Source organism: Dendrobates tinctorius, unplaced genomic scaffold (genome assembly GCF_039654945.1).
Source record: "Dendrobates tinctorius isolate UK_male_01 unplaced genomic scaffold, ASM3965494v1 ptg000044l, whole genome shotgun sequence".
Taxonomy (NCBI): Eukaryota; Metazoa; Chordata; class Amphibia; order Anura; family Dendrobatidae; genus Dendrobates; species Dendrobates tinctorius.
Window position 1 is genome coordinate 5,975,610 of NW_027361712.1, and position 72,089 is coordinate 6,047,698.

Sequence of the window (72,089 nt, forward strand, 5' to 3'; positions counted from 1 at the left end):
CACCAAGTAGGCCTCGGCCTACTACCTGATTTTCCCTGGCCTCCGACACCGCCAGTTGGTGCTCAGAAGTGCTGTCCGCACAGACAAAACACTCGCTCATGTGTAAGTGGGGTTCGGTAACGTCAGCTGATCCCCTGCTGTGTGTATGGCAAAGTGTCCTGCTCCCTCCACAGTCAAACAACTTCAGATTTACACCTGGCTCAAAGTAGGCCTCGGCCTACTACCTGATTTTCCCTGGGCTCCGACACTGCCAGTTGGTGCTCAGAAGTGCTGTCCACACAGAAAAAAACACTCGTTCATGTGAAAGTGGGGTTCGGTAACGTCAGCTGATCCCCTGCTGTGTGGAGGGCAAAGTGCTGCTGCCTCCAAATTGTAACTACTTCAGATTTAAACATTCTCTGATTTGGCCTCTGTCTCTAGTATTTCCCCTGACCTCCAACACCGCCAGTTCCTGCTCACAGTTGCCGTCCACACATTCCACACGTGTTCCTGTGTTACTGGGGTTCTGTAACGTCAGCAGATCCCCCAATATGTGTCCACCACTGTCTCCTGCGCTGTCCACCTTCCCACTGCAAGCGGTGGGAATGTGGACAGAGCAGGAGACAGTGGCAGACACACATCAGGGGATCTGCTGACATTACAGAATCCCAGTAACACAGGAACACGTGTGGATTGGGCAGACGGCTGCTGTACGCATAAACTGGCGGTGTTGGTGGTCACGTGAAATCCTGGAAACAGAGTGGAGACAGATGCCTAATTGGAGCACGTTGACAGTCTGTTGTAGCCTACAAACAATCTAAACTACCACCAAGTAGGCCTCGGCCTACACCATGATTGTCCCTGGGCTCCAACAACGCCAGTTGGTGCTCGGCAGTGTCTTTGGCATGGGGACTCTCTGTTGCCCAGCCTGGTTCCAGCACGCCTGCTGTTTCCGGGTAGTGTCAAGTTCACTATGCCACCAATCCGTTGTCCTGTCGTCTTGCGGCCGGGTTAGCCGACTCTACGGTGCCTGCAGTTTAGGTGACTCCTATGTGGGCTGCGGGAACTGGCACTGAAGGCTGGATCCGTAGTGCCAATGGGACATGGACCCCCTGTAGGACTGTGGGTTTCGGTAACTGCGGCCGGCTTGCGGCCTGGCTACTTTGCTTTGAATGGGTACCTTCTGCTACCCACCCGGGTTCCAGCACTGTCTGCTGGTTCTCGCCAGAGCCTTTGGCATAGGTGCCTCCATCTCGGTATCCGAGGTCCAGCACCGTCAGCTGGTCCTTGGTAGTGCTTTCTAGCACAGGTACCTCCTGCCTAGTAACCGTGGTCCAGCACCGTCAGCTGTTCCTCGGTAGTGCCATTGGCTCTTGTAGCTTTTGCTACTCATCTGGGTTCCAGCACCGTCAGCTGGTTTTCGGCAGTGTCTTTGGCATGGGGACTCCCTGTTGCCCAGCCTGGTTCCAGCACGCCTGCTGTTTCCGGGTAGTGTCAAGGTCACTATGCCACCAATCCGTTGTCCTGTCGTCTTGCGGCCGGGTTAGCCGACTCTACGGTGCCTGCAGTTTAGGTGACTCCTATGTGGGCTGCGGGAACTGGCACTGAAGGCTGTATCCGTAGTGCCAATGGGACATGGACCCCCTGTAGGACTGTGGGTTTCGGTAACTGTGGCCGGCTTGCGGCCTGGCTACTTTGCTTTGAATGGGTACCTTCTGCTACCCACCCGGGTTCCAGCACTGTCTGCTGGTTCTCGCCAGAGCCTTTGGCCTAGGTGCCTCCATCTCGGTATCCGAGGTCCAGCACCGTCAGCTGGTCCTTGGTAGTGCTTTCTTGCACAGGTACCTCCTGCCTAGTAACCGTGGTCCAGCACCGTCAGCTGTTCCTTGTTAGTGCCTTTGGCTCTTGTAGCTTTTGCTACCCATCTGGGTTCCAGCACTGTCAGCTGGTTCTCGGCAGTGTCTTTGGCACGGGTACTCCCTGTTGCCCAGCCTGGTTCCAGCACGCCTGCTGTTTCCGGGTAGTGTCAAGGTCACTATGCCACCAATCCGTTGTCCTGTCGTCTTGCGGCCGGGTTAGCCGACTCTACGGTGCCTGCAGTTTAGGTGACTCCTATGTGGACTGCGGGAACTGGCACTGAAGGCTGGATCCGTAGTGCCAATGGGACATGGACCCCCTGTAGGACTGTGGGTTTCGGTAACTGCGGCCGGCTTGCGGCCTGGCTACTTTGCTTTGAATGGGTACCTTCTGCTACCCACCCGGGTTCCAGCACTGTCTGCTGGTTCTCGCCAGAGCCTTTGGCATAGGTGCCTCCATCTCGGTATCCGAGGTCCAGCACCGTCAGCTGGTCCTTGGTAGTGCTTTCTAGCACAGGTACCTCCTGCCTAGTAACCGTGGTCCAGCACCGTCAGCTGTTCCTCGGTAGTGCCATTGGCTCTTGTAGCTTTTGCTACTCATCTGGGTTCCAGCACCGTCAGCTGGTTTTCGGCAGTGTCTTTGGCATGGGGACTCCCTGTTGCCCAGCCTGGTTCCAGCACGCCTGCTGTTTCCGGGTAGTGTCAAGGTCACTATGCCACCAATCCGTTGTCCTGTCGTCTTGCGGCCGGGTTAGCCGACTCTACGGTGCCTGCAGTTTAGGTGACTCCTATGTGGGCTGCGGGAACTGGCACTGAAGGCTGTATCTGTAGTGCCAATGGGACATGGACCCCCTGTAGGACTGTGGGTTTCGGTAACTGTGGCCGGCTTGCGGCCTGGCTACTTTGCTTTGAATGGGTACCTTCTGCTACCCACCCGGGTTCCAGCACTGTCTGCTGGTTCTCGCCAGAGCCTTTGGCCTAGGTGCCTCCATCTCGGTATCCGAGGTCCAGCACCGTCAGCTGGTCCTTGGTAGTGCTTTCTTGCACAGGTACCTCCTGCCTAGTAACCGTGGTCCAGCACCGTCAGCTGTTCCTTGTTAGTGCCTTTGGCTCTTGTAGCTTTTGCTACCCATCTGGGTTCCAGCACTGTCAGCTGGTTCTCGGCAGTGTCTTTGGCACGGGTACTCCCTGTTGCCCAGCCTGGTTCCAGCACGCCTGCTGTTTCCGGGTAGTGTCAAGGTCACTATGCCACCAATCCGTTGTCCTGTCGTCTTGCGGCCGGGTTAGCCGACTCTACGGTGCCTGCAGTTTAGGTGACTCCTATGTGGACTGCGGGAACTGGCACTGAAGGCTGGATCCGTAGTGCCAATGGGACATGGACCCCCTGTAGGACTGTGGGTTTCGGTAACTGCGGCCGGCTTGCGGCCTGGCTACTTTGCTTTGAATGGGTACCTTCTGCTACCCAACCAGGTTCCAGCACTGTCTGCTGGTTCTCGCCAGAGCCTTTGGCCTAGGTGCCTCCATCTCGGAATCCGAAGTCCAGCACCGTCAGCTGGTCCTTGGTAGTGCTTTTTAGCACAGGTACCTTCTGCTTAGTAACCGTGGTCCAGCACCGTCAGTTGGTCCTCGGTAGTGCCATTGGCTCTTGTTCCTTCTGCTACCCATCCGGGTGCCAGCACTGTCTGCTGGTTCTCGCCACAGCCTTTGGCCTAGGTGCCTCCACCTCGGTATCCGAGGTCCAGCACCGTCAGCTGGTCCTTGGTAGTGCTTTTTAGCACAGGTACCTTCTGCTTAGTAACCGTGGTCCAGCACCGTCAGTTGGTCCTCGGTAGTGCCATTGGCTCTTGTTCCTTCTGCTACCCATCCGGGTGCCAGCTCTGTCTGCTGGTTCTCGCCACAGCCTTTGGCCTAGGTGCCTCCATCTCAGTATCCGAGGTCCAGCACCGTCAGCTGGTCCTTGGTAGTGCTTTTTAGCACAGGTACCTTCTGCTTAGTAACCGTGGTCCAGCACCGTCAATTGGTCCTTGGTAGTGCCATTGGCTCTTGTTCCTTCTGCTACCCATCCGGGTGCCAGCACTGTCTGCTGGTTCTCGCCACAGCCTTTGGCCTAGGTGCCTCCATCTCGGTATCCGAGGTCCAGCACCGTCAGCTGGTCCTTGGTAGTGCTTTTTAGCACAGGTACCTTCTGCTTAGTAACCGTGGTCAAGCACCGTCAGTTGGTCCTCAGAAGTGCCATTGGCTCTTGTTCCTTCTGCTACCCATCCGGGTGCCAGCACTGTCTGCTGGTTCTCGCCAGTTTCTCAGCCTTCTTGTACCTTCTGCTACATTTCCAAGATCAAGCTTTTTGAAACTGTCTTTGGTAATCCTTATTGATCTCCATGACGACGACCCTGAGGACGACGACCCTGAAGACCACACCAAAGAAGACCAGAAATATGACCCTAAATAATAAGACCAAGAGGACAAAGAACATGAAGACAACCACCAAGATACAGAACAAAAGACAGAAGAACAAGAAGCAGAAGAAGCAAAAGCAGAAGAACAGAAAGCAGAAGAACATTAAGCAGAAGACTAAAAATCAGCATAGAAGAAATCAAAATTATAAGCAGAAGAAGACTAAGCAGTAAATGGGGGTGAGCCCGTTCCTCCTCGTGGTGCCCCTGGAAAATGCCTGCTGCTGCAGGCCAAACTGAACGCGGACAAATCCTGTTGTAAATCTTTAGTGACAGGCAGAACGTAAGGTGTAATCTTATAACTTTTATAGATAAGTACTACAGGAATGCCTGTCACCATAAGAAAATGAAGACAAAGAAGAATAGGAAGAAGATGAAGAAATAGCATATTAAAATTGATAATAGCTGAATAAGAAGAATATGAAGAATGGAAAAAAAAAATAATGGGAAGAAGATGAAGAAGAAGATGAATAAGGTGAAGAAAAAGTTGATGAAAAAAATGCTACTGCTGCGGATCATGAAGGAGAAAGTGTGGGAGAAGTACAAAAGAAGGTGAAGAGCATGGAAGTTGTGAAACATACATATCTGACAAAATATAAAAAAGGTTAACATAGTCAATATCTTTTTAACTCCGAACGTACTGAAAAAAAAAATTGGAATCAATGCTATGCCATGTGATTTGAATAAACCACTATGCTTTTAATGTCTCCTCCACCTCCCACAATACATTCTACATGATTCTTATTTGTTTTCAATTATGTAGAATTAGCCAACAAGGAAATAAAGGGCTTTTTTTAATTCCGATACCGGAAGTCCCATTGACTTGAATGGGACTTCCGGTATCGGAATCGGCGATACCCGATATTTTTTTCGTATCGGGCGATACCATCCGATACGATATTTTTGGGTATCGAACGGTATCGCTTAACACTACTTTTGATTCTTTTACTATTGATATAGTTGAAGAACAGTTTGGGATTAGTTTTACTCTCCTTAGGCCGGGTTCTCACTGCGCTATGGCATTCCGTTTAACGGACTGCGTTACACCGTTGTATAACATGGTGTAACGCCGTCCGATAACGCTGCCATACACCACCATTATGTGGCGCATCGCGACGTATGCCGTAAAGCCATATCAAGAGAAAACTTGGCACTCAACTTTTGATGATTATGAAAATTTTAATGCAGTCCAAAATCAACAATGTTTAGGTCCCAGAGTGAACCTTCATCAAGTACTGCAACAAATGTGTATCATATACAATAAGTAAACGACATATATCAATTACATGATACTTTGAACATAAACATGAGACAAAAAATATAAATGTCAAAACTGAAAATTAATCAACAGCCAATCAGGCATCATATACGTGCTTAAAGTGCAAAAGAGAAGTTGGGAAGGAAAAGAGGTGTATGGGGATATCTACCCGACTGCTCAGTGTGAACACACTCCAATATATTGGGATAGAAACCAGCCTGAAAATATTAAATAATCAACCTGGGTGGTCATGAATACTAGACTGAGGTAAGTATCTGAGGTAAGTGAACATACCGTGTAGACTGGGGTGAACCTTCAAGAGGTATAGTTAAATGATCAGTGGGTAAATTGACCCTATGGAGATAAATAAATCGATTGACATATCATATTGAGTGTGAGGGATATATGTCAGTAATCATTTCAAAGCAATGGTACCAACCAAATTGCTCATTTGTATAAATTGCATCTAATGAGCATCCACTACCATGGGTATCAAACAATCTGTAAAAGGAAGAGATATGTGTAAGCATGTAAATAATAAGTAAAGAGCGCTCAAAATTAGCAAAAATCAGTGGTGCTTACTTTCATGGATGGCATAAGGCACTTAAATATGGCCAGATGTATTCAGGAGAAAACATCCTCTAATAGGATAATGGAAAAGTGTTTAAATTTCTCATATAAGGAAAAGCCTTTACCTATAATGATAATATGTCCAATAAATATAAGGAAAAATATGTCCAGTTAGTGTAAGAGAAAACAACAACATATGGGGGAACTGGAACCAGAGATATGCTTACTTATGTATGATCTCACTGTATCCCCAGGCAGTATTAGCGTCAGCCCTAAGAAAATAATATGGCCCATTACTGCTACTAGTGGAAAGCATTATAGGGTTAAATGTATTTAGAAGCACAGTGTATCTTACCAGTGGTGGACCAGTGGGCGGTGTGTCAGGCTCATCAGCACGGTGTCCACCGCTTGCTGTGGTGAGCTGAAGTGTCTCTGAGATGCTGTATAAATGGGAAAGGGGTGGGACATGCCTGTGAGATCATGCAGGAAGTGTGCCACAAGAAGTGATGTCATTTACCAGGTTTGTGTTCCAGCAGCCATATTTGAATAGGTGTAAGCTAAATCAGTATGTGAAAACAAGAATTAAGCGCTATGTAACTAGAAACGAGTAATCTATATAGCAGTCGAGCAGGGGGTAGGAATCCAGAGATTCAGAGGGATGAATCAGGTTAGAGAGTTTTGAAGGTGTGTCCAGTAAAGACGGCTCTGTATGGAAAAAGATATAGGTATTAATACAATGTCCATAAATACAGTTGATGAAAGAACATGTCATATAAAGATATACTATATATATATATATATATACACTAGATGGTATATACTAGATGTATTTGGACCGGTACTTTGGATTCTCTGAATCTATTTTTTTCTAAACTCAATTCATCCTGGGCAGGCCTATCTTTCACAATGACCCATAACAGTGAACAAGTGAGCTTTCTGGATACCCTTGTACTCAAGGATGAACATGGCAGAATTAGCACTGATTTATATACCAAACCTACCGATCGGAATAGCCTTCTGCACTATAACAGTCTCCACCCTCCATCCATAAAAAAATCCATTCCTAGGTCACAGTTCAGATGAGTACAGAGAATTGTCACTGACCCCACTAAGAGCGCACAGAGGATTAATGAGATGCAGATCAAATTTGTAGAATGTGGCTATCTTCCAACACTGCTAGCAGAGGCCAAGAAACCAACTGAACCACCACTGGTAAGATACACTGTGCTTCTGAATACATTTAACCCTATAATGCTTTCCACTAGTAGCAGTAATGGGCCATATTATTTTCTTAGGGCTGACGCTAGTACTGCCTGGGGATACAGTGAGACCATACATAAGTAAGCATATCTCTGGTTCCAGTTCCCCCATATGTTGTTGTTTCCTCTTACACTAACTGGACATATTTTTTCTTATATTTATTGGACATATTATCATTATAGGTAAAGGCTTTTCCCTATATGAGAGATTTAAACACTTTTCCATTATCCTATTAGAGGACGTTTTCTCCTGAATACATCTGGCCATATTTAAGTGCCTTATGCCATCCATGAAAGTAAGCACCACTGATTTTTGCTAATTTTGAGTGCTCTTTACTTATTATTTACATGCTTATACATATCTCTTCCTTTTACAGATTGTTTGATACCCATGGTAGTGGATGCTCATTAGATGCAATTTATACAAATGAGCAATTTGGTTGGTACCATTGCTATGAAATGATTACTGACACATATCCCTCACACTCAATATGATATGTCAATCGATTTATCTCCATAGGGTCAATTTACCCACCTATTCATTTAACTATACCTCTTGAAGGTTCACCCCAGTCTACACGGTACGTTCACTTAACTGAGATACTTACCTCAATCTAGTATTTATGACCACTCAGGCTGATTATTTAATATTTTCAGGCTGGTTTCTATCCCAATATTTTGGAGTGTGTTCACACTGAGCAGTCGGGTAGGTATCCCCATACCCCTCTTTTCCTTCCCAACTTCTCTTTTGCACTTTAAGCACGTATATGATGCCTGATTGGCTGTTGATTAATTTTCAGTTTTGACATTTATATTTTTTTGTCTTATGTTTATGTTCAAAGTATCATGTATTTGAAATATGTTGTTTACTTATTGTATATGATACACATTTGTTGCAGTACTTGATGAAGGTTCACTTTGGGACCGAAACGTTGTTGATTTTGGACTGCATTAAAATTTTCATAATAATCAAAAGTTGAGTGCCAAGTTTGCTCTTGATATTACTCACGGGTTGGGATATTACTTAGGCACCAATCACAGCAGTGCCACGTTATATTTTCTGTATGCCGCAAAGCGGCATGTGTTCGCAATGTGCAGTTATGCACTGATGGAGCCTCGGACGCGGCCTGCAGCGTCTGAGGCTCTTTCACAGCTAGCGCTGATGATTCATCAGTGCCAGTGGTATAGCATAACACATATGGCGTAATGCTATAGCGTTAATGCAGCCCGTCAACGCTATGCGTTGATAGGGCTGGTTAACGCTATGTGAACCTGGCCTTAGCAATGCACTTCTCTGTTTCCTTTTTGGCAGCTTTAATTAGTTTTTTAGATAAAGCATTTTTCTCCCTATAGTTTTTTAGAGCTTCAATGGTGCCATCCTGCTTTAGTAGTTTAAATGCTTTCTTTTTACTGTTAATTGCCACTCTTACTTTTTTGTTTAGCCACATTGGGTTTTTCCTATTTCTTGTCCTTTTATTCCCACAAGGTATAAACCGCTTACAGTGCCTATTTAGGATGTTCTTAAAGATTTCCCATTTATTATCTGTATTCTTATTTCTGAGGACATTGTCCCAGTCAACCAGATTAAGGGCATCTCTAAGCTGGTCAAGCTTTGCCTTCCAAAAGTTCAGTGTTTTTGTGACTCCCTGACAAGTCCCCCTAACGAAATACAAGTGAAACTGTACAATATTGTGGTCGCTATTTCCTAGATGCCCAACGACCTTTCTCAAAGTAGCCTCAGGCTTCTTTCACCGCTTAGTATGCAGTCATCAGCTGCTGCACCCCGGCACTGACTGAAAGCCAGCTTGGCAGTGCATCAGTACACAGGTGGCTGTCAGTGAGTGCAGGGCATGATTACAGTCCTCCCTCAAAGTGCTGAGAGCGCTGTCTGAGGCCACACGAACCTCTCCTCTATTACTGGAAGCCAAAGGAGTAAAGTTCATTTTTTCTTTGTAGATGAGTTTTCAGTGTGGTGGCTTCATTGCTTTAGAATGTGATAAACCTGCAGATTGACCCAATATCAAAAGGCTAATAGTGTTCTTGTACTTGACAACTTTCCTTTAACTTTCAAAAACATCTGTCGAGAAATTCATGGTCATATGCATCAACCACTCTATTTGATCTCTAACTCGAAGCGGCCACTGCTAGCGACTTTGGTTTGGAAAATGTTGTCAGAGATCATAGAGATGTCACAATTTAGGACTATTTATACAATGACGATAGTAAGAATAATCATTTCCATAAACAATTGATAATTATATCTTTCACTTTTACTACTTTCCAAGTTTCAATAATGTTAGTTTCTTAGCTGGTTTATACTGCACATAGACAAAACATTTCATGATTATTTATTATAAATAAATAAAACTGGATGTTAGTCTGTCAATTTTGTTGATTGTCAGAATGCCGAATTGTTAACTTCTAATCAGCATCTGAAGCTGGAAGAAGTCAGAATATATCAGAGCAGGATAATACTTCACTTAAAACATGAATTTTTATTCTGATTGTTAAGTGGTTGTCAACTACTGGTTGACTGAAAGATGCTGGCAGCCTAATCACAATATATGATTGGTTTGATATTTAATGATAAAACTGATGATTCTAAAGTGATTTCAATAGTCAGTAATTTGAGTGTTGGGCTTAAAGTGGAGAAATCAGAAATACATTATCATTGTTTCTATTTGCAATTGCTCTTTAACAGGAGTGCATCTTTAATTATCTCTGCTATGGTTCTCAGTGGCTACATTTGAAAGATTCGGGCCATTTACCACTCATGTTGGAATTAATTTGCAACTAATTGTGAATGGATTAAATGAAACTGAGAACTTTTAGGTCAAGTCAGGATTTTACTTTGCAATCAGAAATGACTAAAAAAGTGCACCCTGGGCTACAGAGAGGGAGAAATTCTCCAACAATTACAAGTGATTCTCAGTAATTCAGAGCAACTGATGTGACACTGCTCTCTGGTGGCTTTGACTGAGGAATTTGGTTGAAATATACTGTATGTCACATAGAGCAAAGTTGACATTTTAACTGCAGTTATTATTCAGCGTAATTTAACACATCTTTTATTCTGTCACAAATCAAGAATGCCTATGCAGCTGTAACTTACTAAAATCCCTTTTTGGTATAGTTACTGTTCCTAAACAGATTTTTTTTAATAGGGTAGTAACCCTAAATTTAACACAAGGAGATGCAGATTCTTTAAGAATGAGAGATACTCTTTATGTTATTCACTGTAGTTAATAGAAGAGAACAATGAAAGGGGAATCATCCAGATTTCATTCAGATTTCCATTAAAAGAAATATTAATGACTTGTAACGACATCACAAAATCTGCCGTTCATGTTATACAGCTGTCATCTGCCTGTGACAGGAGCAATCTGAGGTAGCTTTGATTGCTGCTGTTTAACCATTTAGATGCTCGCAATATGATTACAAGGTGACAATGGTTTGCCATGGCAAGCTACGGGCCTAATGCTCTCTTGGTCCTTCTATGAAGCGAGAAGCTGGACTTCATAGGAGACTACCATTTTCAATATATACTGCAATACTGTGCTACTACAGCATGTACACTACCGTTCAAAAGTTTGGGGTTACCCAGACAATTTTGTGTTTTCCATGAAAATGCATACTTTTATTAATCAAATGAGTTGCCAAATGAATTCAAAATCTAGTCCAGACATTGACAAGGTTCGAAAAAAAAGTTTTTTATTTGAAATAACAATTTTCTCCTTCAAACTTTGCTTTCATTAAAGAATGCAGCAATTACAGCATTGCAGACCTTTGGTATTCTAGCAGTTAATTTGCAGAGGTAATCTGGAGAAATTTCACCCCATGCTTCCAGAAGCCCCTCCCACAAGTTGGTTGGGCTTGATGGGCACTTTTTGCGTACCATGCGGTCAAGCTGCTCCCACAACAGCTCAATGGGGTTGTGATCTGGTGGCCACTCCATTACAGATAGAATACCAGCTGCCTGCTTCTTCCCTAAATAGTTCATGCATAATTTGGAGGTGTGCTTTGGGTTATTGTCCTGTTGTAGAATGAAATTGGCTCCAATCAAGCACTGTCCACAGGGTATGGCATGGCGTTGCAAAATGGAGTGATAGCCTTCCTTATTCAAAATCCCTTTTACCTTGTACAAATCTCCCACTTTACCAGCACCAAAGCAACCCCAGACCATCACATTACCTCCATCATGCTTGACAGATGGCATCAGGCACTCTTCCAGCATATTTTCAGTTGTTCTGCATCTTACAAATGTTCTTCTGTGTGATCTAAACACCTCAAACATGGATTTGTCTGGCCATAACACTTTTTACCAATCTTCCTCTGTCCAATTTCTGTGTTCTTTTGCCCATATTAATCTTTTCCTTTTATTAGCCAGTCTCAGATATGACTTTTTCTTTGCCACTATGCCCTGAAGGCCAGCATCTCGGAGTCACCTCTTCACTGTAGATGTTGACATTGACATTTTGACACTGGCGTTTTGCGTGCACTACTTAATGAAGCTGCCAGTTGATGACCTGTGAGGTGTCGATTTCTCAAACTACAGACTCTAATATACTTGTTTTGTTGCTCAGTTGTGCAGCAGTGCCTCCCACTTCTCTTTCTACTCTGGTTAGAGCCTGTTTGTGCTCTCCTCTGAAGGGAGTAGCACACACCATTGTAGGAAATCTTCAGTTTCTTGGCAATCTCTCGCATGGAATAGCCTTCATTTCTAAGAACAATAATAGACTGTTGAGTTTCACAAGGAAGTTCTTTTTTCTGGCCATTTTGAGAGTTTAATGGAACCAGCAAATGTAATGCTCCAGATTCTCAACTAGCTCAAAGGAAGGTCAGGTTTATAGCTTCTCTAATCAGCCAAAGTGTTTTCTACTGTGCTAACATACTTGCACAAGGGTTTTCAAGGGTATTCTAACCATCCATTAGCCTTCTTACACAGTTAGCAAACACAAAATACCATAAGAACACTGGAGTGATGGTTGTTGGAAATGGGCCTCTATACACCTATGAACATATTGCATTACAAGCCAGATATTTGCAGCTAGAATAGTCATTTATCACATTAACAATGTAAAGAGTGTATTTCTGAACCATTTAATGTTAGCTTCATTGGAAAAAACTGTGCTTCTCTTTAAAAAATAAGGAAACTTCAAAGTGACCCTAAACTTTTGAATGGTAGTGTATAATAAGCGATCAAATGGTCGGAGGTTCAAGTCCCCTATGTTGACTAAAAATAAAGCATAACAAAAATATATATAAATATAGCATATAGAAACATTTTAATTCAATCTCTCCTTTTCTCCAGTTACAAATTAAAAGTATTACAAAATAAAGAAAACTAACTTTTTTTCATACAAATTGCCTCTTCAGAGAAGAAGGGGACTTGAATCCTAAAAGTCACTATCGACTCTTTAACGAACCTTGCAATATGAATTAGGATAAAAGATTTTGGTTTGGCTTTTTTCCAAAGTCATATGGCAAGGCTCGTTAATGAGTTGATATTTATTTATAGGATTGCTACTTCCAATAGAGGTAGCACTAGAGTTCAAGTCCTCTTCCTCTGTGAAGAATCAGTTTGCATGTTTAATTTCCCAGAGGAGCATTGCATTGCTTTTAAACCTCCTTACACTGACATGCTAGACACTTTAAATAACATTTGCTAGAAAATGGTAGAAAATAAATAAATTCAGGAGGTAAAAAAATCAAACCACAGAATCGATGCTTATTAATAACCAAATGGTCCCAAAAAATGCAAATAATAGTGTTTAGAAAATATTTTTACCCCACAAAGAGTACAATTAGTACAAAGAAAATCACAGCTTGCCCTCAGACTGGTCTCGTGATGGAAAATTAACTCCTTTCCAACATCGGGCATAATAATACCCTGATGTCGGACACCCTCCCTTTGATGTAGGCTCTGGCGGTGAGCCCACATCTTTCCCGGCACATGTCAGCTGTTTTGAACAGCTGACATGTGCCTGGAACAGCTGTTAGTGGAGTCGTGATCCACGCATGGCTTTTAACCCATTAAATGTCACTGTCAAACTTTGACATCGGCATTTAACATGCTCTTCCGGCAAGCGTGCCGGAAATCAGCCCATCTATGACCCCCGTCACGTGATCGCGGGTCACTGATGGGTGTCTCCTGCAGACCTCTATGGTTGTCACTGCCGGATTGCTATTCCAGTTATTGGCGCTCATAGCATGTCAGCAATGCTGCTACATACATGAGATCTGATCATCGCCTGTATGTAGCAGAGCTGATCAAGTTTTGCCAGCTTCAAGTCTCCCATGGAGACTACTGAAGTGTTAGGGTTGGTGGAGCGCACCAAATAATAAGAAGGTAGTAATAAGGTGCATTCGCAGCCCGGGGTCCACCGTGCAGAGATGTTACCTGCTGCCCCGTAATGGCGGATGCTATATGGCGGTATAATAGAAGAACACATGCGGGTTAACGTCACCTGGTGTGTACAGAGGTGGACTCTGTTGCTTCAGAAACCCCCTACCGCAGAATATACCGTATTTTTCGGATTATAAGACGCACCGGACCATAAGACACACCCCAATTTTCAGAAGGAAAATAGGGAAAAAAATAATAATGTGTCAAATGGGGGTCTGTCTTACAGTCCGAATTCAGCTTACCTGGGAAGGGATCTGGCACAGGTGGAGGAGTAGTCACAGGGGTCATTCAGTGGTCCAGGCTTGTGTGGTGGCGGCTCTGTGCTGGGGCAGGTTGGTGGTGCTGGGGCAGCTGCGCTGGGGCAGGTGGGCTGTGCTGGGGCGGCTGTGCTGGGGCAGCTGTGCTGGGGCAGGGGCAGCTGTGCTGGGGCAGGGGCAGCTGTGCTGGGGCAGGTTTGCTGGGGCAGGTGGCCTGTGCTGAGCTGGAGCAGGTGGGCTCTGCGGTGCGGGGGTGGCAGCGGGCTGTGCTCCGGTGCAGGGGCGGCGGCTCCGCCGGTATTTCCTCGCAGCCCGGAGGCCCCCGCACATCCCTTGCTCGCCACCGCCATGTTGCGGTGGCCTCCGGGAACATGGACACCGGAAAGATGGCCCCCCGAGATCTCGGGATGAGATCTGAACCCGCGCATGCACCGTCCCCGGACCGGCGGCCATCTTTCCGGCGTCCATGTTCCCGGAGGCCACCGCAACATGGCGGCGGCGAGCAAGGGATGTGCGGGGGCCTCCGGGCTGCGAGGAAATACCGGCGGAGCCGCCGCCCCTGCACCGGAGCACAGCTCGCCCACTGCCATCCCCGCACCACAGAGCCCCGCCCACTGCCACCACCACACCGCAGAGCCCCGCTGCTGCCACCACCGCACCACAGGTTAGTATATTGCGACCATAAGACGCACCCCCCACTTTCCCCAAAAATTTTGGGGAAAAAAGTGTGTCTTATGGTCAGAAATATACGGTAAATGCTGTAGCCTGTTAAAGCTCACAGAGCTCGGCAAAGTGAACACTATTGTACAGTCACAGGACTCAGGGATAGAGTCCTTCTAGACCCACTAAGCGAGCGGCATCGCACCAGAGAACACCACTAATAGACGCTGGCTACCATGGAGTGCAGACCAAGTGCACAGTGGCGTACGGGCAAAGCAACTACCTGACACTGATGCTAGTCCCTGAATCAGCCTAGGCACTAACTGGCAAGGCTGAACAACACATGTGTACCAAGGGTAGGGGTTTTATAATGAGTCATTCACCAGGGACATTCATACATGCATACAACACTCATTCCACATGGTCTATACTATAATAATAATAATAATATTAAACTTTATTTCTATAGCGCCGGCATATTCCGCAGCACTTTACATTTCAGAGGGGACTTGTACAAATGATAGTCATTACAGCATAACAATAATCAGATAGATCATAACAGGTACCAAGAGGAATGAGGGCCCTGCTCACAAGCTTACATGCCGCCATGCGATCCATTTATAACTGCAGCCTTCCAGGATACCCCAATCTGTGCTGCTTGAGGACCTGAGCATGTGACCTCCGGCCACCAATGAGCGGTCGTCTCATGAGCATGCTCAGAAGAAGAAAAGCAGGTCTTAGTCCCAGGGGCGTCTGCTCGCCGCTGACTAATGCTGAATGCTATAGCTGAACCTGGGACGGCAGCAGCAACCAAATGCATAGCGTTACCCTGAGCAAGACACTGGGACCAATGTCTCTGCTGAGCAGGAACCTCTGCGGCTGTAGAAGAATGAGAGACCACTGAGGACATGGCTCGAGATTCCCCCTGTGCAGTGGTGGGAACTCAACGCCTAACATGAAGTGTGACAAAAGTAAAAAAAAGTTGTTAAACATTCAAATCACTGCCCCATTCAGAATAAAGCAATAAAAAAATCAAACATACGCATATTTGGAATTGCAGCATACAGGATTGCCTGATCTAACAAACAGCGATGAGAACAAAGGTCAAAACACCAGAATTACATTTTTTTTTGGTCGCCGCTAAAATGAAATAACGGGCAATCAAAAGATCGTATCTGCACCAAAATTGTATCATTAAAAAAATCAGCTAGGCACGCAAAAAAATTAGCCCTCACCCAACCAGAGATCACAAAAAAAGGAGACGCTACGGGCATCAGAATATGAAGCAATTTTTTTTTTTACAAACTTTGAATTTTTTTTCACCACTTAGACACCAAAAATGTCTAGGTTCTTTTTATCTATGAACTCGTAAGGACCTGCAGAATCGTAGTGGCAGGTCAGTTTTAGCATTTTGTGAACATAGTGAAAAATTTTTTTAAAAAAACAAGTGTGGAATTGCACTTTTTTCGCTCTTGGAATTTTCTTTCCTGTTTTCCAGTACATATGTTAAAACCAATGATTTTTTTTCAAAAGTACATCTCGGCCTGCAAAAAACAAGCCCTCATATGGCCATATTGACCTAAAAATAAAAAAGTTATGGTGCTGGGAAGAATGGAAGCAAAAAACGAAAGCGCAGAAGCAAAAATACCTCTTGTCATGAATGGGTTAAAAAAAATGGGTCTCATAAAATGGTAACACAAGTCAAATTTTTTAATTTCAGATTTTCTACTCAAAATGTAAATATACATAAAAACTGTAGAAGTTTTGTATTGCAATGGTAGATAAAGGCAGAAAGCCATGAACTTACTTTTTGGATTGCTTTAACGCTTACTCAGAGCTACGTGAATGATGAGCAATAGTGTTCTATTCCTTATTATAAATCGGAACAGAAAGTTGGATATATTTATAATGCATCATAATTAAGCACTAGGTACATATTAAATGTGTGAATATGAATGTTCTTATCTTAAGAACTTTGAAATGGAATTATATCCAGCATGCACAATTGTTACATAAACTGTTGTTTTTTTACAACTCTTTCAAGCTCCAAACGTTCATGGGATTAGCAAACCTTAAACATCAATAACAACAGATTTTTAATTGTAAAAAACTGCTTATTATTCATGAAAATTTATGAGGTGCTGTCAATATCTTTGCTACTAGCTTGACTGAACAGTAATGTAACCTTGTCTCAAATATGCTAACGTTATACTATGTTCTAAATTAAAAGATAATTTTCTTCAAAACATGCCTAAAGATTGATCAGACAGTAAAAAGTACTAATTAGAGATGAGCAGATCGATCCATGGAGCATCTATTTGGAGACAAATTTCCTGAAATTTATGGCTTCTCCCACAGTAAAAGCTTGAGAGAGATAACACCTAATGAAACTGCAGAGGCGGTGAAACGCGCATCGGGGTGCGATATAGAACCCTCTATCTGAGTGGCAGCATGACTACAGGTAATTGATGTGGCTTTTGTAGCAGCCATTTTTTGGTATAAGGATAGGTATTACCATCCAGCATGTACTCGTATTGCATTTGTTTATAATGTTGTATTTGTATGGTGTCTTATATTCTCTATATATAAATAAATTTATATTTTTTTATCAATTTGTACCTTCATTTTCTCTAATGACTTGGTTAAACACAATATCATAGATGTGATAACTGTGTAATTGCTGTATTTGTTTTGGGCATAGTCTGTTTGTGGGATCTTGTAATTTAAGTGTTTGTTAGTAGCTACACCAGTTCTTCACCATAAGTTCCAGAGACCCCAAGCAAGAGCTGCTGAGCAGAATGGGAGTGGCATTAAAATGTAGGGCCTGCACATAAGTGTATAGTTAAATGCAACCTAGTAAAGATGCCTGTTCGGCTAATATTAGGAATGCATGTCTAGGACTAGGATCAATAGAGCAGGATGTTGCTCCTAGTAACCAGGAAAATTACTGCTGTAAGAAGGAAGGAAATGTGAGTGCAGCAAAGGCCAGACAGATGTTAGTGGTAGTGGACGCTATAATTAGGCAGACAGACAGAGTCATCTGCCTCCGAGACTATGAATGCCAGTGTGTTGTCTACTGAGTGCTCCAGTTTGGCACATATCAGATCAGATAGACAGGTTGCTGGGTGGGGCTTTCGAAAACCCAGTGGTTATGGTACGCATTGGTACCAATGATAAAGTTAGAGGAAGATGGAAGTCATTTAAAAATGATTACAGTGAACTAGGAGAGAAGCTGTAATCCAGGACATTCAAGGTGGTGTTTTCAGAAATACTGCCATTGCCACAAGCGTCAGTATAAAGACAGCAGGAGGGTATGGAGATAAATAAGTGGCTCAGACATTTGTGCAGGAAGGAAGGGTTTGGGTTCATAGAGTACTGGGCCAGCTTCTCTGTCAGATATAGGCTCTACGTAAGGGACAGGCTGAGCCTCAATGGGGAAGGTGCAGCTGTGCTAGGGGAAAAATGGTCAGACAGATGGAGGCACTTTTGAACCAGGATCTGGAGGAGGAGGAAGGGTAGTTGTGCAAATAAAGGGATAGATAGAGTAGACTGAGAGATTGAGGAGCCAATGAGGATTCAGAAGGGACGGCTGAAATGCAAGCAAAGAAGGGAGATGAGTACGAGTAACAAATGTACTAATAATATTAAATGTCTACTGGCAAATGCAAGAAGTTTTGCAAACAAAATAGATCAATTTGAGATTGTTATGTCGGCCACAGTTTACAATGTGGTTTGCGTTATGGCGACCTGGCTGGATGAAAATCATGACTGAACATCAAATGTGGAGAGTTGCACTACATTTAGAAAAGACAGGAAAGACCAAAATGGTGGAGGGCTGAGTATTTTTGTTAAATCCAACTTAGGACCTGTGCTCAATGACGACTTTGGGGGAAGCTTAGACAAATGCACATGGGGATGGCAATATTGGAAAGATGATAATTGTATTTTGTTTTAAGTCTCCTAATATAGCTAAACAGGTAGAGGATGAAATGCTCCAACCAATTTAAAAGGCAGCAAATTATAAAAGGGTCCTTATTTTGCAGGATTTTAGCTATCCAGACATTCGACGGGACATAGAATCTTTTGGTCTTGCTAAAAGTTGCAAATTATTATCCACAGTTTAAGTCAGCTACAGTGGGGGAAAAAAAATTTAGTCAGCCACCAATTGTGCAAGTTCTCCCACTTAAAAAGATGAGAGAGGCCTGTAACTGACATCATAGGTCGACCACAACTATGAGAGTCAAAATAAGCAAACAGATCTAGAAAATCACCTTGTCTGATTTGGCAAGATTTTATAAATTATGGTGGAAATAATGTATCCACAATGTACTATTCTTCACCATGGATTTTTCTTCTGGTAGAGAAGATGGCTGAGTTCTTACTGGAAATGGGTTCTCACTTATTGTACTAAGCAAGGATATATGGAACACAAGGTGTATTTTCAGACTGTTAGGAAGTTTTAAACGGTAAGCAACTGAGTTAATTTGTGCAGAAATTTGAAAAGGTCCTATAAATTTTTGACCCAATTTAGAAGACTGTATTTTCGTTTTCAGATTTTTTGTAGATTGACAAACCTTATTAGTAACCTGACGGGTAGGAGGGGCTTTGCAATATTTATCTGCTGTTTCTTTGTAATCTTCTTGTGCCTTTTTTTTCATCTCAATTATTTCTTCCTGAGTTTTCTGCAAGTTTTTCAGTAACAGCAGGAACCAATTTATTCAATTGAAGATTCGGAATAAATACCGGATGCAATCTATAGTTAGCAAAAAATGGGCTTTGGGATGTAGAACTGTGTTTTTAGTTATTATAGGCAAATTCTGCTGTTGGTAAATAGACCACCCAGTCCTCCTGCAGGTAAGAAATAAAACAATATAGGCATTGTTTGAGAATTTGGTTAGTTCTTTCAGTCTGGCCATTCGATTGTGGGTGGAAGGCAGTAGACATATTGACAATAACTCATCAAGCTGTACAGAAGCTTTTCTAAAATCTTGATGTAAACTGAACCTCTCTATCAGAAATCGCATTGTCAGGAATTCCATGCAGCCTAAATATCTCTTTGACCATTAATTCCGCGATTTGTTCAGTGTTAGGAATCCTTTTCATTTGGTTAAAATGGGCCATCTTTGTGAGCCGATCCATCATAACAAGGATAAAAGTAATTTCTTTAGAGGGAGGTAGGTTCATGATAAAATCCACTGAGACTGATACCCAATTTATGTTTGTACATGAATATATGTGTATATGTATAAACTGTACACTACCAATTTTGCAAGTTTCGCACCTACAAGGAATAAAGAGGTCTGTTATTTTTATCATAGGTATACTTCAACTGTGAGAGGCAGTATGTAAAACTTAAAATACAGAAAATCACATTGTACGTTTTTTAACACTAGAACTACCACATGTTTTATAATACCTATAACTACCATTAGGGGTCATTTTGAGCTCCATTCAAAAGTACTGACTCTGGGGTAAAAATAACTTTTTTGTTGCCAACAAATTAAAGAACATTTATTTTAACTTAGTAGGAACAGTGTTAAGATCAAGTACAGCACGCATTTTCCTTTTACATGGTCATAGCATGCGGTGTCCAACAGTCAACACAAACAGTACTTTCTTCCACTTTCCCAGTGCATTTTCCACAAACTGGTTTGTTACAGCTTGCGCAAGTCTTAGTTGTTTTGTTTTCGTTGAATCTTCCAACTCCACATTTTTGACGCTTGCGGATTTCTTGTCCTTTTGTTTGTGGTTGAGACATTGCGGATGATGGGCCACTTCTTCTGACTCATTTTCAGATAAATTCTGAAGATATTTCAAAATTTCATCACTTGTCAGACCCCTCTGCTTACTCATGCTTCAAATATACGTCGCAAAAAGGGACTTGTAAGATCGCAGAAGTAATAAAACGACACTGTACAAACATGCAGAGTTGTAGCTTCAACTGTAATGTTTGCTACTGAAGTGCAGGCAGAAATCGCTACAAGAGACATGGATCAAACATGTTCAGACAAGTTTAGACAAAACAAAATGCTGAATCATCCCTGATATGCAAAGATACAATTACACTCTACAACTAGGGAGAAGCACTGTGATTTTCTGTACTCTGTAATATTAGGTAACTTGCCTACTACTACTTTTATGTATGGGGTCAAATTGACCCCTTCAGTACTTATAGGTATGAATTGTAAAATCCAGGCCCCTGAAAAAGCTACAATTCATTTTTGTGTCCTAAAATATACACTACCATGAATAAATAAAAGTCACAAAAAGTCAGAACTCATTTGTTAAAATTTTAGAAATTAAAGGAAAAAGAAATAGCAAAAGGGTCAAAATGACCCCTCCGGTAGTTCTAGTGTTAAATAATTAAATTGCATTTTATTGCATGAAATAAGTAATAGATCATCTACCAACCAGCAAGAAATCTGAATCTTTTAGATGTTAGTTTTTCTTTAACTAGCCTTCCTACTCTGTGCATTTTACCTGTATTAATTGCACCTGTTTGAACTCATTACTTGAATAAAAGACATGCTTCAACCTCTCTACAATGGCCAGCCCAAGACCAAAGAGCTGTCTAAGTACACCAGGGACAGAATTGTAGACCTGCACAAGGCTGTGATAGCCTATAGAACAATAGGCAGCTTGGAGAGAAGGATACTACTATTTGCATAACTATTAGAAAATGGAAGAAACACAAGATGACTGTCAATTTTCCTCGGTCTAGGACTCCATGCAAGATCTCTTCTCATTGGGTAAGGATGATTCTGAGAACGGTCAGGAATCAGCCCAAAACTACATGGGAGGACTTGGTCAATGACCTGAAGAGAGCTGGGACCACAGTCTCAAACATTTTCGTTAGTAGCACACAACGCCATCATGAATTAAAATCCGGCAGGAGTCTTAAGGTCCCCATACTCACACCAACACATGTCCAGGCCTGTTTGAAGTTTGCCAATGATCATCTGGATGATCCAGTGGAGACATGGTAGAAGGTCATGTGTCACATGAGACCAAAATAGAACTTTTTGGTATCAACGTCACTGGCAGGAGGAAGAAGAAGAATAAGTACAACCCCAAGAACACTGTCCAAACCTTAAAGCATGGTTTTCTGCAAAGGGTACAGGACTTCTGCACCGTATTGAAGGGAGGATGGCATCATGTATCGCAAGACTTTTGCCAACAACCTCCTTCGCTCAGTAAGAGCATTGAAAATGAGTCACGGCTGGGTCTTCAAGCATGACAATGACCCAAAACTCACAGCCAGGGCATCTAAGGAGTTGATACGTAAAAAGCATTTAAATGTCCCCGAGACAGTGACCTAGCCAGTCTGCAGACCTGAATCCAGTAGAAAATCTTTGGGGGAGCTGAAACTCAATGTTGTTACATGGGGTTACTGCAAAAGAGAGGAGCCAGAAGACCGCAGCATCTGATTTCTCCTACTCCTGCGCTCTCAGCTGAGCTCAGTTAGCCGCTCACATCCCCTTTATATACTGGGTCCTGATTCAAATCCATGTCAAAGCTAGCATTCGATGCATGGATTAGGAGGAGAGGTGTTCATATGAGGAGTTTTTGAGGAGTTACAGTGTCTGTGGCTGTTCTGTTGTTTGTAAGTGTGGTAATTCCCTTTCCTTCTTTACTTCTAGCTTTTTCCCCATCCTCCACTCCCTGGTGCATTCCTCTCTTATATGTGAGTGAATATTTGTATGCCTGGTGTTCTCAGTTTACTCTTGTTTGTGTAGTCATGTTTGTCGGGTTGGTGTACAGTAACGCCCGTCTTCCCTTGGTGGGGGAAGAGAACAGACAAAGTGCTAACTCTGGAGATAAGGCAAGGTTGGTGGCCCGTGCATCTTCACCTTCAGAAGTATCACAGGGAATCGGGCGAGCAAGGGTTCCCCCTAATGTTAGGGCAGGGAAGGAGCCCCTAGTCCCACGTCACCCAACAGCTGAGTCGTGACATTAGCTCTTAGCATAACCATTTTTTCTGATTCATTCTGGATCTTATCACTGCTCTGAGAGGGCAACTGTAGCAGTTCAGTCTGGAGGTGGAAGATTTATGCACGGTTGTTTTGCAGCACCTTAATACATCTGGTGTGGGAATCACGTCTCCCTGGCAAACCGTAGTGGAACCGAAGATTGCTTTGTCTGACAGGTTCTCTGGGAGGTGTGACAAGTTTGTTGCTTTCAGAGAGGCCTATAAACTGTACTGTAGGCAGGAACTATAGATGACACTGCCTGCATGCAGACACGGGCTGAAATAACAAAACAGATCCCAAAATGAGGCAGAGAAAATTAACCCCTGCAGAGAATAGCAAGATACAAACCCCGACCTGGATCATGACTGAAGTGACTGGCAGAGCATATGAGAATCCTGAAGTGACTGGCAGAGCATATGAGAATCCACGACCCGTTCAATCTCATACTCAGTCTGGCTATCCACCACAACAGGTGGCGGGTGCGAGGGAGAGTCACCAGAGGATGACCCCAATGGCTTCAACAGAGCCTTATGGAACACATTGGGGATCCGCAGCGACAGAGGCAGGTGCAATCAAAAGGCAACAGGATTAACCACCTCCAAAATTTCATAAGGACCAATAAACTTGGGACCCAACATCAATCTTGCAGGAAGATTGTCCAGAACAAAACATGTAATACCTTCTCGATGACAGGACCCCACCTTGAGGATAAACTTTTCAGAGACAGGCTTAACCACACTCTTAGCAAGAGGGGTTTTATCAATGGCAACGATATTGATCAGAGTTCCCAACCTGACTGTTCCTAATTAACATTTGGCAACCAAGTCCGAGTCAATCAAGTTCAGAGATCACCCACAGTCCACAAAAGCTGAAGTGGGAGTACGATAGTTCTCAACATAAAGTTCCACTTCCAGCTGTAACTGAAGCAATGAGGAAAAATGCACCTGAGATTCTGGGCAATTTCCTCGATAGTTACCCAGACTTAGGCGTTTCCTGACACCTTGGGATTCACAGGATTAGGAGGGAGAGTCCTTTTTCCAGACCCGAACTACCAGAGTAGAAACAGAGTCTCCCTTTCCATCGTCGTCTCCTCCCTTTTCTTTGATGGTGGTGGCTCCCACCTCCATGGGCTCAGAATGTGGCGTAACATCGGTATTACTCAGAAGTAGAGGGACAGCTCGCTGCATAACACCCCTCTCATGTAGTCTACAATCCATCCAGATGGCCTGAATCATAGCCTCCTCTAAGGAACTAGATGGTGGATGGAGAGCCACAGCATCCTTCAGATGATCAATCAGTCCCCTTTGGAACTGGCACTGAGCGTAGAGTCATTCCAGGACACCTCGGGGGACCATCGTTAAACTCCAAGCAATACCACTCGGCTGAGAGCTTTCCCTGAACAAGACCCATGATAGTGGGTTCCTCTGCCAACCTGACATGGCCCAGTTCATCATAGATAAGTCCAAAGACCTCAAAAAATCTATACACCGACTTCCATTCAGGGGCAGTACATAGCAAGAAATGTGGTCAGATACAAGTTAGACAAGTCGGAGCCAGTCGGGATCAGAGATGCCAGAGACGTGAGTCAGTAAAAAAGGTCAGAGGGCAGGCCAGGTCAGATACCGAGGTCACAGCATGGGGAGCTAAGAACAAGACAAGCAGGGTAGCAGGAATGGTAAGTCACAGGAACTGAGTAAACAGGCAGAGGTCAATTCAGGGTGTAATGGGGTCAGTTGCTCAAGCCCGCGGCAGGAACTATAGCTGATGCTGACTGCATGCAGCCACGGGCTGAAATAACCAAACAGATCCCAAAACAAGGCGGAGAAAATTAACCCCCGCATGACCATCCCAGGGAGAGAATAGCAAAAAACAAATCCCGGACTGGATCATGACAGCAACCAGGTGCTATTCCAGGGCTGACCTACAGAAGGTGGCAGCTGATGCCTTACAGCGAGTAAATTGCTATGGCCCAAGGGAGGGATGAAAAAACAGGCAGGCACTGTAGGGACTCTGGAACCATGGGTGCAGATGGGACCGGCTGAGGAACAGAAAAGCATTGACAGGTGCGAGCCGGACCGAGTGTTGACAGATGGGCACTGAGGTGTGATTTGGACCGGCTAATGGACAGAAGAGCTCAGACAGGTACGAGCAGATGGGCACAGACAGGTAAAATCAGATGGGTACAGGGTAGACAAGCAGACAGGCTGATCTGTGGAACCTGACAACTAGCAAGCAAGCAAGGCAAACTAACAACATAGCTCAGGCACCTCCATATTGGAGGAGAAGCTTTAAATAAAAGGTGTCGCCCAGCTACAGGTTGGGATTACCTTAGGTTGATGCTGGAATTTCCCGTAAGAGGGAGGGAGCGTGCACATGTGCCCTCTAAGCATAGTTCCTGGTCCTACAACTGAACCTTGGTGGACAAATGGGGGGCGAGATGAGGAGGTGGTGTGTGAGTGGGAGACACTGAATGTCCTGTCTATTAGTTACAAGGAGATCCAACAAAGGGCCAAGTCTGTAATGTCAACAGATCAGAAAGTCTGTAGTAAGAGGGAATGGTCCACTGTGTCAAAGACAGATGCCAGGTCCAGGAGAAGGAGGACATACTCGCATTGCTTCTTTAGGCAGTTAGTAGGTCGTTGGTGACTTTAGTCAGGGCAGTTTCAGTGGAATGCTGTGGTCTGAAGCCAGATTGTAAGCAGTCAAGGAGGGAGCAAGAGGAGAGGTGGGAGGACAAGTTCAAAATGGATGTGTTGTTCCTGTAGTTTGGAAGCATAGGGGAGAAATGATATGGGGCGATAAGTAGACACAGAGGTCAAGGGTTGCCTTTTTGTAGATGGGTGTGATTGAGGTATGTTTCAATCATGATGGAAGACATCAGTTGTTAGTGGCAGGTTGAAGAGGTGGGTTAGGCTTGTGATGAAGACTGTGGTAAAGTTTGGAATGAGGTGGGACATTATTGTGTTCAGTTCACAGTTGCTGAGGCAAAGTATTCAGCTGAGATGAGAGGAGAGGGAGGGGAAGCTGCTGGATGCAGGAAGGAAGTAGTGAATAGCTGTTTAGGGTTGTGGTGAGACAGGTATGATATGAGGGATTTGAAGTTGGTTTGTTTTGCTGCAGTCAGAAATTGTGCAGCATTTTTACAACTTCTGTTACTGGATGGTCAACTTAGCTCCTTTTCTTTGGCAGCCGTACAAATGTACACTTTGTAGATGAGGGCCAGAAAGAACAAATACCAATATGTCAATATACCAATTACCCTTTTTTCTCCCACATCACAACTCTCCAAGTGCTCAACTGACTGTTGGGAACCACAGATGGCTGAGTCTGCAGATCTCTTGACAAATTGTATGCTATGGGCATAGAAAGTGTACTCTAAAGATTCACAGAGTCAAGAGGAGGAAATCATCTGCACCGATGGCCAAATATTTTCTCACTTTGAAGTCCACACAGAAGAAAATAGAATGCGGCACAGCTCCTGTATACTCCATGATAACCAGTCCTGCACAAATGTGACTACTGAGAGACACCTATCTCAAATAGACCGGGTGCATATCCATAAAAAGTCCATACAGTAGTTTTGCAGCATACATATGTGAAAGAGAGTAGATGGCACTCACCGACTTAAAATTCCAATACTTTATTCAGACATCTTAAAATAGCAGAGGCAGGAGAGTTTTTTGCTGGATACAAAATCAGGACGACAGCTGTTTCACGCGAGTGGGCGCTTCTACAGGTCCCTGTAGAAGCACACACTTGCGCGAAACAGCTGTAATCAGGCAGTGTTTACAATAATATGCCTGGGAGATCACAGTCATACAGATCAACAATCGTGGAAAGCTATCCATGCCAAGTTTGAGCAATGGCTATCTACACTCAACCTGGAGCCAGGGAAGGCTATGTGCGATAATAGAGCAAACCTGATGGCGGTCCTATGCAGGGCCAACATTACGCATGTGCCTTGCATGGCTTGCATCCTCAACCTTATGGTACCTTAATTCATCCACCACTATCCCAGGCTGAATGCAATGCTGCAGAAACCACTGTCGTACTGACTTTTTGGTATAGAGATCTTTCGGACTATCGGTTAACCGGTTGATATGCGATATGACCACGCAGTGGAATTAAACTATGCACATGTTGCAGCGACTGTAGCAGCAGGGCCAACACCTGGTGCAGGATGACATTTTTCATAGTCTGGCACAATGCAGTACGGACGTGGTGCAATTGAAACTTGCGTACTGGATACAGATGAAGGACCTTTGCAGTCTTCTGTATGTTTTCATAATGGTTACTAAGATGGTTAGCGGTGATGATGCCATCATCAGCATCCCTATTATTGTCATCTACATGCTGGAGTACACTTTAAATAGTGTGAGAAGATGGTGGTAATGATCCTAGGGGAAGAGGAGGAAGCAGAAGAGGATACCTTTAGGGTTAATAATATCTATAAGTTCAAGTTTCTCATCTCACAGACGTTTGTCATGGGAGGAACAAATGGAGAAGGACCAAGAAAAGGACGAGATGGAAGAGGTGATGGACATGCAACATTTAGGAGATGAAGACGATAATGCTTCCCTCTATGTTGTCCGTGGTTGTCAGGAGGGGATGGAGTTTTGAAGAAAGCTTGAGTGTTATACCACCACCAACACAATGTGGAGTTGGACCTCATGAAGGAGACCGACCCATGAGTGCCTTCTTGCAGAACTATATGCAACGTGATTGTTACCCGTATAGTTATGATTCCAAATAGTGCTGACTACTGGGTTGCCAGTGTGTTCTATCCACAATACAAAAGTATATTTTGACTGTTGCTTACCTGCCTGGAAAGGGAGGCGCCCATGCTGCAGTATCAAATCATGATGGAAGAAAGTGGTTTTCCCCAACACAGCAGTGAGGCACACAGTTTGAATCACAGTGATAGCCTTTCAACCACAGAAATGTTAACGAGTTGTCAATGCAAAAACATTAGCAGTCTTGCAGCACTGTAGCCCTGTATTACAACCCCAATGAGGACAGAAAGAATTTGTATGCTCTACCCTTATTTGTTATAGTATAATAGGGACCAACAGGTCTTCCACTTCACCCAACCCAGCATATTGGCACCCAAGCACGACTGTTCACATTTTCACAAATTAGTGTTAACTGTTGTGAGTTCATTTTCCCCTTCACCTTTGATGTCTGATGAACTCCCTCTGCTGGTGAAGAGAGGTAGTGAAATTGATTGGGATGGGAAGAACCTGTTATCTGAACAGGCGGAGTGTGATTGGACATCTGGAATTTCTGAGTGGATATAAGGCAGCCTGACACCCTGCAGGGTTTGCTGGTGATCCTTTCTGCTCTGAGCTCTGGCATCCAGTTTTAGTTCCTGTCTACTAAAAGCTAAGTTTTTGCCCTGCTATTATTCCATGAGATTATGTCTGGTTTCCTTAGTGTTTGTATTCAGCCAGTCCTGGTTGGGACTGGCTGAATTCCATTTTTGTCTCTGATCAGTTGATCTCTTTGCTCTGTTTTCAGAATATACCTGAGTGCTGATATAGTGATTTTGAAGTCTAGCGACTTCAGGGCCTTTTTTCCTATCAGATGGTTGGGACATTTTTGTAGGGTTTTTTGCGGATTGCAGCTAGCATCTTTTCTGTCCTGTCCTATCTAGTTAGTTGGGCCCCATCGTTTGCTCAGCCTGTCTTTCTGTCTGTGTTTGTGTTTTCATCTGTTTTTCACTGACAATATATGTTGAGGGCTGTCTATTGCTTTGGGGTCTGCTCTGGGCCAGCTTAGATTTCCCCTTTCTTTCTTTAGGCTTATGTAGTTCTCCGGCTGTGACGAGGGGTCTAGGGCACCGTAGGAACCCCCCACGGCTACTGTTAGTTGTGGTGAATAGGATCAGGGTTCTGCAATCCGATAGCTACCAACCTCTCCGGTTTTCTGGACTTAGCTTGCATTTTTGTTTTCTCCTCCTCCGGTGACTCATTCATAACAGTTAACATCTCCAGCAGCAGCAACAGCAGGCACATAAGCCCCCACTAAAGATATCACAGACTGCAATTGCACAAGAACAATGCAGCATACTAAAAGCTACAACATCCAGTAACAGAAGTTGTCAGTTGTCTTTGGATAGGATTCAAACAAAAAAGGAAGCACACTGTAGCGCCATAACATGCGAACATGAAAATTGAAAAATGAATTGCATTACTGCATTAGAAATATGAAAAATTGAGAAAGTTTAGCGCATAAAATGGCCAAGTTATGTGTACCTGGAAGCCACGGTAAGGCATTTCTTGTTTTCCAGGACCCTATCTAATGCCAATCCTCACTTAGACTGAAACCTTCATCTGAATGGGAACCTATGCAAATACTCTGTCCAGACTGAAGTCTATATCTCTGTGGAGGGGTAGTGGCCCTGCTTTGATTAAAAACGCCTGCAGCTAACAGGTGGAGTGCTCAACCAGAAGGTTAATGAAAACAAATTTCTAAAACTGACCATCACATCCAAGTATAAGCATAGTGTGAACAGCTTTTTTTTTTGTTTGAGTGTATATGAGTTGGTGACTCTAGGTTAAGCACCTGTTCACACTATGCTTATACTTGGATGTGATGGTCAGTTATACAGGCTTTGCAAACCCCCTCCCCTCATCAAACATGTGCCAAACGCTCATGATACACCACCATTATCATTGCTAAAGTGCTGAAAATACTTTTGTGGCAATGCAAATATTTTCCCACACTTTTACTGAATTTTTCCGATTTTATAAAATTTTCCCCGTGTTTCCGCTCACGAATCCGAATGTGCCAAATTCGTGCTGTATTTATGTTTGGTGATCGTTTTCTGAACAAATTCCCTCATCACTTGTGTTGATCATGTCATCTACTAAATATATCTGTTACAGGTATTGTTTCTTAAATTACTTTTTTCTGCATCAGTGCCTAAATGTAAATTAAATTTAATATTTTTGCAAATAGTAGCATTCTAAATTCATTTTTCAATAATTGTAGTAATTTTACAATAATTCAAATCTTCAGGCTAGAGATAAGTAAATTGATTTGATACAAATCGAATGTATGTCGAGTTTTAGAAAATTCATTACACCTGATAATTTTGAACTATTTGCACTTCCTTTTTCCAAATTGCCAAAAATGGCCACCACTGTTTTACACAATTCAAATAATAAAAGGGGTTGAGTAAAGTCTATGGAGACACCAGAGGGTTAAATATATATTTTCAAGGCAATGGGAATACTTGTGATTTGCATCAGCTTTATTCACAACAAAGAATATTCTTGAGAAAATTTTAGCGAAGCTGATAAATTTGAATTTCAAAAGATTCAATCACCTGTATTATAGGCTCTTTGCATGCTTCTAATTTCAAAATGTTTGCAAAGCAATGAGAAATGTGTTGGAATTTTAGAAAGGAGGCCTTAACCTCTTCACCACCTATGACGTATAGGTGCATCATAGATCCTGTTCATGTATTTGATCCGGCGCTGAGCACGCATCTTTCTCTGCACATGACAACAGATTTGATCAGCTGTCATGTGCCTCTAATAGTGACATGTTAAATGCCGCTGTCAATCTATGACAGCGGTATTTAACTCAAGCCCCGCAGAAGCATGTCACAAGACACGTTCGTCATCACATGATCGTGTGGCGTCGGTGGGTTATCATGACAGTTGGGGGTCTGCAGAAGACCCCATGTTTGTCTTTGCAAATCTCCAATGAACGTCGGTCCTATGTGTAGCACAGGCGATCGGATGATCGCAGCTCCAAGTCTCCTATGGGACTATTGAAGCAAATTAAGGGCATGTGCACATGTTGCAGATTTGCTGCAAGTGATTTACAATACAATGTAAAGCAATGGAGAGAAAAAATTGCTGTGCACATGCTGCGGAAAATTCCGCATGGAATCCGCAGCGGTTTATTTTAAGCAGCATGTCGATTCTTTTTGCGGATCTGCATGCGATCTTACACCCATTTCTTTATAGAAATGTGCAGGGGTATAAACGCATGCCAATCCGCAAAGAATCTGCAGTAAATCCGCACAAAAACTGCACAAAATCTGCAAAAAAAGATCGAATTTTGACCTGTGGATTCTGCCAAGAGATGCAAATTCCATGCAGAAAACTCTGCAGGCAAATCTGCAACTTGTGCAAATACTCTAAAAGTAGAAAAATTTTTTACTTTTTTTAAATATAAAACTTTAATACAGCTCCTTTTGCCACATTCAAAGTAAAACAATAAAAATAAGTTAAAATTACACTTATTTGGTATTGCTCCATTAAGAAATTCCTGACCTAATAAAATATAAACTAAATTATTCCGATAGGTAGGCGTAATGAGAAAAAAAGTTGAGACACCAAAATTATGGTTTAAGGTAGCTGCAACATTGCAATATTATGCAATAACAGGTGATCAAAACATCACATCTACCACAAAATGGTATCAATAATACTGTCTGTTCAGTGCTCAAAAAAATAAGCCCTTACAGAGCACTAGAATTCGAAAAATGGAGACACTATGGGTCTCGGAAAATGGCACAATTTTTCTCTTCAAAAATTTGGATTTCTTTTCACCACTTAAATAAAAAAGAATCTATACATGATTGGTATCTGCAATCTTCTAATTACTAGTTTTAGCATTTAATGAACATGGTAAATAAAAAGTTCCAAAACAACTGTGGAATTGCACTTTTTTTGCAATTTCACTGCACTTGAAATATTTTTCTCTTTTTCAATTACAATATATGATAAAATCAATGCAGTCGTTCTAAAGTACACAAGCTTTGGCTCTGTGTAAAAGAGGTGCAGAAACATAACCATAAAGATCGAAAATCGCAAGGTCATTAAAGGGTTAATCAACCCATTCACCACCACCACCTTCCAACCTGTTTGCCTGTTTGCACCTTCATGATCAAGCAAAATTTTACAATTCTGACCAGTGGCACTTTATCAGGTAATAACTCGGGAATGCTTCAATGGATCCCAGTGATTATGAGACTGTGTTTTTGTGATACATTGTAGATTATGCAAGTGGTTAATTTGATTGATATTTTTTACGTTTATTTGAGTAAATATAGGAATTTTGGCAAAAATTTAGAAAATTTTGCACTTTTCAAACTTTTTAGTTTATGCCTTTAAATCATGTAGTTATATTATTATTATTAATATTATTATTCATTTTTATAGCACTATTTATTCCACTGCACTATACATGTGAAAAAGAGGCGTATATAGACAAGTACAATAAACATGAGCAATACAAGGCACACACAAGTACAAAAGGAGAGAGCACCCTGCCCACGAGGGCTCACAGTCTACAGGAGATAGGTGAGGATACACAAGGAGAAGGTAGAGCTGGTCATGTGGTGGTTCAGTAGACTGAGGATCACTTCAGGTTGTAGGCTTTTCAAAAGAGGTAGGTCTTCAGGTTCCTTTTGAAGGTTTCTGTGGTAGGCAAAAGTCTGTAGTGTTGGGGTAGAGAGTTCCAGAGTATGGAGGAAGCACGGGAGAAGTCTTGTATGCGGTTGTGGGAAGAAGAGATAAGAGGGAAGTAGAGAAGGAGATCTTGAGAGGCTCAAAGGTTGCATATAGGTAAGTACCAGGAGACCATGTCACAGATGTATGGAGGAGACAGGTTGTGGATGGCTTTGTATGTCATAGTTAAGGTTTTGAACTAGAGCCTCTGAACAATAGGAAGCATTGAAGGGCTTGGCAGAGAGGAGAGGCTGGGGAATAATGGGGAGACAGGTGGATTAGTTGGGCAGCAGAGTTTAGGATAGATTGGAGTGGTGCAAGAGTGCTAGGGGGAGGCCATAGAGTAGGAGGTTGCAATAGTCAAGGCAGGAGATGATGAGGGCGTGCATGAGCATTTTTGCAGTTTCTTGGTCAAGGAATGTACAGAACCAGGAAATATTTTTGAGCTGGAGTTGGCAGAAGGAGGCAAAGGCTTGGATATGTGGCTTGAAAGAGAGGGTAGAGTCGAGGATCATCCCGAGGCATCGAGCATGCGGGACTGGGGAAGGTGAGCAGCCATTGACATTGATGGATACATCTGGTGGAGGGGTAGAGTGAGATGGGGAAAGATGATGAATTCTATTTTGTTAATGTTCAGTTTTAGAAAGCGAGCAGAAAAGAAAGATGAAATAGCAGACAGACATTGTGGGATTTTGGTCAGTAGGGAGGTGATGTCAGGTCCAGATAGGTAGATCTGTGTGTCATCGGCGTAAAGATGATACTGTGGGATTCTATGAGCTGTCCCAGGCTGAAAGTGTAGATGGAGAAGAGTAGGGGTCCTAGAACTGAGCCTTGGGGAACACCAACAGACAGGGGGTAAGGTGAAGAGGTGGTGTGGGAGACGGAGACACTGAATGTCCGGTCTGTTAGATATGACGAGATCCAGGAAAGGGTCAAATCTGTGATGCCAAGAGATGAGAGAATCTGTAACAAGAGGGACTGGTCCACAGTGTCAAAGACAGAAGACAGGTCGAGGAGAAGGAGAACAGAGTAGTGTTGCTTGTTCTTAGTGGTTAGTAGATCATTAGTGACTTTAGTTAGGGCAGTTTCAGTCTAGTGATGGGGTCAGAAGCCAGATTATAACTGGTCAAAGATGGAGTAGGAGGAGAGGTGGAAAGATAGTTCAAGATGGACATGCTGTTCCATTAGTTTTGAGGCATAAGGGAGAAGTGATATCAGGCGATAGCTAGACACAGAGGATGGGTCAACGGAGGGCTTTTGAGGATGGGTGTGATTGAAGCATGTTTGAAGGATGAGGGGAAGACACCATTTGTAAGTGAAAGTCAATCCACATTTGGTAAAATTGATAAGACAGTTTTATTCTTTGGATCAGTATGGTTACAGCAATATCACATTTATATATTTTTTATGGTTTGCTCGTTTTGCACAATAAAAGCTATTTTAACGAAAAAAAATGTTTTTGCATTGCAACATTCAAAGAGCAATAGCTTTTTATTTCTCTGCATACAGAGCAGCATGTTGGTTAGTTTTTTGCAAGCTAGGATGATGTTTCCAGCTGTTCCATTTTTATTGACATGTGTTTTTTTATAGCATTTTATTCTACTTTTTGTTGATGTTTTTACAGTGTTCACTGATGGGGTTACACACGTGGTCAAAATTGTTGGTACCCCTTGTTTAATGACAAAAAAACCCACAATGGTCACAGAAATAACTTGAATCTGACAAAAGTAATAATTAAATTAAAAATCTATGAAAATGAACAAATGAAAGGCAGACATTGCTTTTCATCTATGCTTCCACAGAATTTAAAAAAAAATAAATCTCATGAAATAGGCCTGGACAGAAATGATGGTACCCTTAACTTAATATTTTGTTGCACAACCTTTTGAGACAATCACTGCAATCAAACAATTCTTATAACTGTGAATGAGACTTCTGCACTAGAGATGAGCGAGCTTGCCATTTTTAGGATCGAGTAGAGTTTCATGAAACCCGACTTTCTCAAAAGTCGGGTCGAACGAAATCGGCCGACTATAGGGAAAAGTCGGAGGCCGACTGAAACACGAAATCCAATGCAAGTCAATGGGGAAGCAAAGTCGGCAGGGAGTGGAGGACAGTAAACACACCTACAGTGCCCATTTCAATGCCAAAACCATCAATTCTTATTACCGAAGCTTGTCAACCTTAATTTACTTCATAATAATAGTTACGCATTGAAAACAGGGTTTTTTTGGCTAAAGTTGTGGGGGGGTAAGGATGGCTCCAGGTTTTCGTGTGCCCTGGGCCAAAGAGTGTCAGTGCGCCCCTTTAACACATACCACAACTCATAATGCTCCGATACGGCACAGAAATATAGGTATAGTACAATGACAAATGCTTCACTGCTGGGGGCAGTGCTCTAGAATCACTGCGTTGAGAAACACGTGATGGTGTCTCCGCAGTGTCGGATGTTGATCTCCATGAGTTCATTCATCCTCCTTTTCAAATGCTTCACTGCTTACATGACATGACTGATCTATTTTAAATTGTACAATAGCTCAAAAAAGGACAGTATATTACTCCACACAGTATTATGGACACCACATTATGCGCCATACAGAATAATGAGCCCCATATACTTCTCCATACAGAATAATTGGCAACATATAATGTTCCATACAGTATATGATGAGCTCCACATAATGCTACAGTATATGATGGTCCCGATGGACGATGCTCCAGTGTGTTATGGGCCCAAATAATGCTCCACATATAATGGGCTCCATTTCTAATGCTCCAGTGTATAATGGGCCCTGTAAATGCTGCTCCAGTGTCTGATGTCCCCCATCTGGAATGCTCCAGTATATGATGGGCCTCATGGATGATGCTCCTGTGTATGATGGGCCCTAATAATGCTCAATATATAATGGGCTCCATTTGTAATGATCCAGTGTATAAAGGGCCCCGTAAATGCTGTTCCAGTGTCTGATGTCCCCCATTTGGAATGCTCCCGTATATGATGGGCCTCAAGGATGATGCTCCAGTGTCTTATGGGCCCTAATATTGCTCCATATATAATGGGCCCCATTTCTAATGCTCCAGTGTATCATCTGCCCCATAGATGCTGCTCCAGTGTCTGATCTGCCCCATTTAGAATGCTCCAGTATATGATGGGCCTCATGGATGATGCTCCAGTGTCAGATGCCCCCATTTTGAATGCTCCAGTATTTGATGGGCCCCATTTTTAATAAACCCAGGCATGATATTGAAATGAGCTCCATGGAGTAATCTGAAGTGTGTGCTACCACATCCTTCACTTTTGGTGTGGGTGAAGGACACAAGGAAAGTGGTTGCTCCCGACCAGAAGCCTGCACTGATGACTCCGTGTTTGCAGGTTTTGAACGTTCAGAAGAGGAGGCAATAGAGCTGTTGGCTGTTTCGGCAATGTACGCCAAAACATGTTCCTGATGCTCCGGCTTTAAAAACGGTTTTCCTACTCCAAGAGAAGGCAACCTTACAGACCTTCTTGTGCCAGACGATGACGCAGGCTCAACACCTCCTGCCTTACCTGCTATTGTGCTTTGGCCAGAACCAGCATCACCGCCATCAGTACCAGCTGCGCCCCCTGCCGACGTCCGCGGCCTCTTCCACCATACTTCCTCATGTTTGGGAAAATGTACCAAAAATACCAGCAGAGAGATGGTACTGTATGAGGAGTGTCCAGCTGTGTAAGGTGTATTAAAAAAATTAAATCTACGTATATATTTTGTTAGTCACAGAAGCTCTCACAGTATGTATTGGACCAAAATCCAACAAGCAGATATGCAGAACTCTATGAGAAGTGTACAGCTGTATACGTTTTCTGTGTAATCAACAATCTCTGTATATGTATTTATGAAGTGTCACACCCACACGCTGACTCTGTATAGATGTGACTGTAATGCGAACGGCAGATACAATACTGTTTGAGAATCGGACAGCTCTATATGGTGTGTGTATGGAAAATTGTCAATCTCCATCTAATTGTATAGGGACTGACACCCGCTGTCTCTGTATAGTTTTGACCGTTATCAAACAGCAGATATACAAAACTGTTTGAAAAGTGGACAGCACTCTAAGGTGTAGTTCTGGAAAAATGGAAAAACTCTGGGGTTTTTTTCCAGAGTCAAACACAGCTTCTATTTGTCCGTGATACAAGGCGGAACACGGTAGTGTGGGAGGAGCGTACACTGCTATACGGTGTCTGTATGGAAAATTGTCAATCTCCGTCTATTTGTATAGGGACTGACACACGCTAGCTCTGTCTAGTTTTGACTGTAATCAAACAGCAGATATACGAAACTGTTTGAAAAGTGGACAGCACTCTAAGGTGTAGGTCTGGAAAAATGGAAAAACTCCTCGGCTTTTTTTCCAGAGTCACACACAGCTTCTATTTGTCCGTGATACAAGGCGGTACACGGTAGTATGTGAGTAGCGTACACTGCTATATGGTATCTGTATGGAAAATTGTCAATCTCCCTCTATTTGTATAGGGACTGACACACGCTGTCTCTGTCTAGTTCTGACCGTCATCAAACAGCAGATATACGAAACTGTTTGAAAAGCGGACAGCACTCTAAGGTGTAGGTCTGGAAAAACAGAAAACTCCTCGGCTTTTTTTTCCAGAGTCACACACAGATAGCTTCTATTTTTCCGTGACACAAGGAGATACACGGTAGTGTGTGAGGAGCGTACCCCCCTATACGGTGTCTGTATGGAAAATTGTCTATCTCCCTCTATTTGTATAGGGACTGACACCCGCTGTCTCTGTCTAGTTTTGACTGAAATCAAACAGCAGATATACGAAACTGTTTCAAAAGCAGACTGCACTCTAAGGTGTAGGTCTGGAAAATCGGTAAAAGTCCTCGGCTTTTTTTTTACAGAGTCAAACACAGATAGCTTCTATTTGTCCGTGATACAAGGCAGTACACGGTAGTGTGTGAGGAGCGTATGCAGCTATACGGTGTCTGTATAGAAAATTGTCAATCTCCGTCTATTTGTATGGGGACTGACACACGCTGTCTCTGTCTAGTTCTGACCGTTATCAAACAGCAGATATACGAAACTGTTTGAAAAGCGGACAGTACTCTAAGGTGTAGGTCTGGAAAAACGGAAAAACTCCTCGGCTTTTTTTTCCAGAGTCAAACACAGATAGCTTCTATTTGCCCATGATACAAGGTGGTACACGGTAGTGTGTGAGGAGCGTACACCGCTATACGGTGTCTGTATGGAAAATTGTCAATCTCAGTCTATTTGTATAGGGACTGACGCACGCTGTCTATATCAATTTTGACCGTCATCAAACAACAGATGTACGAAACTGTTTGAAAAGCGGACAGCACTCTGAGGTGTAGGTCTGGAAAAATGGAAAAACTCCTCGGCTTTTTTTTCCAGAGTCACACCCAGATGGCTTCTATTTGTCCGTAATACAAGGCAGTTCACGGTAGTGTGTGAGGAGCGTACACCGCTATACGGTGTCTGTATGGAAAATTGTCAATCTCCATCTATTTCTATAGGGACTGACACACGCTGTCTCTGTCTAGTTTTGACCATGATCAAACAGCAGATATACGAAACTGTTTAAAAAGTGGACAGCACTCTACGGTGTAGGTCTGGAAAAACGGAAAAACTCCTCGGCTTTTTTTCCAGAGTCACACACAGATAGCTTCTATTTGCCCGTTATACAAGGCGGTACACGGTAGTGTGTGAGGAGCGTACACCGCTATATGGTGTCTGTATGGAAAATTGTCAATCTCCGTCTATTTGTATACGGACTGACACACGCTTTCTCTGTTTAGTTTTGACCGTGATCAAACAGGAGATATATGAAACTGTTTGAAAAGCGGACAGCACTCTAAGGTGTAGGTCTGGAAAAATATAGAAACTCCTCTGCTTTTTTTTGCAGAGTCACACACAGCTTCTATTTGTCCGTGATATAAGGCAGTACACGGTAGTGTTTGAGGAGCGTACACCGCTATACGCTGTCTGTATGCAAAATTGTCAATCTCCGTCTATTTGTATAGGGACTGACACATGCTGTCTCTGTCTAGTTTTGACCGTTATCAAACAGCAGATATATGAAACTGCTTGAAAATCAGACAGCACTCTAAGGTGTAGGTCTGGAAAAAGGAAAAACTCTTCAGCTTTTTTTTCCAGAGTCACACACCGAAAGTTTCTATTTGTCCGTGACACAAGGTGGTACACGGTAGTGTGTGAGGAGCGTACACCACTATACTGTGTCTGTATGGAAAATTGTCAATCTCCGTCTATTTGTATAGGGACTGACACGCTGTCTAGTTTTGACCGTGGTCAAACAGCAGATATACGAAACTGTATGAAAAACGGACAGCTCTCTAAGGTGTAGGTCTGGAAAAATGGAAAAACTCCTTGGCTTGTTCTTCCGGAGTCACACCCACATAGCTTCTACTTGTCCGTGATACCAGCTGGTACATGGTAGTGTGTGAGGAGCGTACACCGCTATATGGTGTGTGAAAAAATGAACGCTCAGTAACTCACCAGGACAAAATAATAAAATTTGGAGTGCTTTGAAAAGAGCAGTTTGCACACAGCAATGCAGCTAGCAGATAGCCTTAAAAGGCTGCCTAATCACCACCAGCGCTGCTGCACACAGCAGAAATACTCCCCTTTCACTGTACACTAACTGTACAGTGAAAAGCGCTATCAGCAGCAGCAGTTTTTTTTTTCTTTCCTGCCTAACGCTCTCCCTGTTCAGAATTAGCAGCAACACCTCTCCCTATTCTAAGATCGGCAGAAATAAGATGGCGGTCGGCGGTCAGAGCCTTTTATACCCATTGTGATGCCACACAAAGCCAGCCAATCACTTCAATGCCCTTCTCTAAGATGGTGGTGGCCGCTGCCCATGTCATCGCGTTGACCACAGTGTGCATCCTCCATCATTGGCTGAGAAAAGGTGCTGGAAGCATTATTTGAAACGTGATTTTGGTGCTCTGATCGGCGACCTCATGGCCGACCTCACGCTATGGTCGGGTTTCGATCGGTGAAACCCGATTTTAGCTAAAGTTGGCTTTTTTTTAATTTGACTGACCCATTTCGCTCAACTTTCCTCTGCACCTCTCGACAGGTATAATGGCCCACTCCTCAAGAGTAAACTGCTCCAGTTGTCTCGTGTTTGAAGGTTGCCTTTTCCAGATGTCATGTTTCATCTCTTTCGAAAGATGCTCAATAGGATTTAGGTCAGGGATCATAGAAGGCCACCTCAGAATAGTCCAGTGTTTTCATCTTAGCCATTATTGGGTGTTTTTAGTTGTGTGCTTTGGGTCATTAACCTGTTGCAAGACCCATGACCTGCGACGGAGAACAAGATTTCTGACACTTGTCAGCACATTTCTCCTAAAATCCCTTGATAGTCTTGAGATTTCATTGTACTCTGCACAGATTCAAGACACCCTGTGCCAGATGCAGCAAAGTAGCCCCAGAACATAACAGAGCCTCATCAATGTTTCACAGTAGCGACAGTGTTCTTTTCTTGATATGCTTCATTTTTCCGCCTGTGACTATACGGCTGATATTCCTTGCCAAAAAGTTCCATTTCTGTCTCATCTGTCCATAGGACATTCTCCCAGAAGCTTTGTGGCTTGTCAACATGTAGTTTGTCAAATTCCAGTCAGGCTTTTTTATGATTTTTTTTTACCAACAATGATGTTCTCCTTGGCCATCTCCCATGAAGTTCACTTTGGCTCATACAGCGCGGTATGGTGCAATCTGACACTGATATTCCTTGAGCTTGAAGTTCACCTTTATTCTGTTTAGAATTTTTTCTGGGGTCTTTTGTTACCATTCAAATTATTTGTCTCTTTGATTTGTCATCAATTTCCTCCTGCGGCCACTTCCAGGGAGGTTTTCTACAGTCCCACCAAATAGTGAGTATCTGTATACAGGCCCACTCACTGATTCCAAAATTGTAGACACCTGTGATGCTTGTTAGTGGACACACCTTGACTTAACATGTCCCCTTTGTCACATTATTTTCAGGGGTACCATCATTTCTGTCCAGGCTTATTTCATAAGTTTAATTTTTTTAAAAATTTCTGTGGAAGTATGGCTGAAAAGCAATGTCTGACTGTCATTTGTTAATTTTCATAGATTTTTGATTTACTATTACTTTTGTCAGATTCAAGTTATTTATGTGACCATTGTGGTCTTTTCTGTCATTAAACAAGGGGTATCAACAGTTTTGACCACGTGTGTAACTGGTGTAAAAGTTTCACAGATCATATCGTTCTGTAGACTGCGGTACCAAATTTGTGTACTTTTTTTGTATATTTTTGCTTTAACATAGATATATGTATTTTAGGTATAATTTTTTAATCAGTTTTTTCTTTATTTTGTGATTTATTTTACATTTTTTTTAAATTATAAGCTTTTTTTTTAATTTAGAGCTAGTCCTTCTCTGGGACTTTAACTTTTATTACTCTTATTGCTGATTTAAAGCAGTGCAATGCATTATTCCTGTCACACTGTAGCTGGCTGACCCAGAGATTATCATGACATTGTGCAGATGCGGATCATGCAGGAAAGAGGGAGCCCCTCTCTCTCCCAGCCTCCTAAATGCTGTGATCACTATTGATTGCAGCATTTAGGGGGATAAACAGCCCAGGGCAGTACGGCCATCACTCTAGGCCATGATAGCCAGGGCCCGCCTATCAGATATACCAAGATCTTGGCAGCAATAGTGCGGGCTCAGCTCTTGAGACCCATATCATGGGGTTCTTCTCTGGTATCACACAATCAACAGAGCAAGAGGAGAGTGAACAATTCCAAGACCTTTATTTAGGCAAAAATATGAAAGGTCCATATTCAGTCCACCACACAAAGGATAGATAGTCCAGAATCTGAATGCAGTTCAGCAACAGTATAACAGGTCCAGGGAGATGAGATTCCAAAATCCAGCTGACAGTGGATAACATGTTCCATATATTCTTATTTCTCTCCGAAGTCCTGTCTTCACACCATGCTCTGCACACAGGAACTGACTTCCCCCCTCCTGTCCCTTCCAGCCCCCTCCCCATGTCCAGGAGTAGCCAGACGGGTTGGGGCGGTTCTCAGGCCTCCCAGACCTGACAAAAGGTGCCTGGGGGATTATGACACTACAGGGGGTCATCAAGAGTCATAGATAAAAGTCAGGCTGCAGACATACAAGGCATCAAGATTAACACTATGCAAATCACTGAAATAGAAATATACACAAAATGATATCCACATAGCATATCACACCATCACAACCTCTCCCCCCTCATAATAAATGAGCACGCTATGAGGTCTACACAGATCTCTGGCCTGCTCACTTTAGTCCACATTGCGCAATTGTTTATAATTCCTTGTACAGTGGCAGGGGTTGCAATAATTATAAGCACTTGTTGTCCTTTCATAAATTCCCGGGTCCTGGCATTACTGTCATACCAGGTTTCTTGACTGGACTGGGTCATTTGCTGTTGATCATTAGCCAAGGTAGCTAGCTGGGCGAGACGATCTCTGAACTCTAGAACGTAGAGAATGGTGGGCATTCCAATGTCTGCGATATCTCCCTCCAATTGTTCTTTCAGAAGAGTGAGAGGCCCACGGACCTTCTTGCCAAACAGATTGCTCCCCAGTGGGGTCCGGATGTCATGGTGCTTGAAGGGCCTGTAGTTGAGTGGCTGCTCCCACAAAATGACACTGTAACTCTCCAATGTCATTCCCAAGGAGGATATCTGCAGGAAGTCCTCCCATAACTCCAATCCAGCACAGTTTTTCTCCAAAACCATAATCCAAACGTACCAAAGCTCGCTGTTTATATTTGCGGACACCCCCCACCAAGACATTGGGAATTCCTGCACCGTGAAGAATTGCTTCGCGTCGGACCACACGAGTGTCAGCGATAGTAAGAAATGCCCACATGTCTCTAAATCCTGACACTTTGTATCCATCAATTAAGACATCCTGCAAGTGGCGTTGCCATTGCTCCGGGTAGCCAAAGGACAAAGGCCAGAGTCCGTACACTCCAGGAGGGGTATCTATGGTGCAATGGTCGGTGGTCCACTCTGGTGGGGATGGTGGTAGCTCTTCTTCAGGTGGGATGGAGTGCACCAGATGGACTGAACGAGGTGTGGCTGCGTGGGGCTCCCTCCGAATCCTTGAGGGACATCCAAACTGCAAATGTCCAGGTTGCCCACACACATAACATCTCCTCTCTGTGATACCGCCAGGTCGTGGTCAGAACTGTTGGGGCCCAGGATTGGGAGGTGTGATAGTCATCGGCTTGCGACTAGGTAGAAGGGCAGATATAATCGGAGGGGGATGGGGCGTGGGAGCAGGCCGTGGTTCATTGTCCGTGATACAAGGAGGTACACGGTAGTGTGTGAGGAGCATACACCACTATACTGTGTCTGTATGGAAAATTGTCAATCTCTGTCTATTTGTATAGGGACTGACACACGCTGTCTCTGTCTAGTTTTGACCGTGGTCAAACAGCAGATATACGAAACTGTTTGAAAAACGGATAGCTCTCTATGGTGTAGGTCTGGAAAAATGGAAAAACTCCTTGGCTTGTTCTTCCGGAGTCACACCCACATAGCTTCTACTTGTCCGTGATACCAGCTGGTACATGGTAGTGTGTGAGGAGCGTACACCGCTATATGGCGTGTGAAAAAATGAACGCTCAGTAACTCACCAGGACAAAATAATAAAATTTGGAGTGCTTTGAAAAAAGCAGTTTGAACAGCAGTTTGCACACAGCAATGCAGCTAGCAGGTAGCCTTAAAAGGCTGCCTAATCACCACCAGCGCTGCTGCACACAACAGAAATACTCCCCTTTCACTGCACACTAACTGTACAGTGAAAAGCGCTATCAGCAGAAGCAGTTTTTTTTTCTTCCCTGCCTAACGCTCTCCCTGTTCAGAATTAGCAGCAACAACTCTCCCTATTCTAAGATCGGCAGAAATAAGATGGCGGTCGGTGGTCAGAGCCTTTTATACCCATTGTGATGCCACACAAAGCCAGCCAATCACTTCAATGCCCTTCTCTAAGATGGCGGTGGCCGCTGCCCATGTCATCGCGTTGACCACAGTGTGCATCCTCCATCATTGGCTGAGAAAAGGTGCAGAAAGCATTATTTGAAACGCGATTTTGGCGCTCTGATCGGCAACCTCATGGCCGACCTCACGCTATGGTCGGGTTTCGATCGGCGAAACCCGATTTTAGCTAAAGTCGGCTTTTTTTGAATTTGACTGACCCATTTCGCTCAACTTTACTCTGCACCTCTCGACAGGTATATTGGCCCACTCCTCAAGAGTAAACTGCTCTAGTTGTCTCTTGTTTGAAGGTTGCCTTTTCCAGATGTCATGTTTCATCTCTTTCGAAAGATGCTCAATAGGATTTAGGTCAGGGATCATAGAAGGCCACCTCAGAATAGTCCAATGTTTTCATCTTAGCCATTCTTGGGTGTTTTTAGTTGTGTGCTTTGGGTCATTAACCTGTTGCAAGACCCATGACCTGCAAATGAGAACAAGATTTCTGACACTCGTCAGCACATTTCTCCTAAAATCCCTTGATAGTCTTGAGATTTCATTGTACTCTGCACAGATTCAAGACACCCTGTGCAAGATGCAGCAAAGTAGCCCCAGAACATAACAGAGCCTCCTCCATGTTTCACTGTAGGGACAGTGTTCTTTTCTTGATATGCTTCATTTTTCCGCCTGTGACTATAGGGCTGATATTCCTTGCCAAAAAGTTCCATTTTTGTCTCATCTGTCCATAGGACATTCTCCCAGAAGCTTTGTGGCTTGTCAACATGTAGTTTGTCAAATTCCAGTCAGGCTTTTTTATGATTTTTTTTTACCAACAATGATGTTCTCCTTGGCCGTCTCCCATGAAGTACACTTTGGCTCATACAGCGTGGGATGGTGCAATCTGACACTGATATTCCTTGAGCTTGAAGTTCACCTTTATTCTGTTTAGAATTTTTTCTGGGGTCTTTTGTTACCATTCAAATTATTTGTCTCTTTGAAGTGTCATCAATTTCCTCCTGCGGCCACTTCCAGGGAGGTTTTCTACAGTCCCACCAAACAGTGAGTATCTGTATACAGGCCCACTCACTGATTCCAAAATTGTAGACACCTGTGATGCTTATTAGTGGACACACCTTGACTTAACATGTCCCCTTTGTCACATTATTTTCAGGGGTACCATCATTTCTGTCCAGGCCTATTTCATAGGTTTAATTTTTTAAAAAATTTCTGTGGAAGTATGGCTGAAAAGCAATGTCTGACTGTCATTTATTAATTTTCATAGATTTTTGATTTACTATTACTTTTGTCAGATTCAAGTTATTTATGTGACCATTGTGGTCTTTTCTGTCATTAAACAAGGGGTATCAACAGTTTTGACCACGTGTGTAACTGGTGTAAAAGTTTCACAGATCATATCGTTCTGTAGACTGCGGTACCAAATTTGTGTACTTTTTTTGTATATTTTTGTTTTAACATAGATATATGTATTTTAGGTATATTTTTTAATCAGTTTTTTCTTTATTTTGTGATTTATTTTACATTTTTTTTTAAATTATAAACTTTTTTTTCAATTTAGATCTAGTCCTTCTCTGGGACATTAACTTTTATTACTCTTATTGCTGATTTAAAGCAGTGCAATGCATTATACCTGTCACACTGTAGCTGGCTGACCCAGAGATTATCATGACATTGTGCAGATGCGGATCATGCAGGAAAGAGGGAGCCCCTCTCTCTCCCAGCCTCCTAAATGCTGTGATCACTATTGATTGCAGCATTTAGGGGGATAAACAGCCCAGGGCAGTACGGCCATCACTCTAGGCCATAATAGCCAGGGCCCGCCTATCAGATATACCAAGATCTTGGCAGCAATAGTGCGGGCTCAGCTCTTGAGACCCATGTCATGAGGTCCTTCTCTGGTATCACACAATCAACAGAGCTCAAGATCAAGAGGCGAGTGAACAATTCCAAGACCTTTAATTAGGCAAAAATATGAAAGGTCCATATTCAGTCCACCACACAAATGATAGATAGTCCAGAATCTGAATGCAGTTCAGCAACAGTATAACAGGTCCAGGGAGATGAGATTCCAAAATCCAGCTGACAGTGGATAACATGTTCCATATATTCTTCTTTCTCTCCGAAGTCCTGTCTTCACACCATGCTCTGCACACAGGAACTGACTTCCCCCCTCCTGTCCCTTCCAGCCCCCTCCCCATGTCCAAGAGTAGCCAAACGGGTTGGAGTGGTTCTCAGGCCTCCCAGACCTGACAAAAGGTGCCTGGGGGATTATGACACTACAGGGGGTCATCAAGAGTCATAGATAAAAGTCAGGCTGCAGACATACAAGGCATCAAGATTAACACTATGCAAATCACTGAAATAGAAATATACACAAAATGATATCCACATAGCATATCACACCATCACAACCTCTCCCCCTCATAATAAATGAGCACGCCATGAGGTCTACACAGACCTCTGGCCTGCTCACTTTAGTCCACATTGCGCAATCATTTATAGCACCTTGTACAGTGGCAGGGGTTGCAATAATTATAAGCACTTGTTGTCCTTCCATAAATTCCCGGGTCATACCAGGTTTCTTGACTGGACTGGATCATTTGCTGTTGATCATTAGCCAAGGTAGCTAGCTGGGCGAGACGATCTCTGAACTCTAGAACGTAGAGAATGGTGGGCATTCCAATGTCAGTGATATCTCCCTCCAATTGTTCTTTCAGAAGAGTGAGAGGCCCACGGACCTTCTTGCCAAACAGATTGCTCCCCAGTGGGGTCCGGATGTCATGGTGCTTGAAGGGCCTGTAGCTGAGTGGCTGCTCCCACAAAATGACACTGTAACTCTCCAATGTCATTCCCAAGGAGGATATCTGCAGGAAGTCCTCCCATAACTCCAATCCAGCACAGTTTTTCTCCAAAACCATAATCCAAACGTACCAAAGCTCGCTGTTTATATTTGCGGACACCCCCCACCAAGACAATGGGAATTCCTGCACCCTGGTGAATTGCCTCGGGTCGGACCACACGGGTGTCAGCGATAGTAAGAAATGCCCACATGTCTCTTAATCCTGACACTTTGTATCCATCAATTAAGACATCCTGCAGGTGGCATTGCCGTTGCTCTGGGTAGCCAAAGGACATTGGCCGGAGTCCGTATACTCCAGGAGGGGTATCTATGGTGCCGTGGTCGGTGGTCCACTCAGGTGGGGATGGTGGTAGCGCTTCTTCAGGCGGGATGGAGTGCACCAGATGCACTGGACGAGGTGTGGCTGCGTGGGGCTCCCTCCGAATCCTTGAGGGACATCCAAACTGCAAATGTCCAGGTTGCCCACACACATAACATCTCCTCTCTGTGATACCGCCAGGTCGTGGTCAGAACTGTTGGGGCCCAGGATTGGGAGGCGTGATAGTCATCGGCTTGCGACTAGGTAGAAGGGCAGATATAATCTGAGGGGGGGGTGGGGCTTGGGAGCAGGCCGTGGTTCATTGTCCAGAAGCCTCCTCCATTGCGGTCGGATAGTAAGGGCTTCATCTGCCAGGGCTGCAGCTCTATCCACGGTACACGGCATGCGCTCCCGGACCCATTCTGTACCTCTGCGGGGCACTTGGCAAGAAATTGTTCTATAAAGAACGCCTGTATAACATCTTCTACAGTAAAGACATTTTCTGCTTCCAGCCATCTCCGACATGCCTGGGACATCTTATTTTTATACATCTTAAACGATCCCCCTGTGGTGCATGGGAGGTCTCGGAACTTGGCCCTATATGAGTCAGGGGTGATAGCATCGTAATCCAGGATAGTCTGCTTTACAATGTTATAATCCCAATTCTGCTGTGCGTCAATGGTTCGGTAAGCATCCGCCATGCTTCTATTCAGGAGCCCCACTAACAAATGCATCCAGCTAGAGTGGGGCACCTCCATCACAGCACACTGCTGCTCAAAGTCTTTGAAGAACCCCTCCACATCTCCGGAAGCCTCATCAAATGTCTTAAACTCTGTCCGGGTGATCCGTACAGGCTCCCGGGTCGTTGGGTTTACACTCCGCATTGCGTTACTCCCTCTTTCAAGCTCCATTGCTTCCTGTCTCCACTGTGCCCGGCGGGCAGCCTCCTCCTTGTACTCCTGAGAGACTCCGGGGCCCAGAACCGCCATCTCTTCTTCGTACCACACCACCCACTGGCTTTTTGGGGTGGGGATCCCTGTCTCCAGTGCTCGTCCTTCAGACATATGTGAGTAGGTGGTCTGACTAGCACCCACCAGTAGGTCAATTAAGGCTTCTTTTGTCAGTCCCTGGAAGTTCATGCCCAGGTCTCTGGCTCTCTCCTGTAAACTGGATACAGTCCAATTTCTGTACTCACTCTTTGGGTGGTGCTCCATTGGGTTACGCTCTGTTGATCACACCGCTGCCACCAGTTGTCACGGGGTCCTTCTCTGGTATCACACAATCAACAGAGCAAGAGGAGAGTGAACAATTCCAAGACCTTTATTTAGGCAAAAATATGAAAGGTCCATATTCAGTCCACCACACAAAGGATAGATAGTCCAGAATCTGAATGCAGTTCAGTAACAGTATAACATGTCCAGGGAGATGAGAGTCCAAAATCCAGCTGACAGTGGATAACATGTTCCATATATTTTTCTTTCTCTCCGAAGTCCTGTCTTCACACCATGCTCTGCACACAGGAACTGACTTCCCCCCTCCTGTCCCTTCCAGCCCCCTCCCCATGTCCAGGAGTAGCCAGATGGGTTGGGGTGGTTCTCAGGCCTCCCAGACCTGACAAAAGGTGCCTGGGGGATTATGACACTACAGAGGGTCATCAAGAGTCATAGATAAGTCAGGCTGCAGACATACAAGGCATTAAGATTAACACTATGCAAATCACTGAAATAGAAACATACATAAAATGATATCCACATAGCATATCACACCATCACAACCCACATGATCACTATCACATGATGTACCCATACATCAAAGGTTGGAAACCGCTTTCCAACCATAACGTATGAGTACATCAAAGGTCCTAAAAGGGTTAAATACATTTCCAGGATTGGGTAAACATAATTGTATCTCACCATGGATTGTTGCTAATATTGATGTTTAGCCCCATTAAAGTGCATTGGCTTGAGCTATAAAGCTCAAGATAGTTATAAAACCCGACACTAGGGTGGAAATATTTTTTTTACGCCAGAAAACTGGGGTAAAACTTAGAAAAACTAGGGGAAAATATATATACATTTGTATACACAGTTAATTGCAGCATGCAGCAACTTTTTTTCTCATGTCTACATGGCATGAGAAAAAAAACACTTGTCAGCACTGCTCCACAGTGTAATATTGGAGCGAGTGCTAATCGCCAGTGTGGGCAAGCCCTTAAACTGAGGACAGTTTTTGGCAGAAAGCAGTCATTTTATTCTAATAATATACAAACTCTTCAGTGATTCTGCTTTGCAAAATGAATTGTGCCTAATATAAAGAAATTGAAAAACAAGTTTAATATTGTGGGTAATTTTAAGTAACTGATATAAAAATAAAAAAAATAAAAGTTGCTAATCAAAAATCGTAACATAACAAAAAATTCACATAATTATAATTTTACACATAGGGCTCAGCATTTTATAAAAGTTTAATTTTAATGACTCATGTACAGTTTCAGCATTGCTTTTGGCCAGCTATTCCCAGCACTGCTACATGTGATGAAAAGGTCAGGTCCTTCCCTATGTTCACATAAGGGAGACCTGCAAACATCTGCAGCAGCCGAGTATGGTTTCCGATAATCAGCTAAGGTCTCCAGCTGGATATTTAAAGTATATTTTATCTGAAACACCAGAGAATTTCAGAGTAATAAATATTCCTGGGTGCAATCGTGCAGCCAGTCTTTGATTCACGAAGCCCACAGTTTGGACAGCATGAGTGGTCTGACAGGTCCCCTTTAAAATTGTCAGTGTTTTACTACAATATAATAACAATAAACTAATTATTTAGAAAAAATAAAATATAAATTACAGTGAAAACACATTAGTGCATTGAAATACATTGCATGTTCTAAACATGACCAGTGCTAGCTTTCATCTTGTGTGCTGTTCAATGTAAAATGCATTATATGTTTGCACTGGATTCTTGTTACAGAAGAACAATGCAATTTTACTACTGCCTGTTTCCAGTTACTGGATGTACAATCTGTTAGGCGTCGGATTTCCGGCGCTGCACAGCAGGAATTCCGAGCCTTGCCTCCGACAGTCTCCCATTCCTCCCCAGCCGCAGAGGAGCTTGTTCAGCAAACTCATCGGTCCCGGCGCTCTGTCCAGACCAGCTCCGTGGGTTTGCTTGCTGCTGCCACCCCTGGTTCAGCTTTGGCAATGCATGCCGCTCAGCAGCAAGATCCTCCAGGGACTAAGTCCTCATGTCGGGCCACTGAGCATGCCTGTGGAGTGATCTCCCATTGGAGATCAAAGGTCATGTGCTCAGGTCCTGCTCGTGTTCGGATTGGCCCATCCGAGAAGCAAGGAGGATCACGGATGCCTGCAGCTATAAAAGGTTCGCATGGCCGCTCGGCCATGCGCTAAGATAGACTCAAATAGTTTGGTGTGTATGATGATGGATGCATGTATCTGGTGTCTGACTCATTATGAAACCCCTACCCTTTGATACGTCTGTTGTTAGGGTTTAGAGACTGAGTCAGCGCCTGCTAGTGGCTAGCCTGTAGGCCACAGTGCATACCGGCCATCTGCACACTTGCACACGCCATTTATTTGATCCCTGTTGGTATCGCAGTCGCGGTGCCGGGCGCTAGCGGTCTAGAGGGACTTCAGTCCTGCTGTCTAAGGGCTGAGTTCTGTGACGTTACGCTAGCGCTTACTCTGCCGAGCTCTGTGAGCGAAAACAGGCTACGGCATCTATTATTTGCGGTAGTGCGGCTCTAAGTCATAAGAGTTCGCCTCGGTACACCTTGGGTGAGGTTAACCCCGTGTGTGCCGTTATTGCACCGCCATATCGCGTCCGCCATTACCGAGCAGCAGTTAACACCTCTGCACGGTGGACCTCGGGCTGCGAACGCACCTAAACACCATCTTATTATTTGGTGTGTTCCGCCAGCCCTTAACATTATCTTAGCGCCAGGGTCTGGCCGATAATGGCGGATGAACAACGACTGCATAGGTACATCCAGCAGCTGGAAGGTAGGTTGGCAGCGCTAGAGCGTTCCACCTCAGCTGCGGATGTTACCTCGGTCGCCGTTCAGGCAGCTACAGAGGCTGTCGCTCGTGTCTCCACGGCCAGTCCTGTCCCGACCTTGTCCCGCCTCCCGCTGCCCGAGAAGTTCTCAGGGGATAGTGCTTCGTGTAGGGGTTTCGTGAGTCAGTGCTCCATTCACCTAGAGCTGCTGGCTACACGATTTCCCTCTGAGCGGGCCAAGGTGGGATTTATCATCTCTCTCCTGTCGGGCAGGGCCTTGGAATGGGCCACTCCACTGTGGGAGCGTGGGGATCCATGGTACAGAGTGCCACCCACTTCTTGGTCGCTCTGAAACAGGTGTTCCTGGGACCTCAGGTCACACATGATACGGCACTCCAGTTGCTGGCGCTAGCCCAGGGTTCGTCTTTGGTCAGCCAGTATGCCATCCTCTTCAGAACTCTGGCCTCTGAGCTGGAGTGGCCAGATAAGGTGCTCATACCCATATTCTGGAGAGGCCTGGCTGGTCATGTCAAGGACGCCTTGGCCACCAGGGAGGTGCCCACCACCCTAGAGGAGCTCATTACAGTCTCCACCCGGATTGACGTTCGCTTCACTGAGCGAGGGTTGGAGCGCTCCAGGTCCCGCCAACGCTATAAGTTGGCTCCAAATTTTGCCAGACCGCTGGAACCCCTCGGCCCACCGCCTGAGCCTCCAGAGGCCATGGAGGTGTCCCGCACAGGGCCCAGGGCCCGGTCCGTGCGGGTACCCCCAGTCTGCTTCCGTTGTCGGCAGACTGGGCACCACGCTAACCAGTGCCCACAGCGGCCAGGAAACGCCCCCGTCTAGTGGTTATCGGGGGGGGCCTACTAGACACAGCTAATTTCTCCTCCAAGCTCCTGTTTAAAGGGACGTTAGAGTTTGAGTCTTCCACTCTGATGGTGGAGGTTTGCGTGGACTCTGGGGCGGAGGGCAACATTATGTCATCTGCCTTCGCTCAACAACATGCAGTCCCTCTGGTCTTGCTACCTCAGCCAGTCACCATTAGGGTGGTGAATGGGGCGACACTCCCGTCCCTAATCACCCACCAAACAGCTCCACTGAGACTCTCACTGTCTCCGTCTCATCAGGAGATGCTGTCTCTCCTTGTGATGCCAGAAGGTATCGACCAGGTCCTCCTAGGGGTTCCCTGGTTACGGGCCCACTCTCCCCACATAGACTGGTCCTCGGGGAAAATCCTCGCTTGGAGTAAGTCCTGCGAGGGTAGGTGTCTGAGGGACTGCATTCAGGTCGCTACTTCTGAGGTTCCTGCAGATCTCTCCTCGCTTCCCGAGCCATATCGGCAGTATGCAGACGTTTTCTCCAAGAAGGCGGCGGAGATCCTTACGCCGCACCGCCCTTACGACTGTCCTATTGACCTCTTGCCCGGCGCTGAGCCTCCCCGGGGTCGAGTATACCCTCTATCTCTCCCAGAGACAGAGGCCATGTCGCAGTATATCAGGGAGAATCTGGCAAGGGGATTCATTAGGAAGTCGGTGTCCCCGGCGGGAGCGGGATTCTTCTTTGTCCAAAAGAAGAATGGGGAATTACGTCCGTGCATCGATTACAGGGGACTTAACGCCATAACCGTTAAGAACAAGTATCCTCTGCCCCTGATATCGGAACTATTTGATAGGCTACGGGGAGCGAGAGTGTTTACTAAGCTTGATCTGCGGGGAGCCTATAACCTGATTCGCATCCGTGATGGGGACGAATGGAAGACGGCATTTAACACCAGAGATGGGCACTATGAATATCTGGTGATGCCCTTCGGGCTATGTAACGCCCCAGCCGTCTTCCAAGATTTTGTGAACGATATCTTCCGGGATATGCTTGCCACCTCGGTAGTAGTCTATCTGGATGATATTCTTATTTTTTCTCCAGATATTGACTCCCACCGGAGAGATGTTAGCAAAGTTTTCGATCTCCTGCGGGCCAACTCCCTCTATGCCAAATTGGAGAAATGTGTGTTTGAGCAGGAGTCCTTGCCTTTCCTGGGTTACATCATCTCAGCCCAGGGTTTGGCCATGGATCCTGCCAAGCTACAGGCGGTGATGGATTGGCAGGAACCCCATTCTCTCAAAGCGGTGCAGCGCTTTATGGGGTTCATAAATTACTATCGCCAATTCATTCGCCATTTCTCAACTTTGGTTGCACCCGTGGTAGCCCTCACCAAGAAGGGTGCGAACCCCAAACTGTGGTCGGAGACTGTCTCCAAGGCTTTCGCCTCCATTAAGTCCCATTTTGCTAGCGCTCCCATTCTACATCGCCCTGATGTAGATAAGCCATTCATTCTAGAAGTGGATGCCTCCTCCGTCGGTGCTGGGGCGGTCCTTTTCCAGAAGGACTCGCAAGGTCGGAAGCACCCATGCTTCTTCTTCTCCAAGACCTTCACACCGGCGGAGAGGAATTATTCCATCGGGGACAGGGAGTTGCTAGCAATGAAGCTGGCCTTCTCAGAATGGAGACATCTCCTGGAGGGGGCTCGCCATCCTTTCCAGGTGTTCACCGATCACAAAAATTTGGTCTATTTGCAGACGGCTCAGCGGCTGAATTCTCGTCAGGCCAGATGGTCCTTGTTCTTCTCCCGGTTCCATTTCACACTACATTTTCTCTCCGGGGAGAAGAACGTCCGAGCCGATGCTCTTTCTCGCTCTGTGATGTCATCATCAGAGGAGGAGGAGCCTCGACTGATAGTCCCATCAGAGAGCCTGAGGACCGTGGCTCCGGTTGCTCTTGAGTCTGTACCTCCGGGCAAGACTTTTGTCGCTGTCCATCTGCGACCGGAGGTCCTCTCGTGGGCTCATTCGTCCAGAGTGGGAGGTCATTTCGGGATCAAACGGACCACTGAACTACTGGCGAGGACGTCCTGGTGGCCGCATATGGCCCGTGACGTCAAGGACTATATTCAGGCGTGCGTCTCTTGCGCCCAGAATTGGCCCTCTCGGCAGCGGCCCGCTGGGTTACTCTGTCCTCTGCCGGTTGCGGACAGGCCCTGGGAGATGGTTGGTATGGACTTTGTGGTGGGTCTGCCCAAGTCCAGTGGCAGCACCGTCATCTGGGTGATCACCGATCATTTCTCCAAGATGGTGCACCTAGTACCACTCTCTCGGTTACCGTCGGCACGAGGCCTAGCGGCATTGTTCATTAAACATGTTTTCCGCCTACACGGCATGCCGGATAAGATTGTCAGCGACCGGGGTCCACAGTTTGCTTCTCGGTTCTGGAGAGAGCTCTGTTCTCTGCTCAGCATTGAGCTAAATCTCTCTTCGGCCTATCATCCCGAGACGAATGGGTTGGTGGAGAGAGCCAACCAGACCCTGATGACATATCTGCGACACTTTGTCTCGGCTAGGCAGGATGATTGGGCATCCTTACAATCCATGGGCGGAGTTCGCCTTGAACAACGCGGTAGCCGATTCCACCGGTCAGACCCCATTTCTCTTAAATTACGGTCAGCATCCGCGCGTCCCCGTGCCCATGCCCGTGTCATCCACCGACTCTAGGGTGGCAGACTGGGCGGTGGAAGCAAGTGACATTTGGGACCGCACGCAGGATGCTATCCGGGCCTCCAAGGAGAGAATGAGGTCCTCCGCTGATACCCGCCGGCGCCCTGCTCTGACCTTTGCCCCTGGCGACTTAGTGTGGCTCTCTGCCCGTAACATCAGGCTGCGGGTGGAATCCGCTAAGTTCACACCACGCTACATCGGTCCTTTCAAGGTCCTCGAGCAGATTAATCCTGTGGTCTACCGTCTAGCCCTTCCACCACACTTGGCTATCTCGGACACGTTTCATGTGTCTCTCCTCAAGCCAGTTCACATGTCCCGGTTTTCTGAGCCAGCTGCCAGAACATCAGATCTGTCGTCTGACGAGTTTGAGGTCAATGCCATCGTGGGATGCAAGGCAAAAAGTTTTACTTGGTGGATTGGAAGGGTCATGGTCCAGAGGCCCGGACCTGGGAGCCGGTGGAGAATATCCACGCTCCTCTTCTCATTGCAGAGTTTGAGCGGAGCGAGGCTCAGAGAGGAGGGGGCGTAATGTTAGGCGTCGGATTTCCGGCGCTGCACAGCGGGAATTCCGAGCCTTGCCTCCGACGGTCTCCCATTCCTCCCCAGCCGCAGAGGAGCTTGCTCAGCAAACTCGTCGGTCCCGGCGCTCTGTCCAGACCAGCTCCGTGGGTTTGCTTGCTGCTGCCACCCCTGGTTCAGCTTTGGCAATGCATGCCGCTCAGCAGCAAGATCCTCCAGGGACTAAGTCCTCATGTCGGGCCACTGAGCATGCCTGTGGAGTGATCTCCCATTGGAGATCAAAGGTCATGTGCTCAGGTCCTGCTCGTGTTCGGATTGGCCCATCCGAGAAGCAAGGAGGATCACGGACGCCTGCAGCTATAAAAGGTTCGCATGGCCGCTTGGCCATGCGCTAAGATAGACTCAAATAGTTTGGTGTGTATGATGATGGATGCATGTATCTGGTGTCTGACTCATTATGAAACCCCTACCCTTTGATACGTCTGTTGTTAGGGTTTAGAGACTGAATCAGCGCCTGCTAGTGGCTAGCCTGTAGGCCACAGTGCATACCGGCCGTCTGCACACTTGCACACGCCATTTATTTGATCCCTGTTGGTATCGCAGTCGCGGTGCCGGGCGCTAGCGGTCTAGAGGGACTTCAGTCCTGCTGTCTAAGGGCTGAGTTCTGTGACGTTACTCTAGCGCTTACTCTGCCGAGCTCTGTGAGCGAAAACAGGCTACGGCATCTATTATTTGCGGTAGTGCGGCTCTAAGTCATAAGAGTTCGCCTCGGTACACCTTGGGTGAGGTTAACCCCGTGTGTGCCGTTATTGCACCGCCATATCGCGTCCGCCATTACCGAGCAGCAGTTAACACCTCTGCACGGTGGACCTCGGGCTGCGAACGCACCTAAACACCATCTTATTATTTGGTGTGTTCCGCCAGCCCTTAACACAATCATATCAATGTCATTATAATATTGGCTATAAATTACAGTTAACCGTAAGAACTGAGAATTTGCCTCCAAAATCAGAATATAGCGTCCAGTTTATTTTTTGTTTGACACCCATGTAAAATTGATCTTCCCTGTGTGCCATTAGCTTTACTTGATATTTAATGATCCAGAACTTTGTTAAAATCCATTACATGGAACCACTCTAAGGGACGTGGCTCTACAGCTGTTATACAGAACAGCACACTTTATTACCCAGGATAATTATATTTACAATGATTTTAAAAACAAAGATAATGAAATATATTAGGATTGAAGGAGAGCATTGTGTGTACACTGTGTTTTCATAGAGCCTAATTGTCTGGTCCGCACTTAAAATGCTGTTTAGAATTTTTATAATAAAGTTGTAAATGAAATATAAATCATGCAAAGCAATAACCATAGTGTCGCATCTGGATAAACCCTTTGAAATGCAAAAAGTTATTATAGTCATCAAAAGAATTCTGTTGAAGTTTGACCAAGGGACACAGGCGCGTTATTTGTGTTCATGGATAGTTTTTGAAGTTAGTAAAACTAAAGTTCTTTTTCAGAAGGATGGCATAATTTTGTAATCCAGTCAACGAATATATTTTTTTCAATCAATGTCATTTTTTCATAGCACTTAATTATAAGACTACAGTTTTGCAATGTATACGAGATGTATGTGGTGTCAACAAAATCTCTATAGTTCAATGTGCACCATATTGTGCAACAGTACAGCACCGTATTCTCGACTCGTGTTTTGTGTCTCTGTGCAATTTTTCACTAACAGCGCACAGACACAGTAAGTCTAATTTTTCTGCATTCCTATGGTCCACACAGGAAAAAAAACAAAGTCCATCTCTGGTCCAACTTTTGGACAAAACTCAAGTAGATTGATCTGTGATAAAATGAGCAACACAAAACTGGCATTGGTATCCTTTTTTCACCTTACAATTCCCAAGGGATGCTTAGGAAACACTTTTGGGCCTTGTTCCTTTTTTTTGCACATAAAGTAGGGATTTGCTCTTGTAGGCAATGGCAGGGATGCATTAAAGAGGCACACATAGGTTTTCAGTCCAACAAAGGTTAGAGCCCAGAAGTGCCAGTCTGTCCAAGTTTGATGTTCCCACCCATCAACACACACTGAGGAGATCTGGCTGTCTATTTATGCTGTGCTAAGACCTACAGCTGTGCAATCTGGGTTTTTCACTAAAAACTTGGAATAGCAGAGAAGTTCTAGGCTAGGTCTTGACCTCCCTCCCTGCCATTTACCAGTGTGCAAGGCACTTGCTGGAAGGAATATATCTCCCATCCAGCATCATACCCCTCAATGCGCTACATACCCCCTCCCTTTCTTTAACCCAGGAGGGGTGGAAAAATGCCATACATTGGACTCTGGATAGGGCATCTGCATTCCCCTGCAGAGTGCCTGCCTGATGTTCCACAGTAAGCATGAAATTTCTAGGAACAGTAACCACCAGGAGAACTGAATATTGCACTTCCTTGGCTTGACACATCCACGTAAGAGCAGAATAATCAGTCACTATGTGGAATGTCCTCCCAGCAAATAATTTCAGAGAGACTCAAGTGCCCACTTAATGGCAAGGCACTCTCCACTATACTATACCTGGTTTTGGTTGGGATGAGCCTTGGGCTTAGGTAATCAACGGTGTGCTATTTCCTGTTAATTTCCTGTGACAGTACCATACCTAATTAAGAGGCATCTGCCTGCATGATAAACTCATTTTTTAAGTTGGGCATAGCCATGACAGGTGTACCATTCAACATCGACCTCAAAGTGCCGAAAGCTTCCTCGGTTTGAACCCCTCAGCGGACCATTATGGTTGTCTTCCCTATCAAGCAGACATTGCAGATGTCAGTGTGGCAAAATTGGCAATAAATCTCCTGAAATACCCAACTAACCCCAAGGAAGCTCTCACTTGCCTCGTCATGAGAGGGTGGGACCATTTCTGTATTGCTTCTATTTTGTTGATGATGACTCCTCATCCAATGATATACCCTAGATACTGAGCTTCTGCTAACCTTATAGCATATTTCTTTGGGTTAGTGATCAACCCTGTTTGCTGAAGAGTAGATGGCCCTCCAAGTCCGTGCTATAAACTATGATATCATCGAGGTATGGAGAGGCATATCGCCGATGGTGATGAAGGGTGATATCCATTAACTGCTGGAATGTTGCCAAAGTGTCATGAAAGCCAAAAGGTAATACTGTATATTGATACAGCCCTTCAGGTGTGGTAAAGGCCGTTTTCTCCTTGGCATCCTCTGTCAAGGGCAACTTCCAGTAAATTTTTTGTAAGGTCCAGGACTGAGAAATACCGTACTTGCCCCAACCGCTCTATCAACTCATCCACCCAAGGCATGGGGTAGGCATAAAATTTCCATATTTCATTGAGTCTCCGGAAGTCATTACAGAACCGTATCATCCCATCTGGCTTAAGTATTAGTAATATCAAAATGGTACTCCTCATGGCGGAATAGGATGTTCGTTCACGGTGTCATAGCATCTAAGCTCATGCTTACAAGAATACTTCAGCACCAAGCTCGTACATACATCCACTCGATTAGAAGCACAAAAGGTGCCCGCCCCTATGATTACAATCAGATAAAGTCATAATTTTTGAACTACTATAAAAAACTTTATAATCTGCGCCCATTTGAATCTATTCAAAATAAGATTAAGAGGACACATTCTATTAAGTCCTTTCTGACCTGACTGGGTTTACCAAAACTATCTGACTCATAATGACAACAATTAACTAAACCTTTCCGATTGGACGAGCTCCGTTCTGCCCTGTCGAGGTGCCCATTGTGGAAAGCACCAGGCCCGGATGGACTCCCCTACATTTACTATAAATCCTTCCCCTCGATACTTCTCCCTCACCTTTTAAATATGTTTAACTCTATACTGGGTGACGGTTTCTTCCCTACTCAGACCCTAGAAGCCAGAATATCATTAATATATAAAGACGGCAAAGACCAAGAGGCATGCAGCAGTTATAGACCAATTTCTCTATTAAATGTTGACTTGAAGATATTTGCTAGTATGCTAGCATGAAGAATTGCTGAGTTCTTGCCTGAATTAATCTCGTTGAACCAAAAAGGTTTGTGGGATGGAGAGAGAGGAAGGACAATGCACAAAAAAAATACTCCATCTTATGCATTATGCGAAACAGAGGAAACTCCCTTTAGTGCTTCTCGGAATGGAAGCGGAGAAAGCCTTAGACAGGGTGGACTGGACTTACCTAGAGGAGATGTTGCTTTGTTTTGGTTTCCCAATACAATTGGTCCTAGCCATAATGAAGATGTATAAAGACCCTTCGACTCGTATTAGAATCAATGGCTCTTTAACTGACGCATTCACCATCAAAAACGGTACAAGACAAGGCTGCCCTTTGTCTCCAATGCTTTTTATATTAGTGATGGAGCCGTTGTTATGTGCAATTCAGCAATGCCAGGAGATAGAGGGCATCAAAATTGGCAAAAGGTATCATAACTTTGCAGCCTTTGCCAAAGATGTGCTAGCTTTAAAGACCAGTCCTCTGCGAGGTGTCCCCACTTTGATGAGGATCCTTGAGGAATATGGTAATCTTACAAATTTCAAGATGAATGTGTCCAAATCTGAGGTATTGGATCTAAATGTACCTGCTCACACACTAAGTAAGTTGAAGAAACTATACCCATTTTCTTGGCCCAACAGTTATATAACCTACTTAGGTATAAAAATAGGTAGAACTGATAAGGAACTGCTCCATCTCAATTTTTATCCCTTACTAGCTGAAGAGCCCGGCACTGTCCGGGCATAGTAACTAACTGTGGTTAGTTATAGCAAATTATAATTATCTTCCATCCCATAGTCCCGTGCCCATATACCCATCATACATATCCACGATCCCATAGGCCTGTGCCCATATACCCATCATACATATCCTCCATCCCATTGTCGAGTGCCCATATACCCATCATACATCCTTCATCTCATAGTCCCATGCCCATATACCCATCATACATATCCTCCATCTCATTGTCCCGTGCCTATATACCCATCATACATATCCTCCATCCCATAGTCCTATGCCCATATACCCATCATACATATCCGCCATCCCATAGTCCCGTGCCCATACACCCGTCATGCATATCCTCCATCCCATAGTCGAGTGTCCATATACCCATCATACATCCTTCATCTCATAGTCCCATGCCCATATACCCATCATATATATCCTCCATCCCATAGTCATGTGCCTATATACCCATCATACAAATCCTCCATCCCATAGTCCCGTGCCCATATACCCATCATACATATCCGCCATCCCATAGTCCCGTGCCCATATTCCCATCATGCATATCCTCCATCCCATAGTCGAGTGTCCATATACCCATCATACATCCTTCATCTCATAGTCCCATGCCCATATACCCATCATACATATCCTCCATCCCATAGTCCCGTGCCCATATACCCATCATACATATCCTCCATCCTATAGTCGAGTGTCCATATACCCATCATACATATCCACGATCCCATAGGCCTGTACCCATATTCCCATCATACATATCCTCCATCCCATAGTCTCGTGCCTATATACCCATTATACATATCCTCCATCCCATAGTCCCGTGCCCATATACCCGTCATGCATATCCTCCATCCCATAGTCGAGTGACCTTATACCCGTCATACATCCTTCATCTCATAGTCCCATGCCCATATACCCATCATACATATCCTCCATCCCATAGTACCGTGCCTATATACCCATCATGCATATCCTCCATCCCATAGTCCCGTGCCTATATACCCATCATACATATCCTCCATCCCGGGAGTTGGAAGTTTCGCCCCCAGCAGTTCGCCCCCAGCATTTCGCCCCCAGCAGTTCGCCCCCAGCAGTTCGCCCCCAGGTACACTTCGCCCCCGAACATTTCGCCCCCAGCATTTCGCCCCCAGGTTGTTTCGCCCCCGCACATTTCGCCCCCAGCAGTTCGCCCCTGGATGTTTCGCCCCCGGATGTTTCGCCCCCGGATGTTTCGCCCCCAGCAGTTCACCCCCGGATGTTTCGCCCCCAGATGTTTCGCCCCCGGATGTTTCACCCCCAGCAGTTCGCCCCCGGATGTTTCGCCCCCAGCAGTTCGCCCCCGGATGTTTCGCCCCCCAGCAGTTTGCCCCCAGCAGTTCGCCCCCGGATGTTTCGCCCCCAGCAGTTCGCCCCCGCATGTTTCGCCCCCAGCAGTTCGCCCCCCGGATGTTTTGCCCCCAGCAGTTCGCCCCCGCATGTTTCGCCCCCAGCAGTTCGCCCCCAGCAGGTCACCCCCGGATGTTTCGCCCCCGGATGTTTCGCCCCCAGCAGTTCACCCCCGGATATTTCGCTCCCAACAGTTCGCCCCCGGATGTTTCGCCCCCAGCAGTTTGCCCCCGGATGTTTTGCCCCCAGCAGTTCGCCCCCGCATGTTTCGCCCCCAGAAGTTCGCCCCCAGCAGTTCGCCCCCAGATGTTTCGCCCCCGGATGTTTCACCCCCAGCAGTTCGCCCCAGCAGTTCGCCCCCGGATGTTTCGCCCCCGGATGTTTCGCCCCCAGCAGTTCGCCCCCGGATGTTTCGCCCCCAGATGTTTTGCCCCCAGCAGTTCGCCCCCAGCAGTTCGTCCCCGGATGTTTCGCCCCCAGCAGTTCGCCCCCGGATGTTTCGCCCCTGGATGTTTCGCCCCCAGCAGTTCTCCCCCGGATGTTCGCCCCCGGATGTTTCGCCCCCGGATGTTTCGCCCCCAGCAGTTTGCCCCCGGATTTTTCACCCCCGGATGTTTCGCCCCCTGTCAGTTCGCCCCCAGCAGTTCATCCCTGGATGTTTTGCCTCTAGCAATTTGCTCCTGGATCTTTCGCATCCGGGAAAGACCTGCCTGAACTGAACATTGGCAGGTTTGCTTATCACTAATAATACACCATATGAGTCTAAGATATACAATTCTGATCAAATTAGTTTTTTTTATTCTCAAACTTTGTTTTCTAGATGAGTAATTTTACAAACAGACAGGAAAATAGTAGGATTTCATTGGTTACTAAGGAGGTCGTGCCCCCTTGGGAGCAGAACGGATCCTGGCTCCCTATGATACATTCAGGGCTGCTTGTTCACAGCCCTCTGCAAAGCTCCCCTTCACCCTCCGCTCATGTGCTCTGTCCTGGACAAGAGGAGGGCTCCCCCCTGCCTGTGTAAAGCCGTTACAGGACGGAACACATAGGGGGGGCTTTGCAGAGGGCTGTAAACCAGCAGCCCTTTATACATCATAGGGAATATATTGTTAGCTGCATGCTCCTGTGCAGCCACACCCTCTATAATCCATCCACGAGTACTGCTACTAAGGAGAAACAACCTCCTTAGCAACCACTGAAATCCTGCAGCACATGGAGCTTTAACTTGGATGAGACTTTTCACACAGAAGTGAAGCTGCTGGAAGGTCTCCTTTGGAAATGAATATCATGGGCACAGGTACTATAACATAACATGTTTTTTGCAGAGTTATGCTTTAACTGTATATATCAAAACTGTTTTAACAAGAAACATAAAAAGTTATAGAGGGGAAGGAGTAGAGAGAAAGAGAAAATACAAATTACAGGTTATAATGCTTGAATTATTTTACAGCTAAAAACACTGCTCTCAAAACCTACAATATGTGACCATGAACTAAAAATCAAAGCTGTAGGCAATGCCTCTCAGATAATCCATCAAGCTTCTATTATCGAAATCTTGCACGATACGTTTAACCCTTGCTGAAATTGCAGCATACTTTTTGTTTCTTGCAGAGATGGGATTTCCTGCTATTATCTGAATAATTTCAAAACTATGGAGCTCTTGCTGATGTTTCAGACAGTTAATGAACTGGTATATATTTTGGAAAAGAGTACCACATGTTTCTCGAAAGCTACGGTGCCATCCTTCGACATCATTATTTGTTCGCTGTTGATCATTCAATGTTCGTTCATACACATTCCAGAATTGAACTGGAAACAAAGGTGCTTGACGTCCTCTGCGAGTCATTCAACCAATATACGTATCTTCATAATAGCTGGCAATGGGTATGGCTTCTTGTGGAAAGTCAGGATCTTCCACCAATTCTTCAAATGATTGCACAACATTCTGTGGTGGTAGAAAGGCCAGGGCAGGTATCATGCGTATCCAACGGGCAAATTCATGGTCACCTTGGTATTGCATCTTGAGTCCTTCATTTTGAACTTTACGCCAAACCGACTGATAGGTGGAAAAAGCAACCAGTCTTCACAAGGTTGGGGAATTCACTTTCAAATGCCTGTATTGCAGCTAGTTCAAAATCCAACATCAGGTTGTCTGGCTGCAGTCCAGGCTGCAAGTTCTTCAGCTCTTGCAGCAACCTCTGGTATGTAGAACGGCTCTTGTCTGTCAGCAAGGTGTACACTACAGGAACAACAAGGCCGCTGTGGACTACATGGATTGTGTAAAGTTGCTTAAACAAGGCTGGTGTAGTGAAATGCATGCCATCAGCAAACCACTCTTTACTTTGTGCCAGTAGATGGAGATTGTCTCTTGTTCCAAATATCAACATACGGCTGTGTCCATTTCCTAATTTAAAATGAAAGTATTAGTAGAGGAAATAACAGGAAAAGTGTAACAAGCAGCAGACAGAGTTTTGGGATAAATTCACAAAAAAAATATCCTAATCAGAAGCCTCTGTTCATATCTCACAATAAATACTCACATTTTGCTCCAGATTTTCTGATTTCATAATAAAAAAACTGAAGCAAAATCTAGTGTGAAGGGGCCAACCAATAGTTTTTTACAACATATATTGTCCCAGTGGAAAATTATATATTTTTGTTTAAAATTAAAATTACTTCCAAACTTGAAATAGGTCACATTTTTAGGGTACCTTTAGACCCTTCAACTGGACGACTGTTCAGCACGGCCGATCGCCACTATGCTGAACGGGCCGTCTAGTTGACAGCCGCATCCAGATGCGGCGTGCGGCTGGACGTCTGAATGAACGACTGGGCGGTCCGCCCGCCTGAATGGGGCATTCCATTCAGGCGGATGGGCGCACTAGTCGTCGGGTGGGCAGCGCGGACGTTCGTGACGTCCGCGCTGCCTATGCTGTCTCATTGAGAGGATTGTGCAGGACGCAAAAAACGCCAGTAAAATCACCAGTGTGCTTTTGGCCTAAGGCATAACTGAATGGTCCATTAGGCTGGGGTCATATGCAGCATTAATGTGTAAATCCCATCCACATGCTGATGAAAAAAAAACATGCAGTGCAGCATGTCAATGTATGCTGCCATTATACAAACAAAATTCCAGCCATTCAGACAAGGGGCTGAAATCCTGCACTAAAACCTGCACCTAAATCCATAGAGTTAAGTGAAGATTTTGATACAGAATTAGGGTACCACAATAGTGGCCACAATTGCAGGCACAAATAGATTCCTGTGGGATCTCCAATTGCTACCGCAATTACAGCCGCTGCGGTGATGCCGCTCCACAATCCCCTTCCGTCAGTGGGCACGAGGCCTCAGGCTTTATCCAGACAAGCTGGATTTACAGGCGTATTCCGTGCTGTGTTTCCTGCCTGAAACCCGCCCTTTCATGTCTATGGTGTGGGTTACGGGCAGATTCCGGCCGGGGCCGGAAAATGCCCCACCGGAAAATAGCTTCAAAGCTATTTTCCGGCGGATCCCGGAAGGAATGGGAATGGGCAAGAGGGAAACCTCCCGAAAAATGCCTGCAAACCATGCCAAATACGCTCGGTTTAGGCCATAGCAGGGCATGGCCACGCCCATAGCAGAGCTTGGCCACGTCCCCTATTTGCAGAAGCGTTTTGCCAAAGCGCTTGCAAAGTGCTTAAAAAGTGCTTGGAAGCAGCAGGCAAAACGCATCTGCAAATCATGGCGTATCTCACCTGAGCTCCGGAGTTCAGCCCGACCTGTCCACGGATCTGCAGGACTGAACTACGATAGCCGAGGAATCAGCCGGCGATGGCAGTTCAGTCCGTGCATGCCGCAGACAGGCGAGGCTGAACTCCAGGGCAGCATCCAGGACAGGTATGGCTAGTACAATGCTGCATATTTGGAATTAGTGTTGGCTGTTATTTTAAATTACGATCCGATTTGTAGCCAGATCATGATGATCTGAATTAGAAATCGGAATCCTCCGTAATCTGAAAACACTGTCCGGGCATACACTCCCGAACAGTGTGCGCATATATATATATATATATATATATATATATATATATATATATACACACACACACACTATACAGGTGTACAGTGTGTGTGCATATTTAGCTTTAGTAAATGGCTCCAGGCTGCGCTGTTAAAAAAATAAACAAACCCAGTTACTCACCTCTTTCTCCAGTGTCCAGTACTGGCTCCGGCTCCTAGCCCAGCAGTGCAGGGAATCCCGAAATCCAGGCGGCGCATCGCCGCCTCTGTGCCTGCCGTACTATAACTACAGTGGAGAGTGATCCCAGGACCGCTCACTAGACGGTCCTGGGAAAGCCCCACATCACGTCACAGAACAGCCCGGCACATGTGCAGAGGTGGTGATGCACAACCCAGAATGCATAGCATTGGGATTTCGGAATTCCCTGCACCGCCGGAGACAGCGCTGGACACCGGAGAGAGAGTTGAATAACTGGGTTTGTTTATTTTTTAACAGCGCAGCTTGAGGCCATTATATATATGCAAGAAAGCTGGAAGAAGAGTGGCTCAACTGAAATTGTTGCTGAGGACTCAGTGTGCTGCTAGAGCAGGGGTTGGCTTCCGCCCGTACTTAACATGCATCCATGAAGAAAGACCTCCGCGCTCCTGAAGTCCTATACAAATCCTTTATTGCATTTCAAAGTTCCAAAAGTGCCAGACCACCATCACCCACCCACATATATGCATATATATACATACACACACTGTTCGGGCGTACAGTGTGCATATATATATATATATATATATATATATATATATCTACATCTAGCTCTGGAGATTGGATCTGAATTAATTCCAATCTTTTGGTATGATCAGCCCGATCTGATCCTATCTTTCCAGTGATCGGCCAACACTAGTTGGAATCAGTAGGCCTCACTACATTATATTACCCTCAAAGTTTCCCTTGAAGGCAAAAATCACATAGTATTTTATATCAGCACCTTATAGTGTAGCATTTTTCACATTTGTGCAAAATAAACTTTGCAATAATTATGCATAATGGAATTGTTTTAATACAATGTTAAATGGTTAAGTAGCTTACCAGAGTCATGCAGAAGGAACTGCTGCTGGACACCATCAATACTGATCTCCTGGAACTCGAGGGGGATAACAAGTTGATCAAGGGTTTGAGGTAACCTTGGGATATTGCCAAGTTGCCTTGCTAATCGTATTGTTCTCTTCAGTGATGCTTTCCTTGGGAGAAGTGCTGCAACATTAGAATGGGCTCCTGAAACGACGTCTGTGAGAATCTGTTGTGGTGTCTCATGTTTTGTCCTTGCCCTGGTGAGTGCCTCATTGCCAAGTCGGATTGCTTCAGGTCGTGCAGCTTGTGCTGCGTGATTGTGAAGATTGACTACTTTCACAACTTCGCCAAATTCTTCATTGTCCAAACACATCCCTTGCAAGTTGACCGTTTTTCACATACCCAGATGGAATGAACATCATCAGCGGTTCGTTTGGAAAATAAGCAATTGTGATTCTCATGGACCAACTTCCTCCTTCCACGTTTGGACAGAACTGAATTCATAGTTGTAGAAAGTGAATTGCTGTGGAAGCTGACTGATTTTTTGTGGCAGTACACTTCTCTCTTTGTGGAGATTTCAGACACTGCTATATTCTGATATACAGATGGAATAAAAGCTAGTCTAATGTAACTTGCAGGACATGTGACCATGCTACTTGTTACATCTGCAACAAAACTTGCAACAAAGCAGGTCAGTGCTGGGTCAGGTAAAAGTTCAAAATTGTTTAGATTTTAGGCCTCTTGCACACTGTAATTTTAGAGTGGTTTCACACTTGTGTTTGTGGCCGCCAGAGGTCGATCCGCTCTGGATCTGACATCCAGCTGACCCCAGGGCAATGCTGGCTGAATGCTGGCATTCCGCTTGCATTGCCCATAGAAGTGAACGGCTGGGTTCGGCGATCTGCAGACGCCCGTTCGCTTTCGTAATGCCGCATTCCGCTATCAGTGTCAGAACAAAAAGAAGAGCATTTTCTTCTTTTCGTTCCGCTGCAGGTTAGCGGAATGCGGCATTACAGAAGCGATCGGGCGGCCTGTAGTGCATATGTAGCGGAAGTTTGAAAGCACCCTTATGCTGCCACTGTTTTAGAACTCCAAAGCACGTGCTTTACTGGCATTTTTCAGAGCGCTTTTGTGAGCGCTCTCGGTAATGACCCATAAGATACAGGCTATTGATGAACGCTAAGTGCTCAAAAATAGCTCCTGTAATAAAATAAAAAGAGCTGGCCGAAACAACACCTCGCTTTTCTAGCCATTGACTTATCTACTATATAATTGTCTAAGGGTCACTTTCGTCTTTCTGTCTGTAACGTTTTATTCGTATATTCATTGGTCGTGGCGTCTGTCTGTCATGTAAATCCAAGTCGCTGATTGGTCGTGGCAAAACGCCCACGACCAATCAGCGACGGTCACAGTCTGCCATAAAAATGGCCGCTGCTTCACTGCCCTGCATTCACCGCTGACCGCTCACACAGGGTTAATGCCAGCGTTAACGGATCGCGGTGTACCGCACTCCGTTAACGCTGCTATTAACCCTGTGTGACCAACTTTTCGCTATTGATGGTGCCTATGCAGCATCAATAGTGAAAAGATGCAATGTTAAAAATAATAATGATAAAAAAAAAGTTATTCTCACCCCCTCCAACGTCGCGCTGTCCTCCGCGCCTCTCTCCAATGCACACCATCCAGGACCTGCGATGATGTCACGGTCATGTGACCGCGACATCATCGCAGGTCCTACGCTCAGACCGGAAGCCACCCCCAGCACTGCAGAGAGGCGCGAGGACTTCAGGGCCCGTGGCTGAGGTGAGTATATCTTTATTATTTTTTTAAACACGAATATAGTGCCCACATTCCTAGACTACGTGGACAGTGCAATATACTACGTGACCAGTGCAATATACTACGTTGGCTGGCCAATATACTATGTACGCTGTGTAATTTACTATGTGCGCTGTGCAATTTACTACGTGGACTGTGCAATTTACTACGTGCGCTGTCCAAAATACTACGTCGGCTGTCCTATATACTACGTGGCCTGTACAATGTACTACGTGGACTGTCCAATATACTACATAACCTGTGCAACATACCACGTGGCTGTGCCTTCTAGAATACCCGATACATTAGAATCGGGCCACCATGTAGTATATTCAAAATTGGCACTCTTCTTAGCGATTTTCCAGTGCTTAGCACTTGGGAAAGTGGCTACTGTGAAAGCGGTCTTAGGGCTAAAACACAAGGCCAAAATTCCCTGCCTAATTTGGGGCCGAAACATCTGGGGGCAAAAAGCAGGGGGCGAAACATCCGGGGGCGAACTGCTGTGGGCGAACTGCTGGGGACGAAACATCCGGGGGCGAACTGCTGGGGGCAAAACATCTGGGGGCGAACTGCTGGGGATGAAACATCCGGGGGCGAACTGCTGGGGGTGAAACATCCGGGGGCGAACTGCTGGGGGCGAAACATCCGTGGGTGAAACATCCGGGGGCGAACTGCTGGGGGTGAAACATCCGGGGGCGAACTGCTGGGGGCGAACTGCTGGGGATGAAACATCCGGGGGTGAACTGCTGGGGGTGAAACATCCGGGTACGAACTGCTGGGGGCGAACTGCTGGGGGCAAAACATCCGGGGGCGAACTGCTGGGGGCGAAACATCCGGGGGCGAACTGCTGGGGGCGAAACATCCGGGGGCGAACTGCTGGGGGCGAAACATCCGGGGGCGAAACATCCGGGGGCGAACTGCAGGGGGCGAAACATCCGGGGGCGAAACATCCGGGGGCGAAACATCCGGGGGCGAAACATCCGGGGGCGAACTGCTGGGGGCGAAACATCCGGGGGTGAAACATCCGGGGGCGAACTGCTGGGGGCGAAACATCCGGGGGCAAAACATCCGGGGGCGAACTGCTGGGGGCGAAATGTGCGGGGGCGAAATGTGCGGGGGCGAAACCAACTGGGGGCGAAATGCTGGGGGCGAAATATTCGGGGGCGAAGTGTACCTGGGGGCGAACTGCTGGGGGCAAACTGCTGGGGGCGAAATACTGGGGGCGAACTGCTGGGGGCGAAACTTCCTAAAACCCTCCATCCCATAGTCCCGTGCCCATATACCCATCATACATATCAGCCATCCCATAGTCCTGTGCCCATATACCCGTCATACATATCCTCCATCCCATAGTCCAGTGCCCATATACCCATCACACATCCTCCGTCCCATAGTCAACCATTATGACATCATAATGAGCGGCGGCAGGGCTTGCAACCTATGATGACATCAGCGTCGCCATGGCAACCATTGTGACATTATAATGAGGGGCGGGGCTTGATACGCACACACTGTTTCCCCAGTATGCAAATAGGGGCATTATGACATCATAATGAGGGGCGGGGTTTGACACGCACACACTTTTTCCCCAGTATGTAGATAGGGGCAAAATTGTTTGGTGAATTGGAACACGCAGGATTAAAATTTCACCTCACAACGTAGCTTAGGACGTTCTCGGGGTCCAGACGTGTGACTGTGCCAAATTTTGTGGCTGTAGCTGCGGCGGTGCAGATGCCTATCCCGGACATACACACACACATACATACACACATACATACATACATACATACATACATACAAACATACATACACACTTTGAGCTTTATATATTAGATTGGACAGAGCAGTGGCTACCATCAAGTCTTGGAGAGACTCTTTTTTTGTCATGAACAGGAAGGAAAAATTTACTAAAAAACCTGTTTCTACATAAATTCACGTATCTATTCTCAATGCTTCGCATTCACGTCCCGGACTCTTTCCTTTCTAAAGATAACTCACTCTTTTTCAATTACATTTGAAAAAAAGCCAAACCCCGTATAAATTCACGTATATTATCGTTACCAAAAAAAGGGGGAATGAGAGGTCCTGATATTAAGAATTATTATTATGCAGTTATTATTATGACATGGACGGTGGACCTAATACGGGATTCCCAAGACAAACAATGGGTCGCAATAGAAAACTTAATTTTGCCCTCACCACTCAGATATCTCTTTTACTGACTTACACAAAGGGATGGAAATACCCCTCTCATAGCAACCCTCTTACCCGTACAATGCTTAAGATTTGTTCAAAAACCCATTCTTCCTTATCCCCCCTCGTCTCTTCTATTGAAAATCTCTGATATCCTAATAATGCCTGTGGGCATGACAGGTGGGGGTGAGGATCTTGGACGAAGCTTGAAAAAAATATCTATAGACCAGATAATGGTAGATGGAGCGCTGCTCTTGCTGTCTGAACTGAGAAAACTTACGGATCTCTCGAGCCTCAAATTTTTACAATATAACTCTGTAAAGGAAGTGTTGAAACGTATTCACTACTGCTCTGACTTACCACGCAAACTTACACCTTATGAAGTGCTATGTTCCAGAACTTCTAAACCTTCTAAAGTACTATCCACAATCTACCAGGTGCTGTTGTTAAAGGATCTCTGCTTGAGAAGAGCATATATTGCACACTGGGAAAAGGACCTAGGATATAAACTTACACAGTCACAAATAGATTACATCTACGCACACTCACACGGCCCAACGAGCTGTGTGAAAACTCAAGAAAATTCTTTTAAAATAGTAGCTAGGTGGTATACTACACCGATGCAGTCATGGACTTGGCGGGTTGGGGCTCAGTCCAGATGCTGGATATGCGAAACAGAAGAAGGAGATTACTTTCATATTTGGTGGTCATGCCCAATCCTTCGTAGTTTTTGGGTAACAACAGAAAAACTTGCTAGAGACATCACGGGGACTTCGGGAATGCTAACATCAGAAATAGTGTTACTGAATTTCCCCATATACGCTAAACAAAAAAGAACCTCTATCCTAGTTCACAACATAATCGCCATGGCCAAACTCCTTTTTCCTACTTGCTGGAGATCTACCCGGATCCCCACCTTGCAGCAATTGCTGACAAAAATAGACCATTTGTATTGTATGGCCAATGTAGTGGCCTCTGTGAATCATACACGGATGTCCTTCAAAGAGAATTGGCGCCCATGGATCTGTTATAGATATACTGTAATTCTAGTTTTCTCTCAAGTACAAACTCAGAGTCATCACAAGCCTTGATTTGAAGTGATGCCGGACTCTTCCCCCCTCTCACCCCCCACTTTTTCACTTTCTCTTTTGTTTTCCTCTTTTCCATCTCCCTCTTTTCCATTCTTCCTCGCTCTAACTCTGTTACTTATTGGTATGTACATTATTGTTTTATGCATTACACCCCTATGTACTTTGCTACTTATCTTCAGTTATTCGAAATGGTGTTATCATACATTCATTATTCAATAAAAAGATCATTGAAAAGAAAAGATAAGTATTAGTAATATTGGGCTGGCCCACTCACTCTGGTACTCCTCAATGACCCCTAGTCTTAGCATTGATTTCACCTCCTCCAAGATCGCTTGTCGTTGTAGGTACCTGATATGACTTTAATCGGACTTTGGCCTGGAGCTCCATGACAATGTCATACTAGGTTATGGAGGTACGCCCAGATAGTTTGGAGAAGACATACATATTCCGACTATGATCTCCTGAACCTCTTTAGCAGACAGTGTAAGTGACCACAATTCTTACTACGGCGGACGCTCCCCCAGAAACTACTGGAGGTAGCAGAGTTTTCTCCACAGCAAAATGCACAAAGCAGTTTGTCCGCACAAAGACCTTCCCTATCACTCCAGGGTTTCAGCAAATAGGAAATAATTATTTGATTCCTTGCTGATTTTGTAAGTTTGCCTACTGACAAAGACATGAACAGTTTATAATTTTAAGGGGAGATTAATTTTAACATAAAGAGATAGAATATCAAAAATAAAATCCAGAAAATCACATTGTATAAATGATGTTTGCCATACAACAGTTCGAAAGATGAGAACCCCCCAGATTCCTGGGGCACTGCTTGCTCTCCAAGCAATAAATAAAGCAGCAAAAAATTCCAGCCTTTCCTGTCCTTGGATATGGCTCTTTGAGCAGGTTCTTTAACATTTTGTTAAATCTTTCTACCAGGTTGTCTGTTTGGGGATAATAAACCAACTAGACATGACTCACAATACCATTTGACCTCTTGGAAGATACCTTGCCAGTAAAACCATTGAATAATTTGATTCAGGGTTTCCTTAGTGTCCAGGTGTCTGCCAAGTACATCACCAGCTTGCGATAAGCCTGCGGCACCAGCAATTGCTCTATAGTTTTGCCCCGTACTAGATCTACCTGGTACACCAAGTCTCAGCTAACTACAAAGCGAGGAAACATAGTGTCAGCCCCAAGTTGGTGGAGATTTCCATCAACAATTACCATGTTTTCACTGCCCTGGGCCTAGTGTCCAAGAGTTACGTCATAATATAATTGTCGTCAGAAAGTCTGACAAGTCGGGGTCCCAGTGGCAAGTTCTCTATTTCT